Consider the following 60,948-nt stretch of genomic DNA (forward strand, 5'->3'; position numbering starts at 1 on the left):
GGGGCAGGGGCAGGGGCAGGAGCAGGGGCAGGGGCGGGGCGGGGGCGGGGCAAAGACATACCAGCTCTGCCGAACCTCTGAAGCCGACTCACCGAACCCCTAGGGTTCGATCGAACCTAGGTTAAGAACCACTGGTCTAGGCGTTCTTTTTCAAGACTGGGTGAGGGATTCAAATTGGGGTCTCAAACCAGGACGAAGGTTCCAAACCAATATCAGCCTTGTGGTACCTTTTCAACTGGCCGCATCCCTTCTCTAATGTTTGTGTTGTGTTCAATTCAGTCGGTATCAAAAGGTTTTTCTTCCACTATCTCGTGTTCTCATCGTGTCATTTTCCCCCCTTCAGCTTTTTATGTGTTTTATTTGCTCGGTGTAGCGCTGCTGATCCAGTCAGATAAACAAGCTTTTTGTTTCTTTCCCCCATGAGATCGGGAAGGTGGAGGATAGACAGAGTGGCAGCAAACATAAGAGGACACGATGAAGGGAAGGTGCATGTGCAAAGATCTCCTTTCAGGGGGATGGATGCTGTCCTCGCTACTAATGAGGAGGATGCTTTGCTGCAACGTGATGGAAACACGGCCAGAGGATTAATGCACCGTGAGGACATCATGGTCAATGTCGGAGGTAAAGCAGGGTGCGTCGAGGGATTAGGTGCTGCTATTTTCCTGGGATATTTTAAATAGCTGAAAGGCAGCATTGGCGTGTGTTCCTAAATTCGTCAGGTTGATTGAAGCCTCGTGCGAAGTTGGTGGCCCTGCACTCGCAAGCTGACATCTTTACACATCCCCCGAGGCCCGCATGCAAATCAGAGGCAGGCGCCATCCCTAAATCAAGAGGTGCTGTGGAGCGAACAAACAGCCTTGTTGTCAAGTAGCCGCCAAGTGCGCGCTTGCTCTTGTGTCCACAGCTATCGATTTGGAAAAAATATACAATTGGTCAACGATCATTTCGAAAATTGGCTGCGTATCAGTGAAAACAAACTAAGTCAGGGATGTCAAACTCATTTTTTTTCGCGGGCCGTTGTAGTCATAGCTTCTTTCGGAGGGCCATTATGACTGTCAACCCAAATAAATGTATGAGCACCTCATTATATAGAGTAAAAGCTACAAAACAAACTGACAAATAACTCGTTTTCAAATCAGACGAGTAAAAACTGGTCAAATATTTAAAAAAACAGATATGATTAAAAGTGAACACAATTTGAAATTCTAGTAATGACACACGAATTTGATGCACAATTTGTCTTTGTGGACCACATAAAATGATGTGGCGGGCCGTTTCGGGCCCCCGGGCCTTGAGTTTGACACCTGGGCTCTCAGTAGCGTTCAGGGGCAGAACCGCAAGAAACCGCTGAGCTTTGATCGGAAACCCAGTCAGGTGATGCTTGTGTTTTTTTTTCTTTTCTAAGGCTCCATCTCCCTTGCAGGTGTGTATATTTTCGGTCCGTCACATCACATCCAACCACAGATGACCCCCCCCCCCCCCCCCCCCAAACCTCCCCACCCACCCACCTCAGCCTAGCACAGTGTCACCCAGTGGAAGCGAAGCACGATTTAAAGACGCTGTGACTAATGTGATTTAACGCACGTCACTGAGGTTCACCGTGCTCACTGCCACTTTATTCTCTCCCTGAATGCACACACACACATACACACACACACACACACACACACACATCCATTGGAAGGGCGACTAACCAAAGCAGAGACCATTATTTCATTGCTGGGTGGCCTGAAGTTGCCTGTGATTTGGAGACCGTGAACACGAGGCCCTCGCTAGGCAACCTGAAAACACTCATTTCCAAATCCTTTACGATGAAATTTAAATCAGAAGTTTATTTGTATACAAATACAATGCGAGTTGAGTCTCATTACAGTGCACGCTAGCTTTGTTAGCTGCATAAATATAAGCGTTGACAACTGCAACCCCCCTCTCAAAATGTTTGCTTGGCTTCAAAATGAAAAACAGTCATTCACGCCGGGCGTTGAATTAGATTTTTATGAGCTACATCGGTCGCCTCGCTATGTGAGAGAATCACTCCATTACAGCTGAAGACCTTGAACAAGGTCCACCGGTGCTTCCTGGCAATTAGCTTGACGATGTCACTTTGCTGAGTCATTCGCTCACCCCCCCTCCTCACCCCTCACCCCAATTTGCTTTCAGAAGGTTGACTTACACCATTTCTGCATGTTGAGACACAACTTCAAAGAAGTACTGCTTTTTAAAAGTCATAACCAGAAAAGCTGATTTTAAATGTATTTATGACAAGAAAAGAAAAGAATGCTGATGCTTTAAATAAGATTTAAATCAGTTCATTTAGTTTCAGCACAATACGCAAGTCCTTTGACTTCTGTATTTTGTGTGTGGTGTATCTGTTTGTTGATGGCGGGGAGAGAAACGAGGTGTGTGTGTGAAGATAAAAGCAACTTGTGCATAATTTAGATGCTCGATCTTGTGTTTGGGCTTGCATGGTGGCGCACCTGCTGCCCCAGCACTCGCCATCCCGAGTACGTGCGTGCGTGCAATGCACAGTGGACAAAGCAATTTAGCAGCTCGCTAGCATCAACTCAGCATTCACCGTTGCTAGCCATTAATCAAGATTTGATTGAAAGGCTGGACACAACATCTTGCATTCTATGCCACATCATATTGTGCCAAAGTCTTTTGGGCCAGCTTCATCCTCATCCCCCAAAATCAATGATTTACTTTAAGATGTTGGTCCTGTGGCACCATCTGCTGGATTGCTCATTTGCTGACACGCTGGTGGCGGCAAATGCAAAAATTTTGCCGGAGCACCTCCTCTCTGACTCGCCCCTCGTTGATCAGGTGAATCCCAATGCCACCAACTGGAGCAATGGAGAGCCAAAGTGGAGCGCAAGAAGACCTCACCGCAAGCATTTGACTGTTGTAATTTTGAAACCACAGCAAAACCCAATTTAAATAATTTTAAAAAAAAACTGCTTTCAAGTTCTAATCTCAAAGCAGCCTCTCTATTTCTCATCATCTCAATTGATCAAGGGCATCCAACTGTAGCGACTCCGCCGATTGTGGAAAATATTTAGATGAAAAAAAATCCCCAGTGACAGTGTGAACACAAAAGGCAGAAGTAGTGAAGGAATGCAAGATAATTCATCAGTGCATCAAGTGGGAACAGTCACACAGCTGTAAACACGGTGTTCGGTATTTTGGCGGCGGCGCCTCGTCCCCGCCGCTCCATACCACCTTTAATCTGTCCGTCCATTCTCTGCTGTACACAAAGTGATCCTCCGTGCTCGTTTAAAAAGACAGTGCAGTGCTCAACGGAGGAAGATGAGGTAGAAAGGTGGCATTACAGTCTTAGGTACTGTGAGAAAGCAGGGTGGACAAATCTATTAGTAGGTCGGCGGGTTCATTTGAAGGCCCTAACTTAGATGATCAATTTCTTGTCTCACCTGCATGTTGGTGTAGATCCAGGGCAGAAAACGGCTCACCCTGGTGTAAACACCCGGCTTGTTTTGCTCAGCGCACCCGGCCCCCCAGCTGGTGATACCCACCAGGTACCACATATCATCATTCTGACACACCAGCGGTCCACCGCTGTCGCCCTGATTTAACACGTGATAAAAAGTGAGTTTGAATATTAGGAGATTGTGGAAATCATTTGTGGCAATTAAAATAGATTGGAAAATAGATTGGCATCAGGCTCTTTTTCTAAATAAATAAATAAATGGCAGCCTGCTTCGCATTTAAATGAGTGGAAATAGCTTAATAAATAAATAAATAAATAAAATAAATATATAAATGAATGAATGGATGGATAAATAAATAAATAAATAAATAAATAAATGAGCAGCCTGCTTTGCATTTAAATTTGTGGAAATATTTCAATAAATAAATAAATAAGTAAGTAAGTCACCTGACAGGAATCTCTGCCTCCCTCCAAGTGTCCGGCACAGATCATGTTATTCGTCACAGCGCCCCCATACACCAAAGGGTTGTTGCACTCTGCCATGCTAATGAGGTCAACAGTGACCTCCATCAGCTCGTTGGACACTACGCCTACGTTCAAGGAAAACAGAAGGCAAGTTGCTACGTTGCAATGTTTGGCAACAGCGCGTGAGCGAGGCCGCAAGATCCGGTCCGGCTGCATTCTCGCTATTGAGTGTACACGATCAGAGAAAGGTTTCCCAAGCTTACCCGATCCTGCCACAGTGGTACCAAAACCCGACGTCCAACAGGCAGTGCCAGAGCGGAACCGCTGTGCGGTAAGTGGCAGGCACGCCGGGTGAATATCATCTGAGAGAAGGAAGAACAGATTAGCTCTGATTAATTTGAATAACAACAACATCCTAAATTCATCACCATATAATTTTCCACACATGCTGAGATGAAATCGATCAGTGAAATCGAAAAGAAGCTCAGCCAACCGTTAAAGTCGACCTCAGTTGCAAGTTTGAGCAGAGCGATGTCTTGATCGTTGGTCAGGTTGTTGTAATTCTCATTGAGGATGATCTTCTCCACCTCCAAGGCCGGAGGTAAATTGTCCAGAGACGTCACACCTGCATACACTTTCCAGAGCTGTGGCCAGAGCGATACGGGGTTGCTCCTGTAGGACGACAACATCAAGTCATCCATTTTAAACCTCGCCGATATGCCAAGTGGACATTTCACCTTGGGAAGCAGTGAGCGGCGGTTAGCACAAAATCCGGAGCGATCAGGACCCCTCCGCACACGTGGGACCCTCGAAAGTGCAGCGTTAACTGCCACGGCCACTGACCCCTGTCTGCAACGGTGCCCCCTACGATGCGAGATGTAGACTGTTGCCTGCCACAATCTGAAGAGACACATGGCAAAGAACACACAAAATGTCTTTTTAATAACTTGTGGTAAAACCGTTGTGTCTTTCTAGGCAAAAATCCAGAGCCACATTCAAGCAATGACGACTATATTTTGCAGGATCAGTGTGACCTAGCTAGCTAGCCTAGCAAGTTAGCTACCTTCCTCCACATACAAAAAGCGGCTGGTCCACTGGTGCAGCCAAAACCACCTGGACCTGAACCCGCTCAAGACCGTGGAGATGACAGTGGACTTCAGGCGAGTTCCTTCACCACTTTCACCCCTCACTATCCGCAGTAATACTATTCTCTCCACAGACACCTTCAAGTTCCTGGGAACCACAATCTCTCGGGACCTGAAATGGACCGGCCACATAGACTCTGTCCGGAAGAAGGCCCAGCAGAGGCTGTACTTCCTGAGACAGCTCAAGAAGTTCAACCTGCCACGGGAGCTGCTGAAGACCTTCTACACTGCCATCATCCAGTCTGTCCTCTGCACCTCCATCACTGTCTGGTTTGGATCGGCCTCCAAACAAGACAAGCACAGACTGCAACGGACAATAAGGACTGCAGAAAAGATAATTGGAATCAACCTCCCATCTATCCAAGACTTGTACCTGTCCAGGACCAGGAAACGTGCAAGTAACATCTCAACAGACCCTTCGCACCCAGGTTGCAGCCTGTTTGAACTACTCCCCTCCGGACGCCGTTATAGAGCTCTGTACACTAAAACCAGCAGACACAGAGACAGCTTCTTCCCCCAGGCTGTCGCTCTGATGAACTCACACCACTCTTAGAGTCTCAGAGTCATTACTGTGCAATAACATCCCGCTTGCCACACCTTTTTTGTCTACACTGTTTGTACTATGTGTCCTCTCTGCATCCATTGCAGCCTGGTCATCCTAGAAGAGGGACCCTCCCATCTGTGGTCTCTTCTCAAGGTTTCTCATTTCCCCTAGCTGGAGTTTTGAGTTTTTCCTTGCCCTCTTGGGAGTTTAAGATCAGGGGGTGTTTGAGAATATCTTTCGTTCTTCCATGTCCTGAGTGTTGTTGTTAGTCACCTAAATGTTGAACAGAGGCTGTGGTTTACCGAAGTCAAATTCCTTGTTTGGCACGCTCAAACATGGCGAATAAAAAACTCTTGAACTCTTGAAACAATGTATAAAATTCTGATTTATGAAGTATCAACATTTTTAATAATGATGTCTGCAGGCCTAAAAGTAACAAACAATGGAGCAACATTGTTTATGTTACTTTTAGGTCTAGAACACTAATGCTAGTTTTTTAACTCCTCTATAGTGTTTCCCATTACTTGTTAGCATTAAGCTAACAGCTTTAATGCAAACGTCCTACCAAATTCATGTATGAACAAATGACTTGAATTCAAGCGTAATATGTTGCTGCACTGAGAGTTAAAGCGATACAAACAATATTGCATTTCAGTTTTGAGATGTCTTCATACAATGTGTGCGGCTGCTTACCGACGCACTGCAGGGAGACTGCACTCTGATCTGGACAAGAAGAACTGTATGATGTCATAATAAGAGAGACATGTGAGACTATATTCTAAGCAGCCATATTTACCGCACCTTTCAAATGCACCATTTTAAATTTCAACACTGCACATACGTATTCACTAGAAATGTTATTTACCTGACTTCAACTTGACTTTGGATGGATTCGGACACGCTGTTCGTCACTGTTAGTCCAATGGAGTCTTGGTTTGTGATATTTGTATAGCTGTAAGATCTAAATACATTGGGGGGTAATGTTACGGTCACTTGGTATGAATGAGAGATAACGAGAGGTGAATCTTTACTTTTGAAACCCAAGTTGGGTGCACGTTCGGTCAGCAATGTTCTGGTCCCAACCGTTGAAGCAGACGGGAAGAAAGCGGCCGTCTTGGGCGGTCCTGACTTCCAGACGATTACTAACCGCAAGCCTCACTGGTAAAGAGAGAGAACAAAAATCAAACAATGCCAACTGTCATAGTTTGGACTCCACTGCTCTATGATTACTTGCACGCTCACCACAGTTCATTTCATCAGAGCCCAGCTCGCAGTCGTTAATCCCATCACAGTTTGTTGCATTATCGGGGCAGGTGTCACGTATCAATACAGACTGGTTATCATCGATGTTTACATCTTGCTGATCGTCGTCGATGTTGTTGTTGTTATTGCTGTCTTGCGTAAACACCCTGGTGCCATATTGCACTGGCATTGGAGAGAAAAGAGAAATAATGAGTGTCAGGAATGATCATGTGACTAAATTTAGTAGCAGAATTGCCATAATTATACTCTAAATCCTAATGAATACTTGTGAGAACAAGTTGTCGCCATGGAGAAGCACAAAATGTTGTCTATCAACAATATCCATAAAAATGCCCTCCTACAAATAAAAACGGAAGAGCAAATGAATACGAATGCCAACCTCCGATCCATATGGCAACAGCCAGCAGGGCGATGAGAATAAAGGCAGCGCATGAGCCTCCGTAACACTGCGCATTATTCTTACAGCATCCTCTTTTTCTGCTCCTGGGGGCTGCGTGGAAACACAATACAAATTAAACATCTAATCATTCGTTTTTCCAAACTCCTTATCCTCACAAGGTGAGCTAGAGCCTATCCAAGTTGACTCTGGGCTTGACTAGTTGGGAGGGCAACAAATCAAAATGACATTAAAATGTATTAAAGGGGAAGTCAACCCTAATTTTTTTCTTTGTAATATGTTCTGTGCAGGCCAACACGTCAAAACACAGTGTTCTGATTATTGTTGTGTTTATGTAACATGAATTAAGCAGCAAAATCCATTTGTTTGTATGCATCATAGGGGGCGGCCATTTTGCCACTCGCTGTCAACTGAAAATGACATCACAGTTTCCCTATCAACCAATCACAACTCAGTGGAATTTGGTCATGTGACCTTCACAAGTCAATCTTCAACTCAACCTGTAACATGATACTTAACTGCTGTTTATGTCCATAGAGAAAAACAGAAGGCAGCAACTCACGTGAACTTAATTGTGTTACTTGGGGAGCGGCCACAGGTGGTGCATACTGAGGGATGTAATGAGGCTGGTTGGCAGGGGGGGGGCCTGGCGCCACGCCATACACAACCTCTTCATAAGACTTGAGGGGGGGCTGAGTGTGCACAGCGACAGAGTAGTAAGGGGGCGGGAGATCGTCCTGCGGGGGGAAAAAACAAAAAAATATGTTTTATATTTGCAAAACAGCAGTGGATGAAGATGACGACATCTGAGACGGAGTCACATGACACTTTTTTTGCATTAGACAAAGCACAGGGACTTGATTTATATTAAATAAAATCAGATGTATTGTTTATGTACTATAGAGAACTAGGAATGACTTTGCCATTCTTTCAACAACAAAGGTTCGGGGATTTTGATCTCTTGTTTTGGAGGAAGTAATTGTTGAAAGTTGCAACACGATTGGAGAGGCACAACCGGAATTTTTCAATAACCTTTCTGGAGAGCAAAACAATAAACAAAGATGTGGCTAAACTTGTTTGTGATCAGGATTAGCAATGTCACCTGACAGGATGCTAAAATGTGCTGATGGGGGTGGGGTTTTACGTACGCAAAGGTCTACGAAGACTTTTTAAACAAAAAGGTGTTTCGTAACATCTTCTCTATGGCTAAATGGTCAAGTTTCCATAAAAGCCCGTAGGAAAATGAGATTAGCGAGATGAAACAGGTAGAGAAGCAGGTTTATCTTATTTCTCAGCTATCGTACACGTATCGTTTTGCACGGCCTCCATTGTCATCGAAAATCACTGTTAAATGTCACTTTTACCGGATCGGTTTCAGTTTCACCTGAATAATGATAAATAAAGGGCACGAGTGACCAGAGGTGTTTGAGACAAAGTCAATTGTCACTGATTCAATTGATCAACTAAATTGAAGCTCAATCAAAGAATTATCCAAACACAATTTTTCATGTAGATGAATGACTGATTAAATCTTGCTTAACTCTCACAGAATATAAAAAATTCAGCAAAACTAGTTTAAAGCAGAAACCTAAACTTTAAGGCAATATAGACACAAGATAAACAAACCCAATGAAATGACCACAATATATCACGTCTGTTCCCTTAAGGGCAGATAAACACAATCTACCATTTTTTAAGTTAACAGATTTCAGTAGATAAGGTGAAGTTGGAATACATGCAAGAAAGAAGTCGTAGAAGTAAAACAAAAGAGCAGGGAGACAATTTATTAAACCTACCGGATTTAGCCTTGCCATCGGAATGAGTGATTGTCACACGAGTGGAGGGTTGAGGTGTCACCGCGTGGGTGGAGCTCGCTCACATCCAAAAATGGAAAAATGCGGCTTCGGCACATCTGTCAGCAAGCGCCTTTTCTTTACTCTGCTATGACTATCACTGTCCTTCATCTAAACACCTCCCACCTCCACTTTGCATCGTGATCCAAGGTGGGCGTGGCCAGCAGGTCACACACCTGCCCAACCGGTTTCCCGCAGACCACCACAGCTGCTTCAATGGACTGGAACTTGATTGTGAGACACCACTTGAGCTGTCAGCGAGTGTCTTTTCCAAACAGCCGTGAACAAATTGAAATTAAATAGCCATAACAAAGTTTAAAATTGGTTTCATTCAAGGCAGATGGTGGTAGGTGTGTGGCGAGTCCCATTTGACGTGCGCTTGAAAGTGATTGGCTCATTCTGAATAAGGCTAAACGGCTAGTCCGAAGAAAAAGAGAAATTTAAACATATTTTTTTAATTCGATTAATTGATTAATCAGCAAAATAATCAACAAATGAATTAAAATTATATTAAAATAAATTGAGATTTATTATAATTGAAGAATAATTTAGATTATTTAAATAATTGTTAGTTGCAGCCCTTCATGATATTATACTGACGCAACAAGAGTGGTTAGCTTCAGCACTTGTTGATTCAGTTTGCCCTCCGAATAGTTTCATTTTCTACACTTTGTTTGCACGGAGGAAGAAAGGAAAAAAATGTCACGTGACCCAGAAACAAAAACAAAGGTGAGAACTCGAAGGGGAAACTGAGGTTGATGACATTTGATGTAAAAGTTATTTTTCTTCTAAAGTGAATTGCAAAAAAAAAAACGGAGGCTTCCCTTGCCCAATGAACTTTCTGGGGGAACACTGTACTAATAAAGCTGCATAAAAAATATCAGTTTAAGCCCAAAATAAAATTTAATAAGATGACCCACCATGATCCGTCAAATATATATAGATAGTAGGGACCAAAATAATATTATTGACTCATTTCTTTCTACTGTAACATTGATCAATGAGTAAAATTATATATATATATATATATAGGTCATGAGAAAGACAATTGAAAACAAGATGAACAGGGGAAGTCCTAAATGTTCTGCGAAATCAATATGCAGAAGTGCTTTACGTCATAAACGTTGCCGAAGAGGGAAAAGCAAAAGAGGAAGGTAAAATCTTGTTGGGACCTGTGTGTGAGGTCACAACAGGAAATGGGTCACGTGACGAGGGGGAGGCATGTTCAGCGGTTTGATTTTTGAAGAGCTCTTTGAAAAGCAAGCCGCCTCCACTTAATCTTCTCACATTGAGGACCAAAATCGACACATCAGAGCAGCCGAGTCTCGGAAATGGTTTGGTTCTATTGTTCTCGATGGTGCACGGAATAAGGGATTAAATCAAAACGGTTTTGGCTGATGACACTTTGGACTTAAATGATGACATCGGTGGAAGTACATGGAATAACTATGAGTAACAATAGGCTTGTTGTTGCTCTTGTGCTTCTTTCTATCATCAATTTTGTGTCAGGTAACAACACATTTGTGATAATATTGCTTTCTCTTATATATTTTACGATGGAATATAAAATATTGATTCCTGCTTTATCTTTGCAATACAGGAGTGGGCGTCCCGCAGGTTGACGCACTGGCCGTGAATGTTCTGGATGGCGAGGTGGTCGTTCTTTGGAAGCAACCCCGAAACACCACACCTGACCTCAAGTACAATGTGCAAATGGCAAAGTATGTTTTCCACTATAAATACAATCAACCAACATCCAGGTGGGTCCAGTTTTTGACAGATATGATTTGTGCTATCAGGCTTGCTGGTGAATGGGCCATGGTGCTTAGCTGCACAAATATTACAAATACCTACTGCCACCTGAGTGGTCTCATACATGACTATGGAGCTGGCTATAAGGTCCGGGTCCAAACAGTTGACGGAGCCAACAAGTCAGGGTGGACAGTGAAGAAATTCCTCCCCAATGGAAGTAAGAAACTATTTTGTATTAATTTTTGTTCACACCATATTTTTGTACGTTAAGATCCATTATGATATATTTAAAAATAAATAATTATAAATAAGAAATAAATTAAGAAATAATAATTAATAAAACAATTAAAAATATCCTCTTTTCCTACCTCACAGGCAAGCTTCAACCTCCTTCCTTCACGTTATACGCTACCTCCAGCACCATAACAGTCCACGTTCATCAAAAACCTATCCTCAGAAAGCTCTTTCCTTATGGGGTTACTTACATCATCCACCTGGAAGAAAAAAGCAGAATTGACAAAGTGGAAGCCAAAGTAAGTTTTGAAGGAAAAAAAAAATTGATGAAACGATTGCTAAAATGATGCATTGACCATATTGTCATTCTAAACTTTCAGGAGCCAATAATGGCGTACCTGATAGATAATGAAAATCAGGGGTCTAAAACTTTCACACATCTCCGGTGGGGGGTCGAATACTGCGTCAGTATGATGGTGGAGGGAAACGGCGCTTTGTCCAAGAGCGATTTATCCCTAGAACAATGCCTCCTGCTTCCAGAACAAGGTGAGCAAAACAATATGGCAAAGAATTATAGAATCTTTATTTACAAATGGTTATTATGAACAGACCCTGTTATATTCTTTACTGCTTTAAAACTATAAAGAAAAGTTCAAAATTGTAGAATGAAATTTAATATAACTTAGCTTGTTCCATTGCTAGTACATAAACTCAGCAGCTCACGTTATCAACATTTGAAAGCAACGTTATCATTGTTCGCTCTTTTCAAATTACCTAAATATACATTTTTCATCAAATTGATTTATTCAACACTGTGTAGAAAAAAAGCTTTTGAGGATATGAATTGGTTTTCCAGTTTATCTTACTATCTCGAGTTATGCTTATGGCGTAGTGGAATCTTGTACTGCAAAGTGTATTTTTAACCACAGAAGTTGGGACAAATATTTAAACCATTTCCGTTTCTTTCCAGAATGGTTCATAATTTCGGTGTCATCCCTGACGGTTCTGGGCGTGTTGGCTGTGGCGGCCATTTTGGTTGTCGGTCTATTTTGTCACCTGAAACGTCCGGCGAAAATGCCTGCTGCATTGGTACGCAAACAGAAAACATTCTCTCGGTTTAATGCCAGGTAGCCACTTTTAGACCTAATAAAAATAAGTAAGGAGCAGGAGAGTCTCCTCTCACTATATAAGAATTTGAAGCACCATTGCAGTAGCTAGCTAGCTAGCTAGAGCTTCATTTTAAAAATACATCTTGCATTTGGATAGTCCACTGTCATGGCGGACAATTCACGCAGAGAAAGTTGGAGTGGGGTGGCTAACCTCTGTCAGAGACTCGAATGGTATGATGTCTCCTCACAAAAAAGACGACATGTATTGTAGTGGTCACAAATTAGAAAACAAAGTAAAATATCATATTTGGCACAATTTGAATATAACCCAAGGCTCATTGTCTTTTCTCACTTTTTAGAAATCCCCTGTTCGTGGCTGGCATCCACTCACTCTTGGAGAAGGGCCAATAGAAGTGGTCACAGACAAAGGTTGGTTCCTGACAAGCAGCAGAACAGAAGTGAAAAACTTTGCAGAAATTCCTCAGAACAAGGGGACACTTCGCGTTTTGAGAAAACAGGACGACAGGGCAAGCCTTGACAGCGGCGTTAGCATGGAGTGCAACGCTACAGAAAAACAAGACAGAAGTCCACAAAGGAGACAAGATGATAGCGGTTGCGGGAGCATGGGAGAAACGGTGTATCCCCATCAGGATGACACCATGCAGACAAGGTGGAAGGAAAGCGAGGTGGGACTCGGATTGGAATCCTCGATTGTGAACACAACGGGTCAGGACAGCGGATCCCAGTTTGACAATTATCGCAAGCAGAGCCCCGCATTACAAAGTCACCTCGACGAGAGGTCGAAACAAATCCTTCCCAGTCCAGTTTTGGCCGACGTGATCCCGGGCTACCGGGCAGGGCCTCAGTCATGTATCTGCTCCGGGGCAGATCAGTGCTCCTGGTGCCTCAAACGCATCGTCCAGGAGGATACAACAATCCGAAAGCATAAAATCCTGCTGAGCAAGGAAGACATTTTAAATGATACAAGGACACAGTCGGAAACGACATTGGGTTTCCCTTTGTTAACATCTCTGACGCAAGGAATAGACGTCAACATGAACACTGTGGCCATTTGCGACTTACTGGATACCGATTGAGCCACCTGAGACGTGTTTCAAAATATGCTGACAAAAAATAGCTGCTGCTTTGGGAATAATACTCCCTTTCCTTTTTGTGTATCTAAATCATTTGTGGGAGGAAGGGTGTGTGAAGAAAAAAAATGTGGTTACAGCAAAAATATCCTTATAGGAAAGAAATGCAAAAGTAAATGCGCCATCGAACCCAATATCGCATCTGCTGAAAGGGAAGTGTGCTTGAATTGAAAATATTTTTCAGGGAACTATTTTTGTGATGTGATTAAAATGTAATTTGTTTTTTAAATGTTAATATATTTTGTAGTCACATTGTGTCAGTGTCATTGTTTGTGTGAAATATTTATTTTTCTTAAATACAAGCCGTGTGAATTAAAATTGCCTTTATTTATTTATTGTCTTCACTGTACTGACACAAGACAGCATAAATGACTACAATTTGCGGTTCTGTAGCCAAATCCCCCATTAGAAACTGAGAAGTGGACTGAGACAAAATCATTTCCCCTTTCATGAAACAACTCGTTTTCACAGAAGTCAACATCTCCAGCCCATTTAAGGCATAAAACATTTGCTTCTTTTCATTGGACAGCCAAATCTCTTCAGTAAACAGTAATCTAGTATTAATTGCTTTTTGCAGAAGATAAAGAATATATCCTTGTGAGAGTCTAAATGTGTTGTTCAACTGTTTGTGTTCAAATATCCATTGCTTAAAGGTTATAGCATCAAAACACTGATGCTATTTATTAGCCTGTCTATGGAGTTTTGTATTGTGTGTTAGCATTAGGCTAGCAACATTTCCAAAGGTAGAGAAATTATTTGGTTGTTTTAAATGCACAAGCGAGCGTGTGCGTGCGTGTATGTTTTCAAGTCCTTATTTCAAAGTTTTTACTCTGCATTTAAAGTTAAAATGTATATGCGACTTTATTTGTAAGAGTTCAAAATGTTTTTAACATTAAACTTGCTGCAGAAGAAAAAAAGTTGTTTTTTTGCAATGGTTAAAAACAGAAGGAGATGACCTTTGGAGGTGTTTTTTTTTTTTTTTTTTTTTTTTTTTTTTTTAAATCAGCCGAGCAGAGTCATTATGAGCAAAGCAATGAGTCATGATAGTCTCACGACCTTTCAAAATTTCAGCAGATGTGTGAGATTTGGAGGTGAACAACTTGCTGTTGCTTGCATTCTCAAGCATAAGTCATTACTACCAATGTGGTTATTTTGTTTTCTTTTATTTGTTATATTTTTAATACAGGTAGAAAGTCTATATACAGTAACGTTTAAGTACAAGCAGTCCAACTGGGTCACATGACACAAAGAGTCCACGTAATTTTTAAGGAAAAATCCCTTCAAACATTAATCTCGATATTATAAATACATACGATTTTTTTTTTTTTTTCAATGACAGAGGTGACAGGTCATTTTTTGGAGCCACTTATGGTGAAAGGTGAAGACGACTTTTTTTTTAAGCCGACAGAGCTGTGGAAATAAAATTTAAAACAATCCATTAACTTTGAAATTGAATTTTCACTTATTTATGTAATATACTCACGTGAGGACTCTGTCCGTCAGCGGGGGTTCTAAAAAAAATAATAATAATAAAAAAAGGGAGCTTTTTCAGGTGATCTTGCGAGAACATAATGGAGGAGATTGGCGTCTTCCTCACTCACTTTTTTTCTTGCAGCAGTTTTTGCACGAGTTGCACTTGTACTTGTAGCAGAACTGCACGATGGCGATGGTAAAGAGGATGGCCAGGATGCAAAATCCCACAGCCACCCCCACCGCTGTGGAGTTTACCCTACTACCTGAGACAACACACACGGACACACACACAATGTTACCTCTCTGACTTAGTCAATAAAAAGTGAGCATTTGTATTGTAAGACCAAATTAGTGTTCATTCATCATCCAAAAATCACTATTCTGTATAACAATAATCCAAAATTACTGTAAAACTTGTTGAACATCTAAGAACTGCGACAAAGACTCACATAATGTCGTCACGCAGGCCAAAAAAATAGTCATCTTACCTTGATTGCCCATAGCCGATGACCTTGTGTGCCCTTGGCTGTCGTCCCTCCTCGCTTGACTTTAGCAAAAGTATCGATCCAATAAGGGATAGATAAATTTTTAAAGAGCAACAGTGAATATTGCCTTCTGTGCTTTCTACCTACATCTTATGTGTGTGTGTTGGTTTTCCCCATTCCAGGCATTTTTGGAAACCGGTTTGCCTGCCTTGTTGCTGACGTCTTTTTTTCTTTTCATAAGATAATGTGGGAAGTGAATTGATGTTGCGATTGGTGGATGTTTTTTTTTTTTTTTTTTTTAACACAAGTCACTTATTTGTTTTCATTCATTTCACAATTCAGTGAACAACGCAGTAGAAAAATTAAAAATGAAGTCATCAGTGTCGCCTTCATTTGTAGTCACTTATCGTTATCACATCAGTCATCATTATTATTTTAGCTTTTTTTTTTATGGCTTGTATGCGCACAAATAATCTTTGCACGATCGAGGGTTGTAGTACGTTTCCAGGACAGAATTACACATTTGAAGCCGTAATATGGGTACCAGAAAGATGATGTCAGAGTATTTGTGGAGGTTGCATGATGAGCACATGCAGCAGTATATTTCCCCTTCGTCAGTTGATAGCAGATTCCTTCAAATGCAGGCGAGGGCGAAGCTGATAACATCATTACAAAACAGCGTTCATGTTGCCACTGTGAGGAAAAAAAAAAAAGATTAACCCCTTACATCAGCATGTTCCATGACATTATTAAAGTCTCTATAAGTGAATATAAATGTATGCTAAATTTGACACACCAATGAGAACAGTGTTGTTGCTGCCAAATTTGGTTGAATTGAAAATGTATTTATTTATTTAAACATTTTTATTTCAATTGATTTATTAATTTATGTATTTTATTTAACATTTTTTATTTTAATTAATTAATCTTTTTTTTTTTTTTTTATTTGTGTATTCATGGCTCTTCTCGTTCTTTCCCCTTTCTCTGCACTGTACTAGACAACTTGTTAGAATTTCATTGTTGAATTTATAGTGAATTTAGCGAATTAAGCGTGGGAACGGTGCATTCTTTGGATGGCAGGTAAGGTGAAATTCGTTTTTAATCATTAACCAGTTCTGTTTTCAAACTAAGTTCCACTTCCTCTTGCGGCTATCTACACGTCTGAGCACGGAGATGTTGGTCAAGTGTTTTTTGTAGTTAAGAGTATTTTATGCATGTGCGTGTGTGTGTGTGTGTGTGTGAGGTGTGTATCTGCGTGGAAAGCACCTAAGGCGACATAGGAAACTGGGAATATTTTTGCTCACAGGTTTAAGCTTTGGATAGCGATTGGACATGCCACAACAGATTGATAACAGCATAACAGGTAACGTTGTGAAAGCAGACACACTTCTTTTGCATATATCCCATAATTTCCAGGAAATTATTATGATTAAAGGAAAAAAAACTGTTGAATATTGAGTATTTTCGTGGCAAAGGGCTGTTCGAGTCAGTGTTGAAATCAATTAAGTGGGCTGTGTTTTTAAATTTTTTGTGTCTTTAGATTGCAAAACATATTTCATATATATATATATATATCATATTTCATATATACTATATATATATATATATATATATGTATATATATATATATATACTATATATATATATATATACATATATATATACTATATATATAACTGGTAATAAAATTAAAAAAATATTTATATATATATATATATATATATATATATATATATATATATATATATATATATTTTTTTTTTTAATTTTATTTTTTTTATTTTTATGCACTGCTTGATTATTCAGCTGCGATAAATGTTCCTTATAAACGATATTTTTATCTGCTTTTGTTCAGGTCTATTTAATCTAAAAATCCAAATGTAACATCTCTACCTACCCTCCACAAGGTTACTAGAGTTTAACAAGCTTGACTCACTAAACACATCCACGTCATGTTTTTATTGCAGGAAGTTTTATTGCTTTCTTTTAACCACATTCTGTTGATCAGATAAATAATTCAAAGCACGCCCACAAAATATGCATCCATAAAGTTGGTAAGGTGCTAAAGTTCAGTGACTTGAATTCTGGTAAAAAAGCACAAGACAGATGGTGTTTACGAAAGTCAGTGGTTCTTTCGCATGTCCAATCAAGTTTGATACGTGGCACGCATTGTGAGTCATGAAGTCGATATCAGCTGATTTGACAGTCAAAACAATACAGGAAAGAAAACACACCTAAAGTGGGAAATTTTATGTGATGTAAGCGAGAGTGTTATCCGTGCATTCGTGTGGGGCAAAGGGGTGGGGGGTGATCAATTATGCTAATTCGCGAGAAACATTCATGTGGGTTGATGTCCGATTACGGTTTGAAAAAGACAAACGTTTGTCCGATATGCCGGGAGAGGGAGAAAGATTTGAAGTGGGTGGATGCATGGGAGGGACTTAAGTAAAAAAAGGCGCACAGGTAGAGGATAGAGAGAAGCGGCTTCAGGTGTCAGGTTACCTGGAATAGTTTTTGTTTAGTTTGCCAGCAGGTCTTCCGTCACAGGTCTTTTGCTTTCTGAATCGGCTGCGCTTTGAAAGCCACAAAGAACTTTATGCAAGCCTGAGGTCGCGGAGAGGCCCGAGTCAGACGCCCTTCCAGTGGGATTCTGTTACAGTGCTGAAGAAAGACAACTTGAGGGAGGTCCACACTGAGAGCGGGGACACAAAAATCAAGTCAGGTATTTGGAGTTGAGGTTAGGGAGAGAACGCAACATTTTCGGTGGACTGTGAGAATCTGGAGGTTCTAAGAACAAGGTTTAGGGTTTAGGAGCGACTGAGAACTGCATCATGTGGGTGAGTATCGAGCAAGATGTTGAAATTTGTTGACAAAAAATTTGTTTTTATTAACCGGTTTGTTCACAAAGAGCAAACCACATAAGTGCTGATGGGTTTTGTGCTCTCAGCAAGTTTCTAGTCCGTGGTGTAAACTGCAAATACTGGTTCACGAAAATTGCATCTCATGTTGTTAGTCATGAGTTATGTTATGTTGGTTCCTTCTTAATGCTACTAAACAGATTTGTATTTGTCAGTTGAAATTTGCATACAGCACTTTTCTGTTTTTCTTAAGCACATGGTGATTATCAGACGGTATGGAGCTCTCCGATTAAAGTCGATTCAATACGTATCTCGAGGCAAGGTTCATGATTCAAGAATAGTACGTGATTCATTTCGGTTCGATTCAGAGGGAATACGATTCCATTCGATATGGTTCTGCTGCAGCAATAGTCATGTTTATTAACATGTAAGTGTGTAAAAGCGCTCCAAAGACCAAACGATTCAAGCTAATTACATTTGAAGGAATCGACAACTCGAATCGACAACTCATCGGCCACATCTTCATTAAAAGACGATTCAACAAGTATCTTGACGGTTTGATTCGGTTGTGTTGAATCGAAACAGATTTTCTGATTCAAAATAGTTTCCGTTACACTGCGAGTGATTTTTTTTTTTGTAGACATACATAGAATACCTTTTTAACTAGTTAACTCTTTCACTGCCATGGATGTCTATAGACGTCAAAGCTCAATTTTCGCAGGATTGGCATAGAATGGGTTAATTTAAAAAGGTAAGTGAATACTATGAAGTAAATCTAATTGGGGACTTTTGCTCAGATCATTTTAAAAACATGAGTCGTTCCAACCACTACTCAACGCTGCCATCCCACCTGTAGACTGATCTCAACAGCAACTGTCAGCAATTATGCAACTGGGACATATAATATCTTGCCAGAGGGTTCTTCTGTTCCGTCCCAGCGATACCGGTTACTTTTTGAAAAGAAGTTTCACAATGGTGATGCTATCAAAATAGACCCTCAACCTCCTGCGCTTTTGGAGACGTTTTGCGACCTTACGGAACCGGCCTGAACCCTGTGGCACGTGGATGTAGTGTACTGAAGATCTCCGAGTGTTCTCTTCTGGCAATGAAAGATTTTTGTTGGCTGTGGGAGGGGTTGGAGTGTCACAAAATTCAACACCCCCACAAATCAAAACATAATGAATCCAAGTAGAACAAGAACACCTAATTAAAAAACTCAATCGGTATGTCTAAATTTCCTTCCACTTGAAAACACAACTGTTGAAGTCATCCGAGCATAAATAATAGCAAAAGACTGATTACACGCATAACACACCCACACACAGAAATTTGTGTCCATACTCATTTGTCGTTCCTTTGTCAGAACGCTCCGTCGGCTGAGGAAAGCACAACACCGTTGAACCCAAAGCACATAGGTAAGGTGATGAATTCACTGACATGGAAATACATACAGGAATATTTGCTTCAACTTTGTTGTTTATCTCTCACCTCACTTGCAGTGGCTCCACGGCCAGGTCGCCACAGAAGGCCCATGACGGCTCAGAAAGAGAAGGTGTCTAAGACGAGGAAGGTGTTGTTGACTATCGCAGCAGTTGTGGTGTTGCTGGGGATCCTGGTCACTGCGGGATACTTTAGTGAGTCAGTCTCCAACGCTTGAAAGATTTCAAAACATTGGCCTGACCTTTTCTTTCGATACAAATCTCTTTTTCAGTAAAACAGCTGATCGACAGCAAGTACTTCTTCTGCACAAAGTCGTTTAAGTTCATCCCCTTGGATAAAGCGTGCGATGGAACGGACGACTGCACGGGAGGAGAAGATGAACAAACATGTTTGTCAAGCCTCAAGGTCAACACGACATTTCCAGGTAGAGCCAAGGAATCACTTTCATCGTTGCTTGTCTGTCACCGCAACTTTGAAGGGGAAAAAAAGTTCTGATTGTCCTTTGTTGCAGTGCGCCTCATGACCCGTCAGAACATCCTGCAGGTGTACAATCCCAGCGCAGGGTGGAGGAGCGTGTGTAGCGAAGGATGGACCGAGAAATACTCGCAGATGACCTGCACGCAACTGGGATACACCTAGTCAGTATCAGGAGCATTGTCAGAATGATTAAAGGAGAAGTCAACCCCCCAAATTTTCTTTATGATTAATATTTTGTTTGTGGAATATGAATTAAGCAGCAAAATCATTTTTGTGCATCATAGGAGGCGGCCATTTTGTCACTTCTTGTCGACTGAAAATGACATCACAGTTGCCAGGTCTCAGGTCACAACCAATCACGGCTCAGCTTGAGATAACTGATGAACCGTGATTGGTTGTGACCTGAGACCTGGGAACTGTGATGTCATTTTCAGTCGACAGCTAGTAGCAAAATGGCCGCCTCTGAGATGGCTAAAAATGGGTGACTCATATTCCACAAACGCTATATTAATCAAAATACTGTGAGCACATACAACACATTTGAGTAAAATTTTTTTTTAGGTTGACTTCCCCTTTAAGATTGACATCATAGCAGATCTCTAAGCCAGTATCCTTCCTTGTTGGCAGTAAACCTCGCAACACCAATGTCCCTGTCAACACGTTACCACCAGACCTGCAATCTGGACCGTTTACTGCACTCAGATCGGGGACAGGAAACACGCCTGTTGACCAAGCGACAGCTGACCAGTGAGTGAATCTCCATTTCATAAAAACGACATCGGTACAACGGAATATTTGTTCTTCCAAACCATTAGCGACTGTCTTAGAGTTTGTGTAGAATCGTCCGGAATTTCTTGATAAGATAAAAAGTTTAGTGCCATCTGAAAACCGGGTGCAAGAATGCAAACCAAGACTGTAAGGTGCCCCTGAAATATGAAGTGCTTTTGAAACTGTCATGAAACCAAAACAGGAACTGAAACTACCCTGTTATGCACCAAAACCATATTTTCTAGTTTTATTCTTGCCGCTGTTCTCTCGTTTAGCGTTTAACGCTCAGGATTTCCCCCCTCACGCAAACAAGTTTCTATTCTCAGCACAAAAAAACTGTTTGCAGTTTTTGTTCCGTTCTTGACGTCTATGGTCTTCAATGATTGATTGATGTAAGCAGTTTTGGTCACATGACTTATTGTGTGGTTGAATTATATCATTTTTATCCCTCCTGTAGGAGTGCATGCAGATCCCAAACGGTGGTTTCTTTATCCTGTTCAGGTTGGTCCTATTTTTAAAAAAGCAGTCACAGAAATGACTTCTAGATTTGTTTTTTGTTTTTAAACACCAGGGTAAGCCGACTCCAAAGTGTAACTGGTTTGACTCCAACAAAGCAGACACACCACTGTTGACTGCAAAGCCTTTAGCAAACACATGAATGAGCACATCTTGTGCGTCATTAGAATCTCCAAAAAGTTCTGAGGTGAAAAGAAACTAGTTCAACCAGGTTTGGCCTGACAGAGCACAATTAGTGTCATAATTAAATTGTTCACAATTTGATTGGGTGTTCTTAGTGAGCATTGCACACCTCACTATGACGCTGTAGGTATTTCGTTTTACTGACTGAAAAATTATTGGGTGAATATATTGAAATACAAGAATAATATACGACTGAGTCCATTTCACGTCATGTTGATATGTGTAATTTTTTTGTCAGACTGTGGTGAGGTGGACCCTCAGAATCGTATCGTTGGGGGTACGGATGCTGTCATAGAGGACTCACCATGGCAGGTGAGCCTGCAGCAGGGCGGCCAGCACACATGCGGAGGTTCCCTCGTGTCGACACGTTGGGTGATCACCGCAGCTCACTGCTTCGCCGGGTAAGAACTTTGGCTGTCATGTGACCATTTGGCAATGTCGTCATAGTCACACCAGCGCCTTTTTTTTCCGTTGTGGGCCCTGCAGCAGTAAAAAGGAACTGAGTCGCTGGAAAGTGGTGTCAGGGAAGACCTACATGGGGACTCTGGGAGGTTCTTCTGTGGACAGGATCATCCTGAATGGAAATTATGACCCAGGTCGTAATGATTATGATCTGGCGCTCATGAGGCTTGCTAGTCCAATCAACGTGGGAGGTAAGAAATCGTTAGAACGACTGGTATGGCTGCCCTCTAGTGGCACATGTATGCTAGAGCAGTTGGGTACAATTCTGGATTAAATTGTTTAGGTGTACCTAATGAAGTGTCTGTCAGATCAAATATTAACCAAATACAGAAAAAAATAAATTTTAGTCAATTTCATTAGTGTAAAGCAATAAATAGTCATTTTCAGCTTACATTTTCCAGAGAGCCGCATGCCAGTTTGTCTTCCTCCAAAAGCCCTCGACCTTTCTCCTTCGGCCTCCATGGTGGTAACCGGTTGGGGCTACCTGGAGGAAAATGGTAATTCTCATGACAAAATATAAACAAGCGGTGTGTTCCTCATTGCTCGTAATAATCCATCCTCTCACGTTGCCTTCAGGGAACATCTCTCCTGTCCTGCAGAGAGCAAACATCCCTCTCATTGCAAGGAGCAAGTGTGCCAGCCCCATCGTGTACGGAAGTGCCATCACCGATAGGATGATCTGCGCTGGCTTTCTGGAGGGGAGAGTGGATGCTTGTCAGGTAACCACAGCATGAAAACAATTTTTATTTTTTTACGGAATGAGTTCAAATGTGAGCGCTGCATCACATCAGGGAGACAGCGGAGGACCATTGGTGCATTTAACCTCATCTAAATGGTACCTGATCGGGGTGGTGAGCTGGGGCGTCGGCTGTGCCAGGGAGAGGCGTCCTGGGGTCTACAGCAATGTGGAGGAGATGCTCAATTGGATTCACAGCGTCATGGAGGTAAAGCAGACAGTTCATCACAAAGTGATGTAGTTGCTGGAAAAGCTAAATATACAAATTTGGTGATTATTATTTTACCTTACAGAAAAACCCATGATGACGTTAGACTCGACAAGGTACTGCAAGACGAAACCGCAAGTGAACATTTGGTTCCAAAGAGACAAATTAATGCGGAATGAGGAACACGTACATTGATGCTTATTTCAGGTTGTGAATGTGTGATTCACCGGATTGCACGGGATATCCCAAGCAGACATTATTTTAACTCTGCAAAGTATGTCAGATAAATGTCTGCATAGATTTCATCCAAGCATTCGACGTAGGCCTACTGAATATTCTAATGGGTCATTCTAGAATTGGTGGACGATTTAAGAACAGAATTTGGGGAAAAAAAAAAACTACCATGACTTTTTTTTTTGTTGTTGATTAAAAATAAAACAGGTAACAAACCATATATATTATATTGTACAAAAACAAGCAAAATGAAGAGAGTACTTAACTATTTTTTTCTGTTCTTCTAGAAGGCTACAAGTGTTTTTATTGTGTCTATTTGAATAATTTCAGGGTGATTGCTATAATCTTAAATATATTTGTTCTAAAACAAAATATTAAAACAATTAGAGACTGAAAAAAAGTGCTCCCTAAATCATACCCAAAAAGAATATTCACAACATTTATGCAAGTTGGTCATCAAAAGGCAATGACAATAGAGAATTATTTAGGATTCATTTTTACTATTTTTTTTTTCCTCAGGGAAACTTACACAAATGTCCTCCAGTCCTGGAATGTCCCTTATCTTACTTTAATGACTTGCAATTGATTGTGTATGTGCTATGATGACATCATACATTAGCTATGATATATCAAGTCTCACATATGGAACAATTTTATTAATGCACTGGTTGAAATCATTGACGGCACTGCTTCAGTTGCGTCATTTTAGCATATAGTAGAATAATTCAACCAAGCACTTTAAGTTTAAAATGGGAATTACTTGACATCACCCAGGTAAATAATTCAAGTAGATTGAAATTAAGTTCACTGAAGCATGAACTCGCTCAGCTTTTATATTCAGAATCTGTTCCCGACCACTTCTTCATATCTGAGCACGTTGAAGTTTTAGAGTCATGGTTACACTTGTAGGAATACAAAATAAAATAGTCATAGAAGTAGTTGGTGATTAAATAAGACTGGCTATGTGATAAGCAGTAAGATATTGAAAATGAAAAACTGATGTTGTTATAAGAGATCATTTTGCTGTGCACATCTTACTATTTGTATGTTTTTGTAAATATGTGAGTAATAAAGACTTGCCAAAATTGTGATGCACTCACCAAACACTTCATTCAGTACATAACTTACCTGTTATTTATTTATATTTTATGTTTAAAATATGTCATGTCAAAAAAAAAAATAATGCTTTGAGCTGCTTTACACAATCCACATTTTAGTGATAACAGACGAAATTGGATATTTTTTGTTCTATTTGGCACACCCTGACCTGATGACAACAGGGCAGTTCTCTTATATAAACTATAAACAATAAAGGAGCCAAACAATCATTGCAGGTCAGATTTCACACTGCAAGTAGAAACCTGAAAACATCTTTAACTGTGTATTGCAATTTTCAGTCTTATCTGGAACATTTTCCTCTGCAGGGATTAATTTAACTCCCACTGTTTTGACTTTTGAAAGAAAAAAACAAAACACAAATCAAAGTTTGTATGCAACATTTTAATGTGAGACTATTTCTGGCTTTATCTATTCATTAAAACAGATGTAATTAAGAATTTAATGATCCTACTGTAATTTTGTAGCAGTAGAAAAACCCTAACATGCAGCTTAGAGGCTCTCAAAGCAACATACGTAGATCCATAACAGTATTTAAACTCAAGTGTGTAGCCAAACAACATTAAGAACATGACCTTTTTTTTACAGTATGTGGGAAGCAGCTAGAATTATCTCCTTGCACGCTGGGCAGGGCCTTTAAAGGGATCATCCTGGATTAAGGGGAAAAAAAAAAAAGATAAACAGCTGAGCGTGGGAAAATAACAAAAGCAAAGGTTATCTGGTTATGAAATATGTAGAAGACGAAACGTAGCACTGGTTTACCTCATCGTCACTGTTATCAAAACTCACTCCTTTGGACGCCTGACTCTGAGAGCTCTGACGCATGAACGATGACGACGACGTGGTTCTGAGGTGATTAAGAGGAGACGCTGATTTTAACCAATCGTTTAAAATGGCACGTTTGGAAAAGGAGGCGAGGGCAAAGCATGGTACGGATTAAAAAAGAAAACTGATGAACTGATTTGTCAAGAAAAACAAAAATACCTGGAGGACGGCCGAGCTTTCATTACAGGTACGTCTTCATCTGAGTCATCAATGGTTAGCTGGAAAAGTAGAAAAGGAGAGACGATATTGAAAAAAAACAACAACAAGAAGCCGTGAACTCTGACTCTGCCTTACATCATTTTCTGCATAAGATGCGGTCGATGTGTTCCGAGAAGGTCTTTGGGACGGTGCTTGAAACGCTGACCAAAAGGACAAAGTGGAGGTCAAACTTAAATGCTATGTAACGCTAACACAATCTCGCCCACCTTGCATGATGCTTCTGCTCTGGCTGGTCGTCGAGGTTTTCTTGGAAGCTCCTCGTGTGGAGGATTTTGGCTCAGAGGCTTTAGCACCTGCAGGGTGACAGATAATTTAAAATCAAAATATTCTATACAACTTTTGTAATCTTCTATTGTTGCTTTCTTCTTTGTAACAAGTCCTTTTTATTATGTAAAGTTTATGAAAAAAAATAGACAGACTACTTCAAACTATTCAACATTTTGAATACAGCTCATCTTATTCAAATAGAGACAAATATTTTAGAAACCTCAAGAAAATAAGAACAGGGCTGGTGTGCATAAGACAAGCGCCCCCTAATGTCTAGGAAGGGAACGACTCAACAAACTCAAATAAAGCTAGATTTAAAAAGATACTGTTTCCTAAATTCTCTTCCTGTTGATTTTATCTTCCTTAAGATCAATTACTACTTTCCTATGAGCCATGGCTTCACCATATTGTGAAAAACTAAATAAATGTAAACCTGTACATCATCAGCTGAGGACTCACCTCTCCCTCGTCCCCGCCCTCTGGCCCCTCGTCCTCTTCCTCTGGCAGGTGCGACATCCTGGTCGGAATCCACGTCGCTAAGCGGGTCTGACATGTTGATGTCCAGTGAGGTCTCTCCACGCTCCAAGCGGTGAGCTTTGGCTCGGTCAATCACCTAAAAGAGACCGATGGGAGAGCACAATGGATGTAAACGTCTCAAGCCCGTCATTGATGAGCTCACAAACCTCTTTGATTTCATTTTCTTCCTCCGCTGTGGACTTTTTGGACTCTTTGAGTTGCTTGATCTGAAGCACACGGTAACAAACTTATGAGCTGGTTTACTGCCGCCGAACACGCTTTTCGTTGAAATGCCGAGCGCTGACCTCGGTGTCGATCTCTTGCTCTGTGATCGCACTCCGGCCCTGGAGGTGGCGCTGCGTCTTCTCCAGCTGGTAGGTGATCAGCTCCTCGATGGCGTCTTTCTCATCTTTGTCTACAAACTCCTGAATGGCTTTGCCCATGCCGTGTTCAGACAGGAGGGACAGTTGCACCTTCTGTGTGGGAACATGGAAAAATTCAAAAATAAGATAATGCACAAAAAAGTTGTGCTGATTCTACTCAATTTTATTTTGTGTGTTTGTATTGCACCTTCTCAGTAGCTTCAAAATACTGCTTCACCAGGTCCTCCACTCTCAGTCCCTCAACCACAGTCGTTTTCAGTACCTTGCTGTAGTCGACATTGAATTCATCTAAGGAGAACACATGCAGGGGATTTAACCAAATGGCGGACCTCGCTGCTGTGTACAGTATTCAATTTAACCTTCGACTTGCTCCTTTTTCACTCTACTTCGCAGAAAGTGAATGAGGTCTTTGGGGTTAGCCACGAGGTCCACGTATTTCTGACTGAAGCGGGACGTGTTGAAGGTCTCAAATCCGCCGGTGTAGTCCACCTGAGGAGAAGGTTCAAATATGAGAGAGGAGTGGATAAGAGTTTTTTGGGAGCGGCTTGAGCTAACCCTGAGGCGGATGAGCGGTTTCTCGGGGGTGAGCGGGCACCCCAGTCGCTCCCTCTCGGCTTCGTCGAGCAACTCGTTGACCTGCAATGCAGGCGCGGATAACAAAACATTATTTGTAGCACATAAAGAATTTATGATCTCGGCACATTACGGGGATGTGAATCGTCGCTACCTTGGCGTGGCAAAGGCTCTCCACCTTCTTTATGACATTGGGCGTATCCGACGTGAACATATCCTGATAATCTGAGAGCACCACATCTTGGATTAAGAACTGACGCACCGTCTTCAGCGGGATCTTCTGCAGGTTCATTTTACGCCCTTTGACCCTCAGCAAGCCTATGTGTCTACACATAAGAAGAGTGATGTGGCCGCTACAGCCTTTGACAATAGTTTGCATGAGAGTATGAGTTTTTTTACTTCTTGGTCGCCTCGCCGGGAGACAGCGAGGTGGCTACGGAGCTGCCGGGCTGCGTTACGTAGAAGAGCTGCTGTTCGTTTCTGCTCGGCGCGATCAGACACTCGTGCTCGTGACCCCACACCACCAAGTCGAGGAATTCATCCAGGAACTGTTCAGGGATGTAGTTTGTGGGGCCGTGCTTACTCCTGGACACAAAGGCATAAAATGATGGGCAAGAATTTATTCAAGTGGTAATTGTCAAAGTGTAGCAAATGAAGTCGTTCCGTACCTGTTCTGGTGAATAGCAAACAGGTTAAACCATTCGTCCTGGTCTTCTTTGGGACGCAACATTGTCACCTGATTATTTACAAACATCCTGTACAGACGCTCATCTGGGATGGAGCCTACAAAAACGCACCACGCATACATTAACACAACGCATCAAGACTTTAACATAAGTTGGGAATGACACACATACCAAGACCATATAAAGCCAGCTTGCTGTTGCCTTTCTGCAAGAGGATGGGGCTGATCTCAATTTTCTCCACCGACTGAGAGTGACCGAAATGGTTCACGAGCCCAGACGCACTGAGTAGATCCAACGCACACAAACCTTCAGCCTTCAAGAGAACAACACCACATTAGACAACAAACATGCGAATCTTGCGAGTCCAGTGATTCCTGCCATATCTGCTGTAAAAGTAATGCTTTGGCGCCAACGTATGGCAGGCTATTAAAAATGTACCAGAAGAGACTCACCCCGGTCGGGTCGTCGTGGTTACCATGAATGCTAAACACGGGAATGGAGATGTTTAGATTTTCATCCTGATAATTAACCCAAGGGAACCTGAATACACATAGAAGAAAACATCACATGATGTGGATTGAACAGGACGTGGAAGGAAACACGCAGATGGACTTACTTTGTAGTGTTGAAATTAATCGTCTGGTCACTGAGTATGTTAAAGTGTATGGGCGTGTCTCCCATGCAGTATTTTCTCAGCATAGTGATACACGAGTGGAGGCATCGGCGTGTCGGTTTGTTTTCATGGAACAAATCACCTCCAAGTAGGATGAAGTCTACCTGTAAGCAAACAAGGTTTCAATTATTTTCTATGTGAAAACATGGAGGCAAATGAATACCTCTTAGACAGTATAAGTAATAGGCGAGTGTTACTTGATTTGTCTTGGCACATTCAAGGATCTCGTCGAATGTAGTGTAAGAGTCGCCGCCGCGGACGGCATCTTTTTCCAGGTATCCGAGGTGAATATCGGTAGCAATCAGGATCTTAAAGGTGTCCTCATCATCCCTAGAGAGATAAACACTCAGTCAAGTCCTGGCTGTGCACATATGCTATATATAAACATGATCCATTAGGAGATGCAACATTATTCTATCAAAGGACAAGCACAATTACAGTACGGAAAATTTTGATATTTTTTAAAAGAAAAATATTTTATTGGACTTACAAGGCGTTGTCTGAAGACATGACACTGACAAAATGGTCTGCTCACACGAGATTGAAATTCTTGCTGTATAAAACACAATAAAAAAAGAACAATTGAATGAAAAAAACGTTTAGATTTCAGCGTTCATCTACCAATCTATCTATTTAGTTTCATGGAAAGCAGCTCCATCTGAGTTAGCTAAAGAATGTCTTTAGCAAAAGCACAGCTCCATTATTAGCCTTCCATCGATTATACAGGTTTTGTTTTAGCTTTAATACGAAGACGATTCTAATTGCTAGCACTAGCTTTATATTTACATTTATTACTAAACTCCTAGTTTTAAAGTGTTCGTTAGATAAACGTGCTTGCGTGGTGTAAATGCAATAAATATTCACAAATAATAATTAAAATCACTCACCAAGCACTCTTATCAGAAGAACTAAAACATGCTGTGAAACTCCCGGCAAGTCTAGCAAACTCACGCCTTCATTCTTCGTGGTTGTGGGTATTGTAGTTTTATTTTAAAGTGTCGTCTGCATAAAATACACAATATCCGTTTAGCGAAAACTACACTTCCTGTAACTAAATATGTGTGTTCGATTTAAGCGCAAAGACAAACCGATGTAACACGCATGGAAATTTGTTGGCAACGACACACCTCACGGGTTACGCGGAGTGTTAGAACACTCACACCCTTTTAGAAACCACGGTTTACTGAGCACAAATGCCTTTTTGTTTTTGTTCTACAAGATGAGTTAACATCGGAGTACAGCTGTTGATTTAGTTTTTTTTAAATATCCTTACCACTTTGTGACTTTTAGTGCTTCTTGGAACGACTGCACTTCATGGCGAATGTGTCAACAACATCTGCTGTTGCTGGAAAGTCCGCTCGAGAGGTATCTTAAACGTGCTCAAAACGATCTTAAGTCACAATCCTGCTTGTCGTTAATATTTTTACAGCTCCAGACGGATAATGCAGGGATTTTTACATTTTTTTCTTAATGTTGCAATGCTCCGATTGTGACGACGGTGTTATGTAGCATTATCCTTTATATTGGTGTTAAAACAGATCTGATATTAACATGATTGCAGAGGTTGCATCCAGTTCTTCATGGAGCTGCGGGTGACTGCCAGCCATTGCCGTCTTATCAGGAATACCCCGCGCCCCGGCCTTTCATCACCCCACCAAGTGACGTTCATGTCCCCCATCGACCTCCATCACCCAGCAAAGGCTATCCTGAGACCAACAGTGCAGGTTAGTTGTCATTTTATGCACATCATTTCTGCAAGCATTGGTGCACTAGTGTGTGTTTCAGAGCTCCATGGTTACTGCAACATGATGCCACACTGCTTGGCTGCATTGACATCTGCCCTCCGGACCCTCCTCTTGTGTCTGCACAGCCATCTTGTCGGCATTGAGGCATCTCCAGGAAAAGATCAGGAAGTTGGAGCTGGAGAGCAAACGAGACGAACTCGTAAGGAGAGAAACACCGCGTCCGCACACCACTAGGATGAGTCTGAGGACCTCAACTAGCCAAACGGACATGGGGAGAGTGAGGGATACTCAGTCCAACTGCAACCAAGGTGAGTGATGAGGACACCAAAGGCACTTTATGGCAATATTAACCCTCGCGTCGTTTGTGTAGCGTTAGTCACCCAACTTGCGGCTGCAGAGTCTCGCTGTCTGAATCTGGAGCGTCAGCTGGATCACATGAGGAAGACGTTGCACAACGCCCAGGGAGAGAAGAAGAGCCTTCTAAAACAGCAAGTTAGTAAAAGCAATTAAAAATCTTGATATACGTTCATACAACATTTGTGGGTCAAGTTACTGATTTCCTAATTTTGGTGTTCAGGTGACCATAAATGCGCCGAGGTCCACGCACGAACAAACCACAACGGAGTCTGAGCGTGTCCAGCTGCAGAAAATATTACGACTGGAGCAGGAATATCTCAGACTGACACGCACTCAGGCCCAAGCTGAGGTATGGAGGAAAAAAACTATTTAGTACAAGCAAATACTTGGGGAGTGATTCTTTTGTCTACCACTAGAGGGAGCCCGTATACAACAAGTGGGATTTGATTAGAATGACTTGCCCGTTTTGATGACGTTAGGTCAAAACAGGTAGTCTCAATAAATGATTTTCAAAAATTATGACGTCATCTCAGGTGAAGATTCAAGAGTTGGAGCAGAAACTGCAGGAAGAGGAGCACCAGAGAAAGTTGGTCCAGGACAAAGCAAACCAGGTAAACCAGTAATTTTAACATGCTCACCTGCATGGGCTTCATCACGCTTGTCATCTGCTCCTCAGCTGCAGTCGGGTTTGGAGGTCAACAGAATCCTGCTGCAGTCGACCTCGCCGCATCTCGAAGACAGGAAGTCGATTTTAAAGGTATGCTGGACATAGGAAACTACTGGTTTCTAGACTAACCATATTTATTATTTTTCAGAATAAGTCTTCCCACTGGGAACCTCACTACAGACTGAATCTCAACGATGTACCTTTTGTGACTGGCACGGTAACGACCATCTTGTACTTCTCCACTTCCTGTCCTCTTTTTAACACGGTCTTGAATCGTTGCAGTCGGTAGGCGGCAGCCACTCGGTCCGAGCCAACGTGCAGTCGGTTTTGTCTCTCCTGAAGCGCCATCAGCCTCAGCTGTGCAACAGCCGCGTCCTCGCCAGAAGCAACAACGCCGTCCGCTCGGGTCGGACAAACCGGCGCCATTCGGACGGTTCCCCTGGCTCCGCCTCCTCTGCCAGTGGGGAGCTGTCGGAACTTCTACAGGCGCTGCAGGAGGAGCTCAGAATTTTGAGCTTGTGCGTGCATTATTTTTTTGTTTAATTGATAAAAAAAAGAAAAAGCACGTTTTTTTTTTTTTCCATTTTTTTTTTCAGAGAGCAAGACGAACTGATGCGCGAGCTGGAGCGCAGTGCTTCTCTTCAGGAGCGAAGACAGCTACAGCGTGAGCAGGAGACCTTGCTCCTCAAAATGGAACGCAAAGGAGAACAGATTAGTCAAATCTACAGGCACAAAATTCAGGTAGGCACACAAAAATGTGTTAGCCCAAGACATTCGTTTATTTCATAACATTTACATGTGCTGTCTATAGATGAGGAAATTAAAAAAGGAGGCGTGCCGGAAGAATCCAACCAGGGTGAACGCAGTGAAACCAGGAGAAAATAGCAAGCACACTCTCCGGCTGCTCAAGGACATGAAAGCTCTGCAGACATCTTTAACATAGAGAAAGAAATACTACAAATGAATTTAAATCCATTTTAAAGTGCATCTTAACAAATCCCTCTTGTCACTTTGGCTTAATGTTTGCTACAAGCATTCAGCTGTGGATTATAAAAGGTTTACAGACTCTAGACCGAACGGGTGTGTAGACTTTTTATAACCATTAAAGCATTTACCTCGACTTTTTTTCTACACTTCAATGCAGGACATTCCGCAATCTATAACAAAAAAATGGTGCCGACAAGTCTGTCTTGTGTTGTAAAAGTATTCCTTGTGTTGATTGATGGCTTTTGTTTTTTGTTTAAATCTTTTTTTTAGCTTGACTGTGTTACCTTTACTGCATCTTAAATAAAAATACATATATTTGAGAGTGGGGATTTAACTTTTTTGTTTTTACAGGTATTACATATTTTAGAATTACTGCATTTTAGGTACATTAGTGAAAATGTATTTCATAGGTCAATTTAAAAACCTACATAGATTAGTTTATGAGTAATTATTTTGACTGTTTTCTACATAATCTATTTTCTTAAATTTGTCAATTTGGGCTTTTAGTTGTGATAGTCTTCAAAATTGTACAAAAGAAACCCCCAAAAAAACAAAGCACCACTATTGTGCAAGTGTACCTAATGTTGTGTCCCGCAGGTGCCACACATGAGACCCTCTTATTTCAATTTAAAAGAGCGAATGAATAATACATCGGTCATTGACTTAAAGTGCCTGCAAGAAAAAATGGGTCAGTCTTCTGTGAGGTTCCAAAACACTTGACCGCACCACACGTGATCATGTGTGCAAACGTCTCAACATCGGTGTGTAACTGGACGCCGATTACTTATGTTGCACCGCTGTGATCAAATCAACCCGTGAAGACCCAAAGCAATTTTAGGTGACTTAGAAGAAAAAAAAAAAAAGTGACCTAATTTAGAGTTCCTACAATCGTCTTCATGCAAGTGGGCACTTTTGTTTCTCTCACGACTCAGTATCAGTAATGGGGGTCAACTCGGTGTTTGAGGGGTCTTGAGGCTTGGCCAGAACTGGTTTGCTGGTGTAGATGTCGTCCACTGGTAGAAGAAATGTGACTGTTTTCACTTTGGCTCTGCCGGGGGGGGGGGGGGGGGGGACAAAGATGCGAAAAAGGGTTGTCATTTTTAGAACCTGATTTTGATTGCAATGTTTTTTATTTTTATTGTAATTCCGCTTTCAACCACTAGAGGGCAGCATAACAGGAAGCGTTTCAAGCTTGGCCTAGTTTTTACAAAAGATTATTATATTTTTGGGCAAAATTATAAAATTATTGTATCCCACTGACCATCTTGTTACTTTTGTTATAAAAATTCTGAATTCAGCTCTACATCAATGTGCAGCCGTACCTAATGAAGTGTCCATTACACATGCTTGCTCACCTAGTCTTTTGCACACATTCCTGAAGGGATGTCCTGTTTTTCGCTGAGGCCACGTCACTACTGACAGAGTGATCCGGGTTGCCATTTCCTCCCCGGACCTCCTCCTGTAGACGCCCCCATCCAAAGTGGCTCAGTCGTTCCCAGGGGTCCACTATACCCTTGGTCTGTGTCATCCCAGGTGTGCTTGAGCTCCTGGAATACCTTCGAACTGTCATGGCATTTTCTGAGGGGGAAAAGACATGCAAGATAGCAGTCATGGGTTGAAAGTATATAAAAAAAAAATTGAAATGATGCTGGCTACCTTCACATTCCTTAAATTGTCGCTTTAGAATGGGAGCAGATGCATTTCTCCTGAGATTCCCATATGGGTTTTCATGCTCTTCCTCTAAAACCCCTTCCTGTGTCTGCTCCTGGTCTTCTTCCTGGTCTTTTGTCAGCGCTCGGTTCTGCTCCTCTAACTTCCTGATCTCCTCCCGCATCTCCATGATGACACGGGCCAAGGTGCGGGTTCCCTCCATGGCGCCACTGCTGCGCTGCCAGAACCAGGGCTTCCCAAAAAGCGCGGCGGGTTCTTGATGCGGGTCGTGCCCCAGGACCTCTTGGTGCTGCCCGGCATTTAACATGCCGCCTGTACAATCTCAGTGTGGATCTTGGCTGTGACTACATGGTGCCTATACAGCTGATCCGTCTACAGGGGAACAGATCCGCCCGTCGCCCTTGGGGAGGATGTTTTATTCATCAGCACCCGGGTCCAGTTTCTGGAAAAACTACACAGGGGACCTTGCACGGCACGTGGGGACCTGAATCTGCTTTGTGGTTCTGAACGCAACACAGGGGCCATTTGCTATCTCTTTAGGTGTAATTTACAAAAATTATTTATGCAGTCCAGTATCAAACAGCGATTCCATGGATGGGGGTCACTTCTGGATAGCATTACCTGTTTTGAAGCAACCTGAGCCATCCACAGTCCAAGCACACCTAAGCCGGTACAGAAAGGACTGGAACTGAAATCAGCTGATTGTGCAAAACCGCCAAATGAAGTGATGAAAATGTGTCCGACTCTGGAAAGTAGAACTGTCGTAACATTAAAAATTAACAAAGCACTCTATGGTGCAACCATGACCTGCAAAACATTGACACCTGATCACTTGCATGCAGCACAGTACTTCACTTTAGTCAAGCCAATATATTTTGTGTCACTTGCCTTTCAGTGAAAGTTTCCCTTCTCATCATTTGGATCGCAACAATTAAAAAAATAATCAATTTTCTATAATGCTTGTCGTAATTCAGAAGAGTCTATCCAAACAAGTACAACCAAGTAATCACTCAATGCTAGCCTGTTGAACATTAACAAAATTTTATTTAAATGTTATACATAAAATTTTAGTTTTTATCTTTTTTTGTGAAGTCAGCTAAACAAATATTTATATGTATATTTTATTTAAAAAAAGGGAACATTTCAAATGTTTTAAATATTAATATTTCTTATATACAATTCAAAACAGGAAATAATAACAGTAACAATGCATTTAAAAATGTTACAAAACATAACTCTGTTTTCTTTTTTTTTCTTCCCGGTTCTACTTGAAAATGGGCGCGCTGATATTTTAGGGGGGAAATGTTAGCGAGGATACAAATTAGCACTGTGGAACTGCTCTACATTCAAAAACCGAGCGGACGGGCATTCAGCTCTTGACACGCTTGAGAAAATAACACGTTTGGTTTCTTCGCATTAGCTTCAAATATTTTCTTATTTTTGGGGGCCGGGGGCAATTCAAATTTTCTTCTTAAAACATCAAAAATAGAACGCAAAGAGAAGCTGAATGCACCTCCGGCTCGGTAAGGTCACTGAAAATAAAGGGCAAGGCTGTGGAGAGAAGGCGCATGTGTGTGCGTGTGTATAAGTAACTTTTTTTTTTTTGCTTGCCGGTTTTTCAGGGCCGTCTCTGGAGAACCAAAAATAAACAGAACCTACCGATGCATCAGCTAATGCGACGTTCAACGACAGGACAACAGACTAGCACGAGCACAGTCTCTACACACTTCTTCCTTTTCTCTTCTTTTTCTTCTTCTACTATCAATTGCTGCCCTCACAAAGAACCAAAAGGGAGCATTGATTTCTGATCAGCCGTTCAGAAGCCGCTGTGGCGCTCCGTTCCTGGCTGCCTTGAGTGAGGAATCTGGATGGAAAGAATAATAACGGGAGAGTCGGAACGCTGGATTGACTTGTGTATTGCCCGCTAAAGTTCCAGAAACTTTTATTTTCCTGGAAATGTCACAGAGGAACTTTTGGAGCATGATTGTGTTTGAAATGAAAGACCTTGCTATTTTGCTAGCCTGCTAAAAAAAAAAAGTTCAGGGCTGTTGCTATTTTGTTAGCATGCTAGCAAGTTCAGGGCTTGGTGGGCGAGGTTAGCGATGATTGAATGGACGATGATGGATAATTGAGACAGCAGTTCCCACACAATGTTTTCTCCAAAAGTTCCATCGGGTAAAACATTTCAACGCATGTTGAGATGCCAGCGAATGTTTACGATGGCAAATGAGCGAAAATGAGAGCGATGACATACCGGTCTTAGATAGAGTGGAAAGAGAGCTGTTAGAGAGAGAGTTGGCGCTGGAGGCGAGAACACGTTTTTGCAGCTGCAAAGTTGGAAGAAAAACAGAAGGACAGCGATGATAACCATGACGGCAGATGATATGAGGGATGAGAAGTTGCCAGGAACATCCGCAAAGTTCAAAACAACAAACCTGCTCGTTCATGATGGCGCACAGTTCGCTCAGCATGTCCCTATAGTGAGCTCTCATCTCCTCCTGGTACTCGAGCTGGTCTTCCTTGATCAGACGCTCGTTTACATCCAACGCCTGGCCGCATGCTTCGGCAAACTGCCTGCATGCACGTAATTTTTTTTTTTTTAAAACACCGGCCATCTTGGCGTTTATCACTGAGATCTGTCCTACCTGAAAATCTCCTTCAGTAGTTTAACCTGGTTGTCTGGATACTTCTTGGCATTCTTTTCTTCTAAAAAGGCCCTGGCATAAGCCATGGGCCCCGCGTTGACCTGGATTTAAATAAATAAATGATGACATGAGGCAAATCATCAACTCCAAAACATGCAAGCTTTCGAAGACGCACTTTGGCACTGACGCTCCCCTGCAGTTTGAGCTGCAGTCGGATCATGTCCACCTCTTCCATGTTGCACAGCTGGTTGAGCTCGGAGACTTTGCGGGACATTTCGTCGATGGCCACTTCGATGGGGTTCATCTCCGTGCTTTGCTGCTCCACCACCTGGATGCGTTTTTTCAAGTACGGGAAACTGGAACTCGCTGAGTAAAAAGGCAGAGAAGCAAAACGTCAAACGATGTTTTTAGCATTAGCATCGTTAGCTTGGTTTGATGAAAAGGATCATGCTATATTCTATTTGGTACACCAAACGGAGAAAATGCTGACTCGTTAAAATGGTGCGCCTCTTGCACTGCTCCTCCACGTCGCCGTGCTTCTTGCCAGAGAGCGTGAAAGGCGTTTCAAAAACAAAGCGGTTGATGTTGTGATGCCTCTCAAAGTCCGTCCTTTTGTCCTGCTGTTCCTTCTCGTCAAAGTAAGGCAGCACGTACGTCACCTGGATGTACGCGAACTTTGGATCCAGGTCTTTGGGGTTGACCTAATGGAAGGAAGAAAAAAAAAAGACTATAAAGATCTTTGTTACTTTCCACAAATAATGACATCACTGACCTTATTGGAATCTTGGATCATTTTGACGTTATCAGCACCAAATTTGTCTGAGTAGAGTTTAAGCAATCTCTGGGAGATCTCGGACAGTCCCGTCAGCTTCGGTTCCTTGTAGATGAACTCCTTGCTCTCCTCCTCCTCAAAGAAACCCTTTCACGCATACCACAATTTTTGTTTCATTAGATTGTTACAGCACACGACCCCCCCCCCCCCTCCCCTCAGGAAAATACAATGTTAAAGGTTTATTTGCCATAACTTCCGGTCTACTCTCGTTGGTAAGGAGGGGAAAAGCAATGTTTTGATTTAATGGGAGTCAACCGGAGCACAGCAAGCTTCTGACAAACCATCCAAAAGGGGTGAGTCTATCGAGAGGTAATCGTGGCAAACGGAGAGGAGAGGAGCAACGTTAGTTAACAGACAGACAGACAAATACTGCAACACTTACCGCAATCTTCGTATAGAATATAATAAAATCAAAAGGAAGAAAAGAGCAAATGGAGAAATTAAGGACACTAAACTATCTATGTGTGGAATCATTTTGAGTATTTTAAGGCTCTTGAAAATGTTGGGCCGATCACGTAATTGCTATTGTACCTAGCTTAAAGTTGAATTTATAATATCCCAAAATAAAACAGATTAAAAAAATATTTATATCAGCTCACCTGGCCATAGAAGGCGACTCGATAGTAGCGTCCAAATAGTCGTTTCTCAGAGTTAACCACCTCCGTCACCTTCAGGTAAGAGCGATGGATGTCGTAGTAAAGCTCTGACAGTCTCTGTGGAGAAAAATATACACATTCATCAGCTATCTATCTATCTATCTTTTTATATCTTGAAAACAAGCAGTACATCATGTATAAAATTGAAAATAATATTAAAACTAATAAAAACTAAATATTTTCTGAAAAATCAAACTAATAAAAAATAAACTTGCTCCAAAAATAATTAAAAAAAAAAAAGCCAAAAATAACTCGCAAAAAATCCCAACTTTGGTCCAATTTGAGCATTTAATTCAGTGGTTCTTCATTTACCACCAGAGTGGTTGACCACTAAATCGCCGATCTGGCTAATGATCCTACCTTGAAGTCCCTCCTCTTCTCAAAAACAACAATAACTGGTTTGTTGATGTCGGCGATGAGTTCGTGTCTCTCCGACTTCCACAGATAGTCCACGCACAGCTCCAGTTGCTCCACCAAGGTGTCCTAAGGTAGGTAGATTTGCATTAAGAGTGCTTTGTCGGACAAGTACGTATGCAACCTTGAGCTAATGCTAACCTCGGTATATGGAGTGTCTTGTGTACCCGTGTCTTCCTTCATGGCTCCTTCCTCTTTGACGTTAGGGCTGATACACATGAAGGCCGCCCAGCCCAGAGAAAATGATGCTGGGATTGTGACAATAATGAAAAGTATGTCACCATTTAGTTCATTGAAAAAGAAAAGGCCAGAAGCATACGATAACGGTTCATTATATTACAACACAACAAATATATATCTTCTTACATGACAAAACCCACAAAACAGTTGATGTCCGCAATTTTGACATCAATAACTGAGTATTACTCATTACCTGTCTAGATGTGTTGCTCCACCATTTGTGTTCAAATATCAGATTCTTGACGCCGCGACACCAATGCTAAAAGCCAGCCTATCTATTGCGTTTTACCTTTTGTGTTAGCATTAAGCTAGTAGATTTAAATAAAGTAAAGTAAAATGTTATTGAGTAAAATGTTATTATGGACTATGAGAGCCCTGGCAACCGGCTTGTTCTCCGTCCTTGGACCTGTTTATGACACTTCCTCCCATAATCGCTTGTATCACGTCCTGACCCAATCGGTCCCCATCAGGCGCACACACTCACGGTCTTGGTCTCGGGAGGTGGTTAGTAAGGATCTACATTTAAAGACGGGACTTTCTTCGGGGGACACGCTGGATATCCGGGCCTTGTCTGCTCTCCAGTAGCCTGTTTGGTGGGAGGGGGAGGGGGGGAGCAGGAGGAGCAGGAGGAGGAGGTTTATATATATTTTTTTTAATGTCCACAAGCAGGTAGGCAGCTTGTGTTCATCATATGCGTGCAGGGCTATGTCAGACATGGGGTTAAAAATGAAAAAGAATGGACACGGGGAAGAGGTGACATGCAATATGTTAGTCTCCTAATTCTACTGGAAGTCAGCAGCAGGAATGACAGAACTTTACTAGCAAGGGAATCCATCTTCATTCTCTGTGGCGCCCCAAATCTAAGTGTATTAAATCCAAACATAGCACACGTGACCCGCCCCCCACACCTTTTCCGCAATAACAGTTGATAGGATTGCACCACCTTGCAGTAACTATGTTAGAAAGACGAGAGAAAAATGGCGGCTTGAAGTGACCAGGTCTGAAGAAATGCAGACTGAGTGAAATATGAGCAAAACTATTGAGACATAGCTTTATATCAGCGAGGGTTGGACTAGAACCACCCCCAAGATGAGAGGAAAGTGGTCCATTCCATATGTTGATTTCCGAGTGGGTGTCCCAATACTTCTGTCCATACGTGGGCGAAACATGCCGCGAGAGAACTTTTGCTGGAACTTCTACTCACCCCTCCTCTTTAGCGACTCGGCAATCAGAGCAGAGATGTGGATGTAGCACATGGCGGCCTGAGGGCAACAAAAGTAAAATGATTATGATTAAAATTCTATTTTAATCATTTTGAATTGAGATCGCCCTCATTCAGGTTCTGATTTAATTGCGGCTAGTACCTCGGAGAGATCCCCGTTGCGGACGTGGACCTTGGCCATGCTCTCCAACCAGGTGCGTCGCAGCTCGGGCGTGCTGGCGTACGAGTTGGCCAAACTGTATTGAAGGTCCACCAACATCTCCGGGTCCTTCTCGTGCTCCTTCATCTGCGCCGTGGCCATCAGCACCGTCCTGACCCGCTTGGTCAGGTCTTTGACCTCGGCCGGGAAGGGGGAATTCTGGACAAAGATCTCAAGTTGTACACGAATTTGCTAGCGGCCACAGAAAAAAAAAAATCTGACTGGCTTCACCTTGAGTGGAGCATCTCCATTTGCAAAATTATTTACAATAGCCAGCGACTGCTGAAATCTCGAGCCTCCAATGCCAGCATCGGCTATCAACTGACTCACCGCCTTGATCACCTAAAAGTGTCCGAGAACAAACGATTGTATTCACAACCGCACTCAAAGGGGACATTAGAAATGATTTTATAGCTCCCGACCTGAAGATGAGAGCGCACTATCGACTTTCCCTTCGTAAACTCAAAGTTCTTTCTCATGACGAAATAAAGCAGCGCCGCCGCCTCCATTTGAGTGGAGCTGGATCGATGGTTGCAGCATTTGAGGATCTCGTAGCAAAGGCAGCCGCAGAGGTCCGCCTTGCCTTGGAAGAACGCGCTGGGGAACTAACAAAGAAAAAAAAAAAAGTCATTTGTGGTCTGTTGGGGCGGAATCATGTGCTGATATTTAATGAGAACCTTTTGGACAAAGAGCCTGAGTGCAGCAAAGATGTGGCGAAGGGTGGCAGTTGATTGGTTGATTTGAAAGAAGAGCAAGTAGGTGTCCAGCACCTTCTTCATCAGTGCATTTTGTCCATCATCCAGTAGCAGCTGCTTCTGAAATCACATACAAGAGGGATTTTCAGCAAGTCTAGAAAAAGCATGGCTGTTTTTCCACCAGGGGGCAGTGGTGTATCACAGACTAACCTAAACAAGGTCACGTTTGGTAATCTGTAAAAATGACACCATTTTTTTTTTCCTCATAATAATTCAGTGGGCATTGTGCTTCTCCTTTTGTTGTGCTCACCTTGGCCACAAGGGGGCAGCATAAGCAAGTTACAACTATGCCAACATCTTTGGTAGTTTTTCGTGTTTCAGGAGTGTTAACAAGAAAACCAACCTTGTGATGGTGCACAAAGAGCTCCAGAACATCGAGCACAGTGAGCGCCACCTCAGTAGACAAATTCGCCTCAACATCAGTTGGACTCAGATTGTCCCCATCCTGGATCGTCCCATCTAGCCGCCAAAGAGAGAGCGCGGGAATTTTATGACACGAGTGACATTTTATTTATTGTTTGGCAGAAAATGTCTTACCGCTCTCCATCATCTGCAGCAGTTTGGGGTTGGTGAGGGCGTTCTTGCCCCGGATGATGGGCATGGTTTGGGAACGTGCCTGTCTGTGACCGTCCCCTCCAGAAGAAGCCATCCTGGTGGGAAGATAAACAGATTTGATTTGGTCAGCATTGACCAACAAATACTTTAACTGGACTATTCATTAGGAACGCCAGCACAAGTCACACAAAACAATGAGAAGCATGCGCAGAACAGTCACACAAATATATAACACGGTGGTCACTTCACGGATGAATAAATACAAGAAATTTATTTTTAATCCTGATTTTCTGTTTTTGTAGCTTTGACTCAAGCGGTAAGAGGCTGGTTACCATTGTGGGAGGAGGCTTGAGGGCTGGGAGGGATGGTTAGGGACCTTCAGGGTGCCATTGGCGTGGGTGGACTGGGCCAGCTTTAGCGCCGCTGCTAGCTTCCTGTTCACGAGCCAATCACATCACAGCTAACATTAGTAGGGCTTAGTGTGTGAAAACATCTGTGTAGTGCAAAATGTTTTATCTTTTTTTTACTGGCAAGAGTCTACAGTAATAACGTGTATTTATACTGACTCAAGTATGTTAGTTGTGAGTAGAGGAGTGGGAATGCAGGGGAGAGGTGAAGACCGGTTAAATCGTTTAGCGGAGCAGCTTAGTAACCGGATCCCAACAAACAGATGTTTAAAATGCACAGTGCTGCTGTTTGATGCCTGAATGAAGCCAGATCACATGCTAATGCAAAAAAATAAAATAATGCTTTGGTCAGATGAATGGAAAGGCAAATAGAGTGCAGAGTACACACAGCATGCATGTATGTAAATGGCGACATGCCCACTTCATGCCAAAACAATCCATCAACGCAAAGCATCCAGGTGGACCATGAATATGCGCGTGTAAATAAAACAGCAATTCGCTCATCGCTTGAATTATTATCGGAACGTCCGACAGATCATTTGGCTGCAAACGGCGCCAGTGTAATTTATCCCACGGCAACTTGCTCCGAGTCAGCCGAGCATCAAACGGTGGCCAACAGCGAGGCAGAAGCGAGTCGCGTCGCCCCCTTGGCCCGCTATCACAGACGAATTTTAAGTAGCTCGCAGCCTCCCAGACAGACATCTGAGAGCCAGCTCGGCTTCCAGCTAGCTTAATGCTCTCGTGCGGTATAAGCCGCGTGTTCCCTCAACCCGCTCGGCATCGCTGAGAGTTGGAGCTAATTTAATTAGGCGAGGTGGAACCGGAAGATGGAGTGGCTCGCAAAAAACGAATATAGTGAGGGGGTGGGGGCAACCCCCACGGCGTGCTTGCCAAATACTTCGCCACAATATCCAGCTGTGCTTCACACACAACAGCGAGACGGCCCCTCCCCGTTTTCATCTCTCTCGTCTCGGGTGTGCGCACGCATACGTGGCGCACATTAGCTTCACCTGTGGTTGTACACGCTCCATGAATAATACATGCTCCAGTCGTCATGCGTGTGGATGTTGACTTAATGTGTGCACTGTGCTTGCGATAAAAAAAATAAGGCGTACCTGGCGATATGGCGTTTGCCCATGAACCTGAAATGCTGCAGACAGAGCCTAAAGAAAAGAAAGGCACAAAAACACAACGCTTCAAAAACCGAACACATTCCTCAGCGACCCTCATTTGCATTTTCTCAATTAGCCCGCCACACTCTGTCCGCATAATCCAACTCTTGTTACTTTTGTCCGAGTGCCCTCGACAATGAAAAGAAGAGAAGGGCTTACTCTAATATTTTAAAGAAGTCTGAGATCTCCTGGTGGATGGCTCGGTGCCAGTAGGAAACCAGCACATCTGAAAATAAATAAATAAATAAATATATTTTATAAATAAATAAAATAAAAATAAGGCAAGGTAGCCTTGGACTTTTTTCAGCTCGTGAATAATCAGCGCTTGGTCTTTCCCGCTCACCTTCAGAGATGGTTTTCATGATGTGTAGGAAGCACATGAGAAGGCCGCGAGTCTCGGCCTGGTCCAGTTTGTCGCAGCGGGAGCCGTAGCCGATGAGCGACTGGGGACGAGCAAACTGAGCACACGAGAGGAGGAATCACAAATTGTCAACAGCAAAAGATGAAAAAAAAAATCATCCCAAGCATTTCTCACCTTCTCACATGCATCCATTTTCTCACTGTTCCTGTCACTGTTGCTTGGGTTGGAGTCTACGCTGATCAGGGAGCCCCGAGAGTCGGCCTGGTTGCCCGGAGCAACTGTCAACGCCGACAAAGCTAGTGGGAGAGCGTAGAGGAGGCTTCAGTGAACACATTCACACATTTTTTTTTTTTTTTTTTTTTTACTCGAGGCGCACACTACCTGTAATGGAGTTGAGCACTTCTTTCGAGAAGGAAACATCCACTGAGTTGCCGTGGCAAGTAACGGGGAGCGTGCCTCCGGCCACGCCTCCGCCGACGCTGAGGTCGTCTCGAGAGCCCTGCGAGTCAGCAGATGGGGTTCATGTATTTGAATCTTCCAGATTTGTATTCATACGTTACGTGTCCTTTACCTGATCACTGGAGGTCAAATAAATGGGGAAAAGGTCCCTGAGGAAGAAGCGAGGCATGTTGTCCAGAATCAGACCATACAGAGGCAGGTAAAGTGATGCGATCCTTGCCTGCTTCTCCTGCAAATAATCATGAGAAGAACAAAAACTCATCCCTAACTGATTTTTTTTTTTTTCTCCCCATAGTCATCATATGAGCTGTTTTTTTTGGCTACCTTGGTGGCATAGCGAGCATCCAGAGAGTGTTTAGCCATGAGGGTCTTGAGAGTGGCCAAAGCCAGGTGCCTGAGGTCCTGCTCGTCCTGCAAGGCCAGTCCCAGTTCTCGTAATAACAGGCCCGTGAGAAAGTGCTTCCTGCAGAACTCTCCGGTCAGGTTGTACTCCGGCACCGAGGCTGGAATACAGCAAGCACATTTGTTATTTTCCCGTATTTATTATTATTATTATATATTGCATTTGTTATTTCCCTGTATTTATTATTATTATTATATATATATATATATTTTCAATTATCTAAAAATGTTTTTTATTAATTATTATTTCATTTTATAATGTTTTTGGACACACAAACAACAGTGTACATATTTACCATGAGTGCTTTGTGGCTCTGGTGATGCATGGTCTGATATGGAGACATATGTCAACAAAGAGGTGACAAGGTAGGGGGGGGGGGGGGAGACAAATTGTTAACATAACTGACGGATGATAGGGAGGGGCGTGATTTTGAACACAAATGGAAAATGTCTCCGTCTATTACCTGTGATGCGAGCGGAGGGCAGTGGCAGGCTGAGGGGGATGTAGTGCTCGTGGTTGCACACTTCTCTCAGAAACTCAAACTTCAACTCGCACAACACCTGAGGAACACATGAAAAGATTAGACCGGTAACACAAAGAGAACTTTGTTGTTGTTTGTTTTCGAGATTTGACCTTGCTGTCAGTTGCAGTGATCATGTTGATGTAGTTGCTGATTAATTTGAAGGTGAAACCTCGGTCCATCAGAGTGAAGCAACGCTGCGGTGACAAAATTCATAGCGTCATGTAGGTGAAGAATTTTTGGGGTTTGTAAGAAAAATAAAATCAATAAATACATGTATACATGGCAATCTTTGAATCGAGTCAAATCCCACCTTGACGAAAGCCGCCACCGCCGAGTTGGCGCTGCGCGTCTCCTCCGCCAGGTCTTTGTACTTCCAGAAGATATGTTCTGACACCTTTTCCACCAGAGTCTCCACACGGCTCTGATAGGATGACGGGAAACGCTGCGGCCTGGGCAGCTGGCCCAAATAAACGGAATATCACCCAACGCCGGCCTAAAACATCGCATCTCTACGCCACGCCTTACCTTTACTTTATCTCCATCAACCAAATGTTGGGCCATGGACTTGACGATGAGTTCAAAGAAGAACCAAGAGAACTGCGAAGAGATTGCCGCCCATACATTTATATTTCGAAATGCACTTGCTGAAGCTTTGAGCGACTTACCTTCAAGACATTCTTAACCGCTGCTTGCTCGTTGCTCTGCAGGTCAAAGGTCATGCCTTTCGCTAACTCCTCATGCACTGTCCTGAAGCCGTGGGCTTCTGATTTGAACACGTACTACACGAACAAACACAAAGTTAAAAACAATCAAATGTACGTGAGCTAGTATCAATCGAGTCAGGCGGTTTGAGAAGTGTGTCGCATCCCCCCCCCCCCCCCCGTGAATAGCAGCTCACTCCATTCATGCTACAGTGAATTACACCCCTCTCCATCCTTTCCTTTTCACAGAGAGGACACACACAGAGAAGTGAATGTCGTGCCAATCTGTTACCACGGCAACTCCACTTCCATTTAGCGCCGCGAGCCCTCCCGCCATTTGTCTCTGCCACAAGCTCGTCCAAGTTCCGCAGCGTTTTTACGACACTGCGGCCAACATGAAACGGCTCTTGTGGTTCCTCTTGCTCGCCGGGCTAATTCTTTTTCTGATCTCACCCCCCTCCTTCCGACCTCAAAACAAACAAGCCTTGTGTTTCTCATTGAGACGTCTCTATGCCCCACTCAATTAGCTTCTCTTCTTCTTCCTCTGCTTTTCTCCGCATGCGTGTTTGCATACTTCTCCGGGCGCGTGGCCGCCGGCACACGCCTGCCGGCACCTACACAGCAAATATCTGCACATGCAAACACATAAAGCCCCTATTCCCTCCCTGTGTGTATTTTTCCCTCCTGCAAATCAAAATGTCTGAGAAGTCGTTCTGGGAATCGAAAGCTATCGTCAAGTGATCTCCACGTGTGAGGCACACCTGCTCCCGAGGATCATTAAATGCATCCTATGCGAGCTACAAGTGAGTGTGAAGCTTACCTTAATATACGAGTGGAGATAGTGATCAAGGTTTTCCTCGTGGCACTTGGAAACAATGTGAACCAGCACTCTGGAAATAAAAAAAAAATAATAATAATGCCCCATCAGATGGCACTGTCTTTCATATTGAGCACAGACAATTGGAATGAAAAATGGATGAGAAAAAAAAAATGCCAGAAATGAATCAACTCTGCCTAGATACAAATCTGTTTTTCTTTTGTGTTGTGCGCATGTGTGCCTATTCTTCTCAGCTGCCTACAAGGAGTATACAATTCTGCCTAGCAACAAGAGTATATGGACAGGAAACAAAAAAAAAACAGAATCTGGAAAATTCAAGATATTTTCAAGATATTTTTGGAATATTATCCACAAAACAGTGAGTTTCCTAACCGGCCATTTTTGTTCATCAACTTAAAAAATAACAGTAAGATGTTAAAAATGTATGTGTGCACTTGGAAAAAGTGGCTGCAAGATGCCTGTAGTGACAATGATTACCTGGTGGTGGCAGTAGTGACCTCATCATTGTCATTGTGGGTCAGGACCTTGAAGAGCTGGTTGAAAAGCACTGGCAGAAATCTGATGATCACTGGGATTCTCTCCATGCTGAGGAGACCCTGGAAGAGGGTGGAAAAGGAAGACAAGAACAAAGGAGGATAAAATAAATATAGCTCATAAATCGCTCGGAGGAGGAAAGTCTGTCACACTGTAATGTTTCACTGATTAGATGTGGAACAATTTGTCTTTTTTTTTTTCCTCCAACCTTCAGGCAGTTGAGGAAGTTGGAGGTAGGAGGTAGCGAGAGGTCCAGCTCTCTTTTCTGGCACTGCTGGAAGAAGCGGTTCAGGTGGGGGTCCTGGCGCCAAGAAGAAAAGAATGCAGGAGAATCAGTTCCAAGTTAGAAGCTGGACTCGTTCCAGTTTAAGTAACTACAAACTTGTACTGTATATTTCCAACTCATATTAGCAAAGCATATGTGGTTCAGCTTGGCTCTGAAAAAACATTTGGGTCTGCGATATGTACGTTAAGAGACATTGCTACCTGAGTGTACACAGTTGACACGACATTAGTTGAGACTTTGAAGATGGCCTTTGCCCCATCGACCCATTTTACATCAGCTCCATTCTGGAAAGAAAAACCAAAGATTAGTAGGGAACATTTCATTTGCTGATACTGTACGTCTGTAGGTGAAATTAGAAAAAAAAATGCTCTGATACTACGACACCGATACTGTAAAGTCAAACGATTTCTAGCTTATAAACACTTACAAATTGGTGAGCCGATAAGTAATGTTCATTAATATTCGCTATACCTTGGTGTTGTTGGCCTCTTTGATGGCTAAGTAACCAGGAGGTAGGTTACTGGAGACCGAGATGCTGAACTCCTGAGATGACATACGGCCTTCTTTGAGGAGAGGCAGCCAAGAGTAGCCCACTTAAGAATCAAACACAAAACAGGATGCATTATAGTAAAATGCTAAAACGGTAACCCCATATGCTACATGCTAACGAAGCTCACCGGGGGTCTCCAGGGCTTCTTTCCTCTTCGCGTTGGTCTTAGCGTTGATGTCACATGTGACATGGTAAAATGAGAAAAGCAAATGGTGCTTTTCGTGAAGTTGGGTGGGGAGTTCAATCTTCACCTGCGTTGGCAGAGATGCAACACTTGTTTTGTGCTCTTGCTGAAAACGCGATTATTTTCCATGTAAGGAGCCCACCTCATCGTAAAAGTCAGGATTTTGAGAGTGATGCAGTACAGTGGAACAGGCTGATGTGGTGAACACCGGACCCCCCGGCTTGCCGTAAATGCACTAGGGAGGCAAGTATAACAACATTCAGATGTATTTTTTATGGCAAAGCAAAAATACCGACTTGTTTTGGAGAATGTGTTACCTTTAAAGGTTTGGCCGGTTCCTCGTCTGAACTGCGGAACTCCACATAGACGGCAAGATTACGAGCCTGTACACAAAAAGAGCAATGTAACGTTAAATAATGGGCTAATAAACTTCTTGGCCGAAGATAACTCACCACCTGGATATAACTAAACAAAATAGGCTGAAGGACTTTCAGTGGAATGTAGCTATTCAAATAATTTAGCAGGCAACATTTAGCTTGAACCAAACGTCTTTTCCAAATCAAGGTTTCTCAAAGTGTGGTCTGTGGACCACTGGTGGTCCCCGAAAAACAGAAGAAGTGGTCCACAAATGACTTTTGTGGGTGTGTTTTATGACAAGTACAATATTGTGATCAAACAGTAAAGGTGCCACAATTAATCGACGATTATCACATTTTTCAAGAATTATTTTTTGATAATCGATTAATCACAACTTTTTTTTGGTTAGAACATTTCTCCAGTCACAATACAAAGGGAACTCCAAGGATGGTGAGCGTGATGATGACACCCGCTTTACCTTGGCGAAGCTCTTCTGGCTGTCATATTTGAGATGCTTGGGGTAAACGTAGATGTGGTTCTTGTAGACACGGTACGGCTGAGCGAACTTGGTGGTGTCCTGGATGAACTCCTCCACCTCGACCGTGGGTTGCTGTTTGCTGAGATCCTCAAAGGGCTTGACGGGGATGTAGGAGGACGTCACGCAGTCTAGAAAGCAGAAATATGACTCGTGAAGAAAGAGTTATGTATGATGCTTGAGTGGTCAAGCATACTTGGAAGCTCCAAAGGAACATAGTCCACTGTGATGTCCAGAGTCCCGGGAATGGTCTGGAGCTTGCTGGTCTTCTCAGCCCTGATTGGATGAAGATGTTGTAAGAATTGATGTGGTTTTGTAGAAGACTGACCGTGATGGTTAGGTCTTACCTTCTGTATTCTGACACTAGCTTAATCAGGTCTTCTGTGGAAATTTTGTTACTCTCCTGTTTGAAGAGCGGTGAGAAACGAGATTCTCTGTCGAGTGCCCCCTGGTTGTCTTTGAAAAGTGACCTGTTGTAAAAAAGTAGGTATCAAATTGTTTTTAAATTTTAAATGATAAAATTAAAACAGATTGTGTATCAGATTTTCATGCTTCATTGGCACAAAGCCACAAGGGGGCAGTCTAATAGTACAATTTAATAGTAAGCAAAGAAGAGTTTCACAAATAAGTGACGAACGGAAGGTTCACATTTACAAATTTTGTTTCCAATTTTTTTCCCATGTATTTTTTTTTAATATATAGCTTCAAGCTAGCATTTGACCTCTTTTTTTAAAATAATTGTTGAATATCTGGTTTGCTGCTACTGACCTGACGGACCAAGCAAATGGCATTCGGTACTTTCCTAATTTCCCGCAGAACTGCTTGTTGGATTTTAAAATCTTCTGGACAATCTGCACAGAAAAAAAACCCTCCTCACATCTGTTTCATGAAAACTACATTGATGCAAAATAATAATAATGCAAAAAAAAAACTTTATTACCTTGCTGGAGTCTGTGTTTTTGATGTACGGCTCAGTCCCGCAAGCAATATTTCCCATCAGCACCTTCTCCACTCTGGCCACCATCACGATATCCGTGTGAGGGTTGGTCACCGAGAATATTGCCTACAATGACATCTCATTAACGTCCGTTTATGAATAAACACACTTTGGACGTGGTACCTGTTTGGGAAAGCACAGCCAGTTTTCCAGATCCAAGCTTAGGTGACATTCTCCAGCCTTCTTTTCCCCAGGAGCGCACACGCCGTTCTCCTGAGCTCCAGAAGCACTTCCTCCGAACATCTGACGCACTGCCTCGTGGTTGAGGTCCACGTGGAAGTCAGCAGAAACCTTCCTGCCGTCTCGGATGTCCAACAGTGTTAACGACACGAAGAACGGCTCGATCTGGCCGAACCAACAAATAAGAATTAATTTTATTTATAAAAAAAAAAAAAAAGGTCGAAGTCATTCCAATTCCTTACGTTGGTGACAGGTCCAGTTTCATTCTCATTGATGCAGCCCTGCAGCATGAAGTTCAGCGATCGACACGTCACCATGAACCTTCTGCCTAGTTTCTCCTCAAAAGGACGCACGGTGGAGTTGTCGCTCGATGAATGCTCCGCCCGTGGGCTCCTCAGGACCTACGGTGAAAGAAAATTGCTTATTGGCCATTACATTAGGTACACCTAATATCCACTGTCTTGTTATCTCATTGTGTCTAATAATTTGTATAATGACAATATATTAATAGCACAGGTAAAATTATACGTACAGGAGTGTCAGGGTCAAGCGAGAAGAGATTCAACCTCTCCTCCCTCCGGGCGCAACGAATTCCCTCATCTGTCTCGGAGACGTACTGCACAAAAGAAGACGACGTATGATAATTATATGACGGGAACCCCAAAACCGCATGACTTGTGCACGCTCGAAAATAGACGGGCGCTTCGAAGATCAGCACCGTGAATGTTGGATTGAAGGGAGAGCTCTTGTTGAAAATAGAAACAATTGGTCAGCGTTCATGTTTGCGTAGTCAATACTTAAGAAAATATAATCATAAAATTGATTGAATGAATATAATAAAAAAATATATATAAAAAAATAAATAAATAAAACAATTCTTGTAACATTATTTTCAAATAATGGTTGATATATTTCTCATAGTAACCCTAATATATATGTATAGGAAAAAAATAATCAACCTTAGCTAGCTCGGGATTGATGCCATTTTCCGTCGTATCTTCGTTCTCAGGCAAACAACCATCGCTCAGCGACATGTCAAACACATCTGAAGGAGGAATAACAAATATTTTAATTCTGCAAATCAGCTTTAGCAGCACAGTAAGCAGAAATAGGGATACATACATCAAACTCGGGATTAAATAGGATTCTGAAGACTATAAAGCAGTCAAATGTAATCTTTATGGCCATGCGCCATTTCTTTCACGCTGAAAATAATTAACAAGCTAATTTACAGACTAAAAGATCAGTGGCGCATGAAAGTTGCTGACATCGGCGTTTACAATTCTCACCCTGGCGATGGTCGGACAGGTCCAGACTCTTGCGGTCCGGAGCCGGCCCGTCGTGCGGCGTGATCTGCAATATGCGAGTCAAGGTGCTGATCCACTCTTCCATGTCCTGCTCACTCTCCGCGGCCAGCACGAAGTATGTGACCTCGTTCATCTTCAGCTCAAAGGCGTGCTTCCTCAAACGATTATTCTGTGCGGATCATTTTACGTCATTCAAATTGGACAGCTCCGATGAGTCAAATTTGGGAGCACACCTGCACAACACCGGTACACGAATCGAGGAATATGCAGCCTTTGGGTTCCTTGGAGATCTTCTCGTCTTTGTAGAAGTTCATGATGTAGGAGTTGTCTGTCAGCTGGGTCAGTTGAAAATATCTTCGCTTGAAGGACTGTGCAATGATAGGAAATGTCAATACACAATGAAAGTGCTCAAATCAGTTTATTTTTGTATTAACCCATTCGCTGCCATTGACGGCAGCAAATGAGTTAATAATCGGAATCAAGGAGGTATGTTGACGTCCTCACCCGGACAGTGATGCTATTGTTGACGGTGCTGTTAAAGTTGCCCTTGTAGAGCCAACCCGAGCGAAACACGCCGATCCCTCCCCCTCCTCCTCCACCTCCTCCTTTGGACGAGGACAGGGAAGTGGTGTCCTGCAAAAGACAAACACGCCCACACATAAAGTACATCCTCTCGTCTCGAATATCAATAGAAGAGAAGGAGACATCCTCGACCGGGCCGTTTGTCAAATGACGATGGGCTTCACTTCTCCATGGGAGTGGTTTTCAACAGCTTGGACGATAAACTGATTTGAGCGTCATAAAGCCAGGATGTTCTCACCACATTAATGCATTTGAGAAGAAAAAAAAAAAAAAAAAAAGCCATTACCAACCTCATCTTTGTCCACGTCTTCATAGTCAATCTCAAAAGAATGGGATGGCAGCTTCTCAGCTTTGTATAATTTCCTACGACAAGGCGAAAGGAGACCATATTGAGAAATTGGTGATTATAAAATTAATCACCTCTGCGGCTCCACGGAGTCAACAATAGATAAGCCCCGCCTCTTTTGTTTTGGTGTGCGGAAATGTCAAGCAGGATCCTGGCTCATAACTCCATTGGCGGAAAGACACTTTGCTGAAGGTCACGTGGTGGTGGCAGCTGTCGAAAATAACCGCCGCAGTCGGCGCATTTGTGGTGATTGCGGAGTGACGCAGGAATGCTTCCTGATTGGCGGATGGACGTTGCTGCAGTCCAAAACACCACAAGCCTACAGTAGTTGCATATTCCTGCTGGCCAAGTGTTTATACTCCATTTCACTTAACTCCATGTCCAAACAGTGGAGTTTATTTTTCTATACATGTTTGGCTTTTGTTTACACAAAGTTTGCTTTAGACCACTGGATACTGACATTTGAGGAAACTGACAGTTTTATCAGTGAAACGTCAGAAATCTAAATCAGCTTGAATTTAATGACAGATTTAAATAAATAAAATTAAATAAATTAGAAAAAAAATCAAATAAATCAAAAAAATAATAAACTAATAAAATTATGTGGTTTGGCAAAAACATCATTTTTAATATTTTATATTCTGGCATCCAGTGTGATTTTAAGGATAGACTTTATAAGGCCTTGTGTCGGAAAGTCCGACAGTCTGCACCTGTTGCACTTAATAGGCCTGAGATTTATTTCTTTTTTCCAGAGAGGCAGTGTTCTGTTTCTTTTTTTTATTTTTTAATAACCCCATTAGTGTCATCCACCAAAATGCACATAATGACTTCAGGCCTGCAGAGAAACTAACTGAAGGCATTAACATCTGTCTCGCACTGCTTTAAATGCACTTCCGGTTAGTTCAGAGGTCATGTGAACTGACACTGGCAACCCATGGGATAAAAAAGAGAACATTCCTGTGGTTTGAATCGCTGGACTGTTTTGGATCAGTCCCATCTAGGACCCAACAGCCATCCATAGCCATGAAGCATTGCTTTGTCCTTCCGCTCTCTGACTCCTTTTTTTTTTTTTTTTTACTCAACACCCACCATCTTGTTCTCCTTCAATGCATTTCAGGTTAATGTTATTACCTTGGCAGCAGGCGGTAGTCTCCAGCGTAGTCATCATACTTGAACTGGACCACATTCAGATCCGAGTTGTAATACTTGCAGGCCTGGTGGAGAGGATGGATGGACTTCACTGACTACATAGAGCTACGATACAGTAAACATCCCCCCCCCCCAAAAAAAATAAGCAACACAAACACAGTTGACCTCTGACCTGTCTGACCAGCAGACATTCAGCCTGAAGCTCTGCGCCTTCCGGAACAGCTGACCTGAGAGTGCGTCTCTCTTGGGGCACTGTGGATACCTGCAGGGATGATAAGAACAGTGAAGAGATGCATCACCATGGCAACAGACATTGCCGTTGGATTACTAGTTACTTAGTAACACATTAAAGGCATCTCTGTACTTTCACTTTCTTCAAGCTGCCATAGCACCTGTGTATATATACTACAAGGGAATCCCCTCTCACTTCCTTTGAACGCTATACTATGATCTGATAAAGTCAAAAAGCTCCTACCCTGCACGTGCATGTACACTTACTGTGAAATCATTGTCAGGAAACAGCAGTAGCTCTCTAAGAGGGTCTTGCTTGAGCTCCGCTCCCACTTCCGAGATGACGGCCTCGTAGTCGAGCGGATCAATCAGCTTGGGCTTCTCTTGCTGCGAAAACACACAACGCAAAAAGACATTAGCTGTTTGAACACAAACGGTGCAGCAACACATGTAGACAGACAATAAAACGCATATTTTTTATCCTCTGCATTTATCGAGTAATATTCCTGCAGCTCAATGAGTCATTTCGTTGTGAAAATTTGGATTATAAGTATTGTATGTCTTTTGCAGTGATTGATTTGAATGCAGCCACAATGAAAACATTGGAGGCAGTCAATTATCCATAGGCACGACACAATCTGACCATTCTGGGGGAGAAAAGTCATGATCTCAACATTTCCTGTGTGGTGCTGTGACATCATGAGGACCTAAAAACAGCACGCAGGAAGTACACGAGTGGCTATTACCGCTGAAGGCGAACTGCTGGGGCACACCCCAAAGCACTTGATGACACTGAGGCCAAGGAAGATATCTTCGCTGTATTTAATCTACCCATGATATGGTTGGAATTTCCTCACTGTACGAGAATACTTGTCCTACTTGCACACAGCAACCACTCTGACGCAAAACATGACATGAACCGAAAGTGATAAATATTCACAGAATGATTTCTTTCCATTTGAATCATTATGGTGTCACATAGTGCGAAGAAAACATGAATGAACGGTTGTGAATGTCCACAACAAAAGTGTGTGTAATACTCAGTGAGTCAGACAAAAAAACTTCTTCAATGTGTTCAAAAGATTACAGACAATCGCTTCTGTAATCTGCCAAAAAAAGCAGAAGACCACAGAAGGCTGGAGGAGACGGTAGCCAGAAAGTTAGAGGAAGCAGAAAAAGCCTCTAATTTGTTTGACATGTGTTTCACCCGACACGTATTTCTACTTTAATGGTCCAAAGAGGAACCAAGATAATCTAAAGTCCACTGAAGGTATCCTAAATGTTATGTTAACGCTAATGTACAATACCAGGATCTAAAATCAATAAGCTTCTTTAAGCTGTCTGCATCTATTTTTTTTTAGCCTGGCTCATCGTTATTCATCCAACATTCATCGGAGTGATTTTATATTTAATATTTTTCAATATTCCAAGAGCATTATAGACTTAATGACATTCATTTTAACATTGAGAAGCAGCTTTTATTAGCACTCGCTTCCATATAATCAGAAGAACAGTGTCTCGCTGGTTACTATGACAACAGCAGATCGCCTACTTCTGTTCTACAATATTGGTGAACCAGCCTGGACCACGGTGTGTTAGCATTAGCATGGCTAGCATCATACAATTGACTACAGTAATTGGCCAAAATGCATGTAAGAATTAAAGTACACTTGGAGAGAAAATTGTTCCTCACTGGTACTTCAATTATTAAAACAAAATATTATTCAATTATTATAAAAAATGAAAAAAATCCCGCCAACCAGCCATGTTTGGGTTGACTTTCTGACAAAGGCTGGTACAAAGATTTAAGATGCCATAACAAAAAAAGGGCTTTAGTAAATTTGTCTTAAAAAGATAATTTTACCTCAAGCAATTTAAGTGCTGATCCAAACACATTTTGTAAAATATTCCAGATTATTTAAATACACACTGTGAAATTTCGCATTTTACACGACACCTGTCACAGAATTACTAAAATAGAGCTGAACTTAATGCACTCTACACACTTGGGGGGGGGGTAAAGAGGAACTTAACTACTCAGTCACACCATTGGCAGCAGCTCTTTCAGACAATACTAGAAAAGTGAAGGAAAAAAAAAACATAGAAAAGGTAGATATCAGGGAATATATGATTAAATACATACAATACTCAACCTGGTGAAATCCGACCTCACGCGTTTACTCTTGATTTTCCTCCTTAGGCTGATTTTGCTCCTGAAGCTCATTATAAAGACGAAATAATCCAAGGTGAAAAGGTAGAAGCGAAATGTGAAAAAAAAAAAAAGCTTAAAGAAATATACTACTCAACTAAACAAACACCTTACATGTGGCTTATCACAAGCAGAACTGTCTCCACGTTATGTGTCAGCGCACGTGGACGTAGAGGAAGTTGTTACACACGCACACACCAAGTTCCAAATCTGCTGGGAAATGAGACTTCAACCAAGATGGTAGACAAACACCGACTTAAATCCTTATTAGCTTTATCAATAGGCTCATCAGAAAAAAAAAAAATAATAATCTTATAAAAGCAATACAAGGTGGAGAAAAAAAAAAAATCAGTAAATGAGAATTATTCTTTCTGTTCAGCGATGTTTGGGCAGAGTCATAAAGCGTTTGTGCACATACAAATAAGCACTTCCTCTGATAAAACCTCAGAGTAGAAGAATAGTCGGAGGAAACCACCATGGAACAGTTGACGCGTTACATAGACTCGAAGCAGAGAGACCAATTAAAGTCATTTTCTGTCCTCACGTAATGAATAAGTTAATAGTCTCCTATTGAACATCAGAATCCTCCATTTTCTTCCAACTAACTTCTTTCTTCTCCATCTCATCAAACTTTTTTGATTCCCTTGTCGGCTTTACTCCCTTGCTCGCCACCCTATTAACCTTTCCACGTCTCCGCTCGGACTCCCGCGGTTGCCCCCCCCCCCACTTAGCAGACTGATGATGCTGTCGACAAAGTACAGCTGTGAGGATGGCGCATAAAAAGGCCATGACTTGCAGCTCAGGGATTCCCCACAGAGGAACTGGCAAACAAGGGGAGCATTTTCAACGTTGCAGATGGCCAAGAATGGAGACATTGGAGGGAAAGCAAAACTTATATTCCTGGTGGTCTGGTGTCATTGTCAAGTATATTTATTATTGGCTGCAAAAGGAAGGAGGTGTTAGGAGACGTGTCTGGAGTAGAAGAGCGGAGGTACACAAGATGGATGGGGAGAAGGGAGAGGAAGTCAAGAGGCACGAGCCATCTGCTTTAGATCATTACATCAAAGCTTTATGGAAAAAAATGATCTTACTTTGTCAATTTGAGTGTTTCCTTCAGTTCCACAACATGAAACAATATATTAAATGTTGGAAATAATAACCAGAGGTTGTATGAGCATGGCAATGATTTTTTTTTACGACACTTTCTTACTGAAATGTGCAAGATGTTACATTGCAACAAGTGTTTCAAAACTGGAAAAACTCTTGAACTAACCTCATCATATGTACCAGCTACCCTCAACTCCTTGTTTTTGCATTTTTTAAATTCTGGCGTTCCTCAGGGTTCACTGCTAAAGCCTCTGTCTTTTCGGAGATGTCATTCTGTAAAAATAAATATCTAGTCTGTACTAAGAGCTGACTTTTCGGTGCTTTTCCGCATTTTTTAGACATCTATTTTTAAGGCTGATGTAAAAAATTGTTTTGGGGTTATGAAAATATTACGCCAACAACTCATTCTTGGAACCCTTGCAAAATGCTGAGTCAATGTGCTTGCTACCTTCTACTGCAGCATCGTCATGAAAGTCCCACTCATACTCTGATATCTTGCAGAATGTAAAAAAAAAAAAGAAAAGATTTGCAAGTATAAAACATCAACTCCAGTTTACCACAGAGACCAGAGAAGGGAACAAAGACGTGAAAGGTTTATGGTGGGAAAGCAAGAAACAAGAGAAGAAACTGAGTGTAAAAATCACACTGTGCCAAAACTTGAACATTTTTCCACTGGACTTGCAGAAACCCGGGTCCTGCTTGGGGTGAAAAGAAAAATCAGGCCAACACGAGTGGTTCCAGACAGATACCTCACACATGGCTGACATACAAGCATTGTACTGAAAAGTTGTTTAGGAACATTCATCTTAATGTAATCCGATCGTTGATTGCTCGACGCAATTGCTGCTGGGTGCATTTATTTATTCATTCAGTCAGTTAAATCATCTTCTCCTCCATATGTTGGGAAAGGAGAGTGTTCCCACAGAAAGCAAATTCCTAATGTATGACCCTCACTCTCCACCCCTCATTTCCGTCCTCCCCATTATACCTCTCAGCTGTGAGGGGCTACAACCCACATACCACACGGTTTAAAAAATATAAATCTATAGAATTGAATTAAGATGGACGCTCGTTTATCACGAGGGTTACGTTCCAGAAACCGTGAAGCAATTTATATATATTTTAAGGCACGATGACCCTGCCCCACAGTCACATACCCTAAAAAAACTGGGATGAATATTTCAAAAAATAATAATTATACTTCCACTGGTTATTTAAATGAATTAATTTTTGCAGAATACCAATCCAAAATGTGCATATGAGGTCACCATCTTCACATTCTACATGGTCCTACCTGTAACTTTGAATGTGTGTGGCTTTAAAAGGCGGGGCCTGGCCTGTTAACTGTTAGCTTGCTAAGTTAATTTACAAGTTATCATTTGTGGCAGCCAAAGTGCTTGTTACATGTTTATTTTGTTAGCATCTGTTCAATAAAGCAATTGAAAATGCATTTTTGAACCACCTGTCGAGGAATGACAGTCGTTTTTACTAGCGGTTAGCTAGGCTACATTGAATTAGCTAACAATTGTTACCTCATAAATTTCACATTTTATTTTTTCTAAGTATGAAAGGACAAAATTTTAGACATTCAGTTTTGAAAGGACTCGTGATACGTCAAAAAAAATCATCCATCTCAAATTACCTATATACGATTAAAAATTCTAAAAACCGACCACAAAGGGGACACATGACAAAAATGAATTCTGACAATGACTACTGTACACACTACTGTTCCACCCACACATGTATTATGCAGAGGTGCATCGGTACTGGTTACCATGACAATGATGGTCAGAGGTGAGCTGGCAGTTGTGTAGCCTTCCAGGGTGGGTGTTGCAGCAGCAGCATCCATTGACGCTTGGTCCAGCCGAGTACACATGTAACCGCAGTCTGCCCCACCCACTGAGCGTAGAAGTAGGACCACACTGGCAGAACAGCCCATAATAACCCCTCGATGCAGACACCAAGTGATGGGCAAGTGTCACCTGTTGGCGTGTCTTGTCCCGCCCGATCAAGTCCAAAAGCAGCCGCTGGTCCAGCCAGTGGTGCTGAACCTCTGCGTTCAAAGCCTGTCAAGTAGCGGAGGCTCCATCCCCGACTAAGCCGCCTGCAACCTTTCCCTTTACAAGCTTCCGCCACCCCCCTGCTCCGGATTCCGGTTCTTCCCGTGGCTACGAGTGAGAATACACACAGCCAGCCTTGGCGTCGTCCCTCCCTATCTTCCCCTCTCTCTCTCTCTCTTTTTCTCACTCCCTCACACACACATTGACTGCATCTGTGAAGAGTCCAAACCAGCCCAGCCCCAGCTCGCCCAGACAAATGGCTGAATGCAATAAGCGTCAGATGACCAGAAGCAGCTGCTACAATACACAAAAAAAACCCAGCATCACTTTTCCCTCCCTTTCAATCTGCTGCACTTTGATTATTCTCCTTCCCAATCCCACCACTCCTTCCAGTTCCCCCAACTGCGCCTTTGCAGAAACCATTGGTGGTGCCGCAGTGATGATAACACGCCCTTTTTCTGCAGACTGAGCGGGTTTTTTTTTTTTTTTATATGCATAGATTCGATTTAGCAGTTTCTTCCCGTGACACATAAAGCGTACCCACTTTGCTCCAGACTAAAGGCTCTGGCAACATGAACAGTACGTGAGGCTCCAGGGAGCTTGTTGCAGACTTGCAGAGTTAGGAGCGACCGAGCAGAAAGAGGAGGGAAAATAAGGGGTGGGCGGATTTACAGTTCAAGCATGCAGCATGTGGACGACAGAATGCACAGAACAGTCCCGCTATCCAATTTCCATTTTTCTAGATTAAATCTGATGTTGCCTTATGTTTTTTTACAGTGTGAGGCTTCAGACAGTGTTTTTGTAGAAAACTGAAATACAGCAGAACCTTAGTTTACCTATTGAATTTATTCTATACTCTTTTTGTTAGCCAAAACACTCATGATCCATTGAAATGAATGGAAATGGATTTAATCCGTTCCAGCTCTAGAACAAACGTTTACCTTATCTGTGGTTGGCTTTATTCTTTTTTTTCAACAGTAATGCAGTACATATTAGATAGACTATAATTTTAAATTTTTCTTCTGGAAATCACTTTTTGCATTATCATGCTAGTCAACTATCCCAATCATCTTTAAGACGGGAAAATACGACTGATCAAAAGGTATAATTTGTGTATGCATTGTTTTTCGCAGACCTTTTATCAAGCAACACGTGGCATATAGATCCACACATTCTCACGCTGTTTCCTCCCCACTGAGGCATCCATGGTGATCTTCTTAGGTCATAATTAGTCTAAATAGATCCGTGTCAAGTTGCTACTTGGCTCCACCACCCACGTGAAACGCTCATTAATAGTGTTTAAATTTATATATAAAAAGCACAACAGATGTGCATCCACCCACATGAAGACAAAAACAAGCAGATTTATAAATGGTAACCTGCATGAAGCAATAATAGAGTTTAACGAAATAATAAGTGAAATGTTACTGTTATTTATTTTGTCTTTGCTGATCTTTTCTACAGCTTCAAACCTATTTGACAGGCAGTAGCTCGAAATTGTTACCTGACTTAGCCCCCTTGGTTATTTTCTATTCTAAACACAAATAAATCCCGAGTCAGCATTCTTCATTTTTCTATTGTATTGGAAATGGTACGTTTCATTCTATTTACATAGCTGACAACGTTATCATCATCCCCGCCTACACACGCCACAATGTAAACACAAGCCAGAATACGGTTTACTGTTCCAAACTTGAACTGTTGTTCGCCGAGAAGAGACGAACAGGATACGTGTCAGCCAATAACCATCTTAGCGTGACTTCATATAAAAAAAAAAAAAAAAAATGAGGAAACAACTGAGGCCGCAGCAAACAATTACTCATGTGACAGTTAAAAAGTGAAATGAAAACAGCTGTTGGGTATAAATGCGAGTTTCAATGTACGCCTTTAAATAGGCGTACGGGTTTGCACATGCACAATGTATGTCAAAAACGATGACATCATCAGGGGGCATAAAGTGCAGAGCGCCGCCATCAATTTGCGCCGCTAATGCTTCCCAGCTGTGCGACCCCATTGTGCGAAGAACTAACCTACCGCTCGTGCGCATGTGTCGTACTAAACACATG

At 42.2% G+C, this 60,948-nt stretch overlaps 7 protein-coding genes across 11 annotated transcripts; 3 read left to right on the forward strand and 4 right to left on the reverse strand.

The window, feature by feature from the left end:
- Positions 1–1,805: 1,805 nt before the first annotated feature.
- LOC125972800 (transmembrane protease serine 13) lies at positions 1,806–9,392 on the reverse strand. Its single transcript, XM_049726783.2, has 13 exons — positions 9,056–9,392; positions 7,822–7,996; positions 7,242–7,352; positions 6,842–7,024; positions 6,631–6,757; positions 6,465–6,560; positions 6,293–6,336; positions 4,648–4,810; positions 4,404–4,582; positions 4,174–4,272; positions 3,893–4,035; positions 3,429–3,581; positions 1,806–3,340 (listed from the first exon to the last, which is right to left on the reverse strand). The coding sequence occupies exons 1-13, from the start codon at positions 9,071–9,073 to the stop codon at positions 3,326–3,328; spliced, it is 1,506 nt and encodes a 501-aa protein (XP_049582740.1). The 5' UTR covers positions 9,074–9,392; the 3' UTR covers positions 1,806–3,325.
- Positions 9,393–10,308: 916 nt separating this feature from the next.
- Positions 10,309–15,612, forward strand: il10ra (interleukin 10 receptor, alpha). 2 transcript variants are annotated; one of them, XM_049726782.2, is made up of 7 exons: positions 10,311–10,621; positions 10,713–10,833; positions 10,912–11,081; positions 11,240–11,397; positions 11,479–11,644; positions 12,069–12,187; positions 12,567–15,612. In XM_049726782.2, the coding sequence occupies exons 1-7, from the start codon at positions 10,528–10,530 to the stop codon at positions 13,302–13,304; spliced, it is 1,566 nt and encodes a 521-aa protein (XP_049582739.1). In that variant the 5' UTR covers positions 10,311–10,527; the 3' UTR covers positions 13,305–15,612. The 2 variants fall into 2 exon arrangements, with proteins under 2 accessions (XP_049582738.1, XP_049582739.1); XM_049726781.2 differs by having other exon boundaries at positions 10,309–10,621; positions 10,713–11,081.
- Positions 15,613–16,492: 880 nt separating this feature from the next.
- On the forward strand, positions 16,493–24,286 carry tmprss4a (transmembrane serine protease 4a). Of its 2 annotated transcripts, none has more exons than XM_068651473.1 (13): positions 16,493–16,679; positions 19,538–19,589; positions 19,674–19,808; positions 19,886–20,038; positions 20,126–20,252; positions 20,719–20,838; positions 21,317–21,360; positions 21,797–21,959; positions 22,045–22,211; positions 22,422–22,517; positions 22,597–22,739; positions 22,812–22,964; positions 23,050–24,286. In XM_068651473.1, exons 3-13 carry the CDS (start codon positions 19,706–19,708, stop codon positions 23,059–23,061), a joined length of 1,281 nt encoding a protein of 426 aa, XP_068507574.1. In that variant the 5' UTR covers positions 16,493–16,679; positions 19,538–19,589; positions 19,674–19,705; the 3' UTR covers positions 23,062–24,286. The 2 variants fall into 2 exon arrangements, with proteins under 2 accessions (XP_068507574.1, XP_049582742.1); XM_049726785.1 differs by lacking the exon at positions 16,493–16,679 and adding an exon at positions 18,003–18,153.
- Positions 24,287–24,683: 397 nt separating this feature from the next.
- Positions 24,684–29,439, reverse strand: mre11a (MRE11 homolog A, double strand break repair nuclease). The gene is made up of 20 exons (XM_049726780.2): positions 29,344–29,439; positions 28,947–29,009; positions 28,654–28,786; positions 28,400–28,560; positions 28,236–28,323; positions 27,955–28,096; positions 27,766–27,880; positions 27,497–27,682; positions 27,252–27,423; positions 27,080–27,160; positions 26,884–27,013; positions 26,712–26,812; positions 26,447–26,617; positions 26,309–26,368; positions 26,085–26,238; positions 25,565–25,651; positions 25,434–25,498; positions 25,299–25,357; positions 25,077–25,161; positions 24,684–24,964 (listed from the first exon to the last, which is right to left on the reverse strand). The coding sequence occupies exons 2-20, from the start codon at positions 28,964–28,966 to the stop codon at positions 24,923–24,925; spliced, it is 2,052 nt and encodes a 683-aa protein (XP_049582737.1). The 5' UTR covers positions 28,967–29,009; positions 29,344–29,439; the 3' UTR covers positions 24,684–24,922.
- A 137-nt stretch (positions 29,440–29,576) lies between these two features.
- Positions 29,577–32,532, forward strand: cep57 (centrosomal protein 57). The gene is made up of 11 exons (XM_049726784.2): positions 29,577–29,821; positions 30,018–30,180; positions 30,327–30,509; positions 30,572–30,693; positions 30,779–30,907; positions 31,092–31,169; positions 31,235–31,315; positions 31,374–31,442; positions 31,508–31,743; positions 31,822–31,966; positions 32,037–32,532. Exons 1-11 carry the CDS (start codon positions 29,771–29,773, stop codon positions 32,166–32,168), a joined length of 1,389 nt encoding a protein of 462 aa, XP_049582741.1. The 5' UTR covers positions 29,577–29,770; the 3' UTR covers positions 32,169–32,532.
- LOC125972804 (putative coiled-coil domain-containing protein 195) lies at positions 32,473–34,762 on the reverse strand. The gene is made up of 3 exons (XM_049726787.1): positions 33,869–34,762; positions 33,568–33,790; positions 32,473–33,260 (listed from the first exon to the last, which is right to left on the reverse strand). The coding sequence occupies exons 1-3, from the start codon at positions 34,188–34,190 to the stop codon at positions 33,134–33,136; spliced, it is 672 nt and encodes a 223-aa protein (XP_049582744.1). The 5' UTR covers positions 34,191–34,762; the 3' UTR covers positions 32,473–33,133.
- Positions 34,763–34,907: 145 nt separating this feature from the next.
- On the reverse strand, positions 34,908–59,387 carry dock10 (dedicator of cytokinesis 10). Of its 3 annotated transcripts, XM_049726777.2 has the most exons (57): positions 58,597–59,385; positions 53,771–53,890; positions 53,445–53,534; positions 53,255–53,337; positions 52,068–52,140; positions 51,700–51,828; positions 51,429–51,563; positions 51,178–51,364; positions 50,848–50,933; positions 50,421–50,504; positions 50,131–50,289; positions 49,832–50,053; positions 49,652–49,774; positions 49,480–49,562; positions 49,059–49,181; positions 48,908–48,987; positions 48,655–48,842; positions 48,137–48,202; positions 47,962–48,054; positions 47,763–47,886; positions 47,557–47,678; positions 47,286–47,369; positions 47,008–47,100; positions 46,743–46,861; positions 46,248–46,317; positions 45,392–45,505; positions 45,252–45,323; positions 45,037–45,183; positions 44,837–44,920; positions 44,667–44,763; positions 44,499–44,531; positions 44,125–44,303; positions 43,913–44,029; positions 43,723–43,840; positions 43,516–43,637; positions 43,324–43,438; positions 43,140–43,206; positions 42,924–42,971; positions 41,734–41,835; positions 41,384–41,496; positions 41,190–41,305; positions 40,769–40,906; positions 40,514–40,696; positions 40,323–40,433; positions 40,035–40,250; positions 39,875–39,932; positions 39,155–39,256; positions 38,572–38,678; positions 38,377–38,499; positions 37,960–38,073; positions 37,301–37,447; positions 37,019–37,229; positions 36,704–36,894; positions 36,529–36,629; positions 36,319–36,457; positions 36,138–36,210; positions 34,908–35,747 (listed from the first exon to the last, which is right to left on the reverse strand). In XM_049726777.2, exons 1-57 carry the CDS (start codon positions 58,759–58,761, stop codon positions 35,692–35,694), a joined length of 6,615 nt encoding a protein of 2,204 aa, XP_049582734.1. In that variant the 5' UTR covers positions 58,762–59,385; the 3' UTR covers positions 34,908–35,691. The 3 variants fall into 3 exon arrangements, with proteins under 3 accessions (XP_049582734.1, XP_049582736.1, XP_049582735.1); XM_049726779.2 differs by lacking the exon at positions 39,155–39,256 and having other exon boundaries at positions 58,597–59,387; XM_049726778.2 differs by lacking the exon at positions 36,138–36,210 and having other exon boundaries at positions 58,597–59,383.
- Between the last annotated feature and the right edge of the window lie 1,561 nt (positions 59,388–60,948).

The sequence above is a fragment of the Syngnathus scovelli genome, chromosome 7, assembly GCF_024217435.2.
Source record: "Syngnathus scovelli strain Florida chromosome 7, RoL_Ssco_1.2, whole genome shotgun sequence".
Taxonomy (NCBI): Eukaryota; Metazoa; Chordata; class Actinopteri; order Syngnathiformes; family Syngnathidae; genus Syngnathus; species Syngnathus scovelli.

Coding starts and splice junctions, on each gene's coding strand:
- dock10 (XM_049726777.2), bottom strand. CDS start 58,761: ATGGGCTGTTCTGCCAGTGTGGTCCTACTTCTACGCTCAGTGGGTGGG. Junction 48,843..48,907: donor TGTTCCTTTGGAGCTTCCAA/GTATGCTTGACC, acceptor TCTGCTTTCTAG/ACTGCGTGACGTCCTCCTAC. Junction 36,895..37,018: donor GAGGCGCACCATTTTAACGA/GTCAGCATTTTC, acceptor CTTTTTACTCAG/CGAGTTCCAGTTTCCCGTAC.
- tmprss4a (XM_049726785.1), top strand. Junction 19,590..19,673: donor GTTGAACCCAAAGCACATAG/GTAAGGTGATGA, acceptor CCTCACTTGCAG/TGGCTCCACGGCCAGGTCGC. Junction 19,809..19,885: donor GGTCACTGCGGGATACTTTA/GTGAGTCAGTCT, acceptor TCTCTTTTTCAG/TAAAACAGCTGATCGACAGC.
- il10ra (XM_049726781.2), top strand. CDS start 10,528: ATGATGACATCGGTGGAAGTACATGGAATAACTATGAGTAACAATAGG. Junction 11,645..12,068: donor CCTCCTGCTTCCAGAACAAG/GTGAGCAAAACA, acceptor GTTTCTTTCCAG/AATGGTTCATAATTTCGGTG. Junction 12,188..12,566: donor CGAAAATGCCTGCTGCATTG/GTACGCAAACAG, acceptor CTCACTTTTTAG/AAATCCCCTGTTCGTGGCTG.
- LOC125972800 (XM_049726783.2), bottom strand. Junction 7,353..7,821: donor AGTAACACAATTAAGTTCAC/GTGAGTTGCTGC, acceptor GTTTCCACGCAG/CCCCCAGGAGCAGAAAAAGA. Junction 6,758..6,841: donor CTCTGATGAAATGAACTGTG/GTGAGCGTGCAA, acceptor TCTCTTTACCAG/TGAGGCTTGCGGTTAGTAAT.
- mre11a (XM_049726780.2), bottom strand. CDS start 28,966: ATGTCTTCAGACAACGCCTT. Junction 26,618..26,711: donor ATTTTGAAGCTACTGAGAAG/GTGCAATACAAA, acceptor GTTCCCACACAG/AAGGTGCAACTGTCCCTCCT. Junction 24,965..25,076: donor TTGATAACAGTGACGATGAG/GTAAACCAGTGC, acceptor CCCTTAATCCAG/GATGATCCCTTTAAAGGCCC.
- cep57 (XM_049726784.2), top strand. CDS start 29,771: ATGGCGAATGTGTCAACAACATCTGCTGTTGCTGGAAAGTCCGCTCGA. Junction 29,822..30,017: donor CTGGAAAGTCCGCTCGAGAG/GTATCTTAAACG, acceptor ACATGATTGCAG/AGGTTGCATCCAGTTCTTCA. Junction 30,694..30,778: donor AGAGCCTTCTAAAACAGCAA/GTTAGTAAAAGC, acceptor TTTGGTGTTCAG/GTGACCATAAATGCGCCGAG.
- LOC125972804 (XM_049726787.1), bottom strand. CDS start 34,190: ATGTTAAATGCCGGGCAGCACCAAGAGGTCCTGGGGCACGACCCGCAT. Junction 33,791..33,868: donor ACAATTTAAGGAATGTGAAG/GTAGCCAGCATC, acceptor TTTCCCCCTCAG/AAAATGCCATGACAGTTCGA. Junction 33,261..33,567: donor GAATGTGTGCAAAAGACTAG/GTGAGCAAGCAT, acceptor CCCCCCCGGCAG/AGCCAAAGTGAAAACAGTCA.